Raw genomic sequence first — 60948 nt, forward strand, 5'->3', positions numbered from 1 at the left:
AAGGTGGTTACAGTCTACAAATCCGGCAGCAAATCATCCCCTATTAATTATCGTCCCATATCCCTTACCAATACTTGACCCAAAATGTTCAAACATATAATATTCACCAACCTTGTTAACTTCCTTTCATTGAACAACTTTTTATGTCAGCGCAACATTGTTTTCGAAAACTTTACTCTTGCGAAACACAGTTAATATAGTTTACACATGCATTGCACTGTATTCTAGACCTATCATCACTAACTGGCTGTATATTTCTGAATTTTTCAAAGGCTTTCGACGATGTATGTCACAACCTTTTGGCTCACAAACTAAAACATCTTAATATTGACTGTAACTTATTGAAATGGATTGAATGTCTACTTAATCGCTCACAATTAGTTATTGCTTACGGTTATAACACCTGTTTTACAGAGGTGTCTTCCGGAGTTCCACAAGGTTCAGTTCTTGGACCCTAGCTACTGTTCCTGATCTAACATTAATGATCCCCGCTCTCTTATGGATTCTCATATTCACCTATTCGCTGATGTTTGCGTCATTTTTAGAGAAATAACCAACACTAACAACCTTACATTACTTCAGTCAGTGGCGGTCACAGAGAGTGGTTTTAGGGGGAGCGGACAGACTGCTGTATATAAAAAAAGAAAAAATAGAAACAACGATTTTTCATTTTATTTGCACAAAATTTTTTTTGCGCTTTGTTATTGAAAAATAAATGGCGAAACGTATAGACGTTATACCATTACTCAATCTTTGAATGTTAACGTTTACGCGAGCAATATTCATTTCGATACCAGGGGAAACGAGTCGACGTCTGAGATAATTGCCACGACATGTCCACTAAGGTCAAAGCACCTGCCCGGACATTTCACCAGTGGGGTTAGCCGCCTTCATTTATCAGTTCTGGGAAGTGGCTTAATTTGTTCTGTCCTCAGTCCCCAAGGCGGCTGGTCGGCGCTCCTTGTCAAGCCAGAAAGGGATGGTCCCCTCGCTTGCGTCGCTGTGTCCCTGGTGGGATAAAGACATGAATGGGTGGCTCCCCCCCCCCCCCCCCCCTCCCGCCGACGAGGTTGTTGGCCACCGCAACCGCAGGTAAATGGCACCGCCGTCGCCGCCGCGCCGGCGGCATGGCAAGACAACGGTGGCGGGAACTTGATTACTTTTGTATTTTGTAAATAGTGTACAAAGCTCTCCCCTGTCCTTTCTTGCTGTCGCTCCCCTCTATACTTCTCCTTACTATCCTCTCCCTTTCCCTGTCGTTTCCGCCGGCTGCAGCTCGGGTGCTTAAGATATTAGATAGCAATTGCCGCAGCCGGCAACACTCTTTTGCTTCCTTTTTTTTAAAAAAATAAACCACTACCACCAAGGCAGGAACACGATACCTATCAACGTGTAGAACGTGGAATTGTGTGAAATAAGACAGCCGCTAACAAGGTGAACGTACAAAGCAGGGGACTACTTGACGAGACCGCCACTGACTTCAGTGCGAAGAATGGTGAATGCAGCTATATATGAACAAATGCAAAGTCATGCGTGTATCTAGAAAAACTTCCGTCCCACCTCACTACTACATCGATAACATTTCGTTGGAATCAGCCTCATCATATAAGTGCATCGGCGTCCACATTACTTATTATCTTAACTGGTCTCTTCATACCGAGAACATAATTGAAAATGCTAATCGCATGCTTTGCTACTTACGTCGCAACTTCTTTAACGTTCCTTCCAATTTGAAACTACTGCTTTATCAAACACTAATACGATAAAAACTCGAGCATGCAACACGTGTATGGCACCCTGCTCATGACTTCATTAATGATCTTGAGCTGGTGCAAAATAACTCTGTGCGTTTAATCCTTGTTAACTTCAACCGCACAGCTATGAAGTCTAATATCTGCCTCCCATAACTGACATCGCGTAGAAAAGTGTTTCGTATCACCCTGTTCCACAAGCTGTACCATCATCCCGCTCTTCGTGATCACCTCATCCCCCGTACAATTTCTGTATCCCGCCGCATTGATCATGATCACAAAGTTGGAAGTATGTCATGCAACAGAAAATGCTGCTCGCAGTCATTCCTGCCGCGAACCTCATGCGACTGGAACCACCTTACCGCAGAAGTTGCCGGCACTGAATTTAAAAATTACGAGCAGTTCCGCGTAGCACTAGCTAACATTGTATATTCAGGCGCTGTTTAATGTTCATGTAATCAACTGTATTTTTCTCTCAGTTTTAGTATATTTACCATTCCCCCTGTGTAATGCCACTAGCCCGTTGTGCTCTAAGCGGTGCGGGCCGGGCTCTATTATTTTACTTTCCTTTTAGACAAGCCCACCCTAACATCTGTGTAATGCCACTGGCCTTGAGGGGTAAATAAATAAATAAACAAACAGAGTAATATGCAAGCCTCTCACACAACATTCACTAATATTTCTTTCTTTCTGTAATAACAATTTGTAGACAGCCTAAAGGCTCATATTTCACTGACGTGAAGGTTCATTTTTCAGTCACAGTTCCATACTGTAGAGCGCAGGATAGCGCTTGTGCTGCATAGTTATTCTTCTGTGTGTGTCATTGTAGGCGCTATTGTTTGTTTTCTCAAGTACTATGCACCGTGTATCCCAAACTGAAGTTCTTCTAAATCTTCTTTGATATTAGCAGTTGCAAATTCAAGCCTTCTGCAGGATTTGAAGGAGGCCCAAGGAGACGAGGACTAATTTTATGCATATGCAAATGTAAACAGCTAATCTATCTGTACTATTGTAACTTGCATTCTCTTTTTTGCTTTATGTGCTGTTCTTATATTTCGTGCCATAATGCTGAATGTCGTGATTTTTGTATGTATTATAGTGTAAATTGATACTGTATGTCTGCTGTCAAAGTGTTTTCTTTTTCTTTACTGTAATGCGCGATTGTAATGTTTATCTCTTATATTGTTTGGTGTACTTTCCATGTTCTTTTAAAGTACCAACTTGTTTTTCCTACGTTCAAAACTGTCATCTAATGGTCCCCTGGGCCTTGTCAAGCTGTGTGCACAGCTTTTAGCCCAGGGTGACCAGCCAGATTTTTCTGGTAAATAAAGTGCATTGACTGATTTATTAATTCATTGATATGCAACTTACAAATGATTGGAAATGAGGGGAACATGTGCACAGGGCGGAAAGCGCGTGGTCTGCCAGGAAACACTGAGGTGGCCCCGAGAAGGGCCTTTAGTAAGGACGACATCCGTTTTGTGCCTCTTCACTAAGCAGCGACGACACGGCGTGCGCAGTCCTCGTTTTGCACGAGCTGTCGAAGCAATCCTTGGTAAAAAAAATCACGAGAGAACAAAGTCGTGCTGTGTATGCAGATGCGATCGCCTCGTGGTTCCATTCACGGCGAACAACCATCCGGCAAGCCTGGCTCTTTCGACGGATTCAGGAAACGACTGAAGAGAACAAAAGTAAGGAGCGAAGAAAGGTGCACTGCTTACAGGTTAGAACACAAAAACAAAGCTAGGCGCTGCACTCGGTTAACCCATTCAACGAGGCGTGGCGTGAGCTTTAAATCCGATTTCGACAAGGCGTGAGAAGTCGCTAAAGAAGCAAAGGCACACTGCACTGAATGAATGATATAGATAGACTAAGCGCAAGTCATAACTTCTCTAAAGCCACAATGCACTCGTTTAACCCTGCAACGAGGCCTAGCGCGGGTTCTGATGTCTGGCGCCGATTTCGACAAAGAGAGGGAACACGGCCGCGAGATTGATGCCCGCAATCTTCCAGGAAGCAATGAAGCGGCCCTGAAAAGGGCCGTTTGGAGCAGCTCTTCAACGTCAACCTACAGCGGCGTGGCGGCGAGCAGTAGGCCCAGCGTCCGCGGCGAACAATGACATCGGCTTCCGAGAAGCATATCCAGGGAACGACGCTGCAAAAAAAAAAAAAAAAAATTTCGTTACAAGCACCGCAATTTGGTGAGTCCTCAATGCACGAGAAAACTTGCGACAATGTAGTTCAGTCCTTACCTCAGGGTTGAGAATGCGCACCCCCGACAAGCGCGTCAGCGTAGCTGTCAAACGGCGGTCCTCAAAGCGCGCCTGATGCGGATCCTTGTAGTGCCGCGGCAAAAACTGTAAATACGAGCACGACACTAGCCACGTGCTCCTGGGGAAACGGCGAAAGCCGCAAGCAAAAACTGCACAGAAATTTCAGCTGGCTGTCGCCGCCGAGCGCACCACGCACGAACGCCATAGCTGCACACGCCTCGAAACGAGCGCGCCGAGGATCACGAAACGAATGCGGCATGCCCGCTCACCACGCACGCGCGGCGCGGCGGGTGCACCTAGCGATTCCCCAGGCGCTCTAGGGAGAGGTCGAGAAAGGCGCGCTGACGCCACGTCCGGTTGAGAACGAGGGCGAAGTCAAAAAACGTCACGGAGAAGCGCATCCCATCGACCAATCAGCGTTTCCAGCCTGCCGTCCCGCAAACGCTTCTGTCATACCAGCTGTCCCTCCGATATCCGCCGTATCACTGGCAGTCGAATCGCCATCAAGCGGCTGTTGAGGCGGGAAACCACGTACGGGAACCCAAGGCACCAAGGCGACCAAGGGCCAAGACATGGGCAAAGGGTGCCAAGTGCTCGCTCTAAGGACATTCAAGTCGGAGGATGTGGCCGGAGCATTGCACAAATCAGAAAGTGTTCTTGATTCTCTTCTGTCTCTTGGTACACCGCGTACATCCCGTCTGTTCTGTCTGCACTTCGTCCGCTGAATTTCGCCCACCTATGTCCGTAGCATTCCCGCGCAGGCCTCAAAAAGTAGCGAGCCTCCTACGTGTTCCTGCTCGATCTCCGTTTTCACGGCGCAATGCACACAGAGGGCCTGCTTCTCCTCAGCGGTCGCCCTCCACCATTGCGTCTCGGCCGCCGCCGCCCGTTCTCTCAGTGGCATGGATCTGGCTGGCGTAACTTAAAGATGGCCGCCAGTTTACTACCAATGTTGCCAGACTGCGTGCGTCCGAAAGTGTCGATGTGCCAGCCGGACACGTGTGCATGCCGACTATAGGGGCCGCGAATAGGCAGTGTTTCAGTCGTGGCAGTGCAGTTGAGCCGAAATTCTGAGCTCTCAAGGCGGTCGGAGGCGTTCTAGAATTATGCAACGCCAGCCGGAGGCAGTGTTTCAGTCGTTCCAGAGCAGTTGAGCCGAAATTCTGAGCTCCCAAGAAGGTCGGAAGCGTTCTAGAATTATGCAACGCCGGACACGTATGCATGCCGACTAGCGGCCGCGAATAGGCAGTGTTTCAGACGTGGCAGAGCAGTTGATCCGAAATTCTGAGCTCCCAAGGCGGTCGGAGGCGTTCTAGAGTTATGCAACGCCAGCCGGACACGGCCGTGAGTCGGGCGCGCTCAAAGGGGACGGAGAGAGCGAGCGCGCCCAACGCGGTATCTGTTGAGCAAAATCTACCCGGACATTCAGCCGGAGTGCAAATGGTGTCAGGAATTGGCAACCTATGACCACATATTATGGAGCTGCAGCATAGCACCCATTTCCTCCATGATAGCACCGCCACCGGCGGACATTATGCGTGATCCTTCCCTCGAGCAGTGGGAGGCCGTGTTGGCCAGCTCTGACCCGGTCGTCCAGACCAGGGCCGTGGAGTGGGCCACCCAGGTCGCCGTCAGCCATGGATTGATGGCCATCTAACACGGAATCGTCCACACATGCTCTCTGACAAAAATAAAGTTTTTCCATCCATCCATCCATCTATTTCGGCAGATCCGACCGCCGCGGTGGCTCAGTGGTTATGGTGTTCGGCTGCTGACCCGAAAGACGCGGGTTCGATCCCGGCCGCGGCGGTTGAATTTCTTTGGAGGAGAAATTCTAGAGGCCCGTGTACTGTGCGATGTCAGTGCACATTAAAGAACCCCAGGTGGTCGAAATTTCCGGAGCCCTTCACTACGGCGTCTCTCATAGCCTTAGTCGCTTTTGGACGTTAAACCCCATAAACCAACCATCCAACTAAACCAAACCAACCGAGCGACGAGCCAAGCGACACATACATTTCTGTTCGCGCGAAGTCTTCGCGCGACGCGTGTCGCTGTCGCGTTCGCTTGAGTTTTCAAGTACATGTAACTCAGCCTTTATGAACGCTTGCAACAACCACAAACAGCTCCGTATAAACACTTCGTGACACCGCCAATGCGTAGGCCTTGCGTCGGTTTGAAGAGGCGCTCTGTCAACTCCATCAGCGTCGACTCGGGAAACTGTCGCTCGCCACTGCTGCACGCGGAGTCGACGGACGGCCATCTTGCCCCGGCAGAAGCGGAGGCAGACGTCACGTAAAAAGCAGCCAATCGCTGCAATTTGGTCGCCAGGCGGATCCGCTCATCCCCCCGAAAGTTGAAGTTGACCAACTTTCCATCGGCCCGCCGGACGCCTGGTCGGGCGGTCCGCCAGTCCGCCTGCCTGGCGGACCCTCCCAAAAGCGATTATGCAACGGCCCTTGACACTAAAGCATATGGAAATCAGCAAAATGTCAACAGGACGCCACGTAGTTGCTATGGGCGACTCACTGATCTCCACTACGTGGCTGGATGCCGCATTCCCGCTTTCAGAGACGAGCGCGAGTGAAGCCACCAGAAGTTGGACCACTTTTCCCGGAAGTCGGGTGTCTGCTGTGTATTTCAATGCAAAAAGTCGCGTCTTTCGCCCTTTCGTTCTCAGTTTTTTGCGTTGTTCTCGAGTAATGTCTGCTGTTATACGAAAGGAACAAGCAAGCTGAACGCGAGAAATGTGAGCATTGTGTGCAGAACCTGTAATTTCTGCGAAAGCAAAGAAAACAGGCATGCAGGTCTCACCCTGTCTCGGCAAAGGGGTACGTGCATTAAACACTATGTTCTTGCGTGGTTCTTGTTCTTGTCTTCCGAGCGTAAAGGAGAAGTAGTGGAATGACGATGAGGCTATAGGTCATCTTAAAACCGAATTTTCGTGCAGCAAAGAAAAGGCACAGCGCGAGAGGAACGACTGACAAGAAAGACGAATGCTGCAGTGCGCGTGAGAAGCGCTGTTAAAAGTCAACTGCACCAAGCACCACGAATTAACTTGCTCCAATAGGAAACAGTACATGACCGCTGCGTCGAAAAAGCAGTACCATACCTTTTGGAGGCGCTAATGTGAACCAACTGAACACCGTCGACACCTCACAAGATAAGTAGCCTAGCCCTCGCTCCCTCGCTAAATATAATTCGGTAAAATGGTCGCTGCAAAGTAAGCTGCCTGGTCAAGGTTTCCATCTATTCTTTCTTAAATTCATCCCCCATTGACAGCATAACTTGGGCTTGAGCGTGGGAACAAGCATCACAGTAAAGAGCAGAGTAGGCGAAGCTAGGCAAACGAGGCGACACCGAGCTGAGTAGACGAGGCTCCATACTTGCTGCGTGTAGCGACGTCCTGTCGTCTGCTAGTGTCGTTCCATTGAGATGCAATGGACCCTTATTTTTGAAACGTCTTTCCCGAAGTCTTCGTTGGTCTCCTCGCTCAATTGACGGCGCAACAGGTAGGCATCGTCATGTAAAAAGACAAGAACGACGAAAAGACGAAATGCTAAGTGGGAAAACAAAACTGGAACTGAAAAACCGTGCTGAGGTCCGATTTCATGCACGGCCACAGGCTGACTTCCGGGACAAGGACGCTTACTTCTGGTGGCTTCACTTTCGGGCGCCCGATGCGGCACAAGGTCAATTGAAATAGGTCGCGAAGCCGGAGCTTGAATGCGGTCCAGAACCAAGTGCTAGCGACATCAAATTAGTGGTGGAACTAAAGCGCCAAAATGAAATGAGTGGACAAACACGACTAGAAGAGGAAAATAATTTGGACATATTTTGTGTTTCAAAAACAATTGCAGTGATTCCTTTTTAAAATGTTTTAGTTGTGTGCATTTTGTTAGAAAGTGTAGCGCTAGCTTTGTAAAAATTTTATGACAGCGTTCGCTCAGAGCAGCCGAATGGTAGCGGGACGATGCCAAGGTTGACGGTGCTCTGATGTCATACCCTTGTCATATCTTTTGACCATTCTGCTTGCTTTTGTTTGAAACTCGATTCTGCTATAGTCGGATACAACTTAAGTCTGCAGTGAAGCTCCGCCCACATTCAGCCTACGCGCGCAGAATTCCTCCACGACGAAAAAGTAGTCTGTGGCTGAAACGTTTCTTGTTACGTAAACAAGAAGCTTAGCACAAGAAAAAAGTTACGAGCTCTACAGTTTTCATACGTGGATTGTTTGATATAGTCAAGCATGAAAAAATTGATTTCGTTTACAGTTGCGATTGGCCGGCGGAGTAATACAAGACGCCGCGGACCGCGGCCCAGTGTTATCAACTGCTGTTTTTATAAGTTGTATCCTACTATAGCCCTACTTTTCCCTCGTTGCTTGTTGCTCGAGTTCTTGGTGTGCATCGTTCGTGTACAGTTTCCGCTTTTCCCTTTTGCCAGCGCTTCTGTGTAGTTTCGTTCGGTTGGGTGCGGTTCTGTCGCTTTTGCCCCAAAAGGGCATCGTCTGTGGCCATGGGGCCCCCGTACGCAAAAAAGAGGTGTGCGGTTGCACGATGTGCGAGCGATAACCTGTCTGGCGGCGTCACAATTCATCGCTTTCCTGACATTTAGCGCGACACCTGAGGCGAGGACGAAGGAAAAAGGCACAACGAGAACTGACTAGCGTTGGTGGTCGGCACTCGTCGTGTCTTCTTTCTTAGTTCTCGTGTCGGGTGTCGCGCTGAAGCGTCGCGGCGTTTAGCAGTTTATTTTTCCCGCCAAGCAGCACGTGACGCTGACTTCACGAATATGACGTCACTTAAACACGTGACTTCAACGTCGCGTTTTTGTTTTATTTATGACGTCACTTTTTAGTTGTCCACGCATTTCTAAGACGACGCTGGCTGCGCACCATGAGCCGCCATTTTTGAACGTATGGGCTTCTATGCAGCCTACGCTACCATGGTACATCTACCTTGTGCGGCATCCAGCTCCCCTAGTGGAGATCAGTGGGACGACTGGCAAAAAAATGTGGACTGCTTCGGCAGCTTCGGCTGCTTCACGCTTCTGCGTGTCACTCGGGCGCACATCAAGTGGCCACAGTCACCACATCCATTGTTGAGGGTATATGTACTAATGAAGTACATTGTTGCACCCGAACTTGGAGTATATATAGCCAGTGCTTGAGGGCTTCAGCATGTGACAATGACAAGAGCTCAATATTACCATATTTTGCCACGCTTGAGTGTATGATTCGGTTCTGATTAATTTATACCACTCATGCTATTCTTTTTCACAGGCCTGTTAGCTGAAATTTGTAATTACACATGTTAGTATTAGTGGCTGCAGTGTTTGTGGTTCTGAAAATTGGAAAGGCTGTCTTGTGGCGTCCTCTCACGAATTCTACAACAACCATTTTGTTCCGCACATGGCCTCCGAAGCGCGGATGGATGATCTCGGAGGCCATGTTCCGCGCCGTTTCATCCCTTCTCATTAAACAGCATGGACACAGGACGCGAAAGAGGTACACATCTAGGGCTCTAGCTTTGTTGTGAGCCTGCTTTTAAGTCCTGTGTCCGCGCTTTTTTCTCACCGTGACCTCGCCTCGCTCACACTGCAAAAAAGGTAGTCGACAGCAGCACGTCACCGCCCCTTAAATTCACGTCATACTATGAAAAAAAAAAAAATCAAGGCCACCGCAACGAGACGGCACACGCCAAGGCGCGCGAGCTCGCGAACCGCGCCGGCGACCGTCGTCCGTGGAATAGCACCAAAGACTGCTTGACCAGCTACAACGAAATTACCAAGGCCCTCTGCCTGGCCCGCCGAACCTTCCCTCCGCCCAGCGACAAGCTGGACAGGGCGCACGCGGTGACCCTCAGACAACTGCAGACGCTCACGTACCCCAATCCGGAGCTATACCACAGGCTTTACCCCGGTACATACCCGACAAATATATGCAAGGTCTGCAACGCCAATGTAGTCACTTTAACTCACATGCTCTGGGACTGTAACAAAAGCCTTCACGGTGCTAATTCCGGAACCCTCCCGCCGCGGTTGGCCGCTGCCTTGCGCAGCCCCAGCCTCGGGGACCAACTCTGAGCCGTCCAGCAGGCCCGCGAGGCGACGGCGAGGCAGCGCCTCGACGTCCCCACGTGGGAGACCTAAGGCCCCGTCGGCGAAAGCTCTGCAGGACTATGAATAAAGTTGTTACCAACCAACTGCGTTTGTTACATAGGTGGTGCGATCTGGGACTGCAAAGCACTAAAGCGGTCAAGAGAAAGCACATAATTCTCACCGCCAAGAATATTAGACGCAGTGTCTAAAAGGTATATGATGTACCAAGCTCATTAATCTCATCAAAGTGTGATGAACGTCGTCATGGGTCCATGTCTATATAATCACATCCAGCGTATGCGCATCATGCTTTTCCCCGCGAAGCGTAAGAAAGTTTTACAAATGGCATTGAGACTTAATTCAGAGGAGCTACATGAGGTAGAAACAACAGATACCCCACTTCCGTCTGCTCCGGCTCCGAGTCATTTCTTCGTCGAAGTTAAAAAAGTAAAATGTGGACATGTCGTCGGAAACGATACGTGTTTGGACCAGACTGAAAAACGCGTCACATCGCAATCGAGTACTCCTCCTCGTTCGACACTACATTTTCACAACGGCCCGTGAATCCTGCCCCAAAATAACAGAATGCTGCCTGCTCTGAAAGTTACGCTGCCCCGACGATTTCACAGCGATGACGCTATTCTGACTGCGAATTCTCGATCGGGCCAGGCATGCAGTACAGGCCAAGTACAGGCTGCTAACAACCGTCCGTAATTACAATCGGTATAATCACATTTTTTTAATAGTTAAGATTACATACTTAAAATTTTTAGTCAGTTATTCTAAACAACACACTGCAGTGTTTTTGCATTGCTGACAGACAAAGAAAATAATTGCACTTGCAGCCTTTCCTAAGCATTTTGCACAGTCACTGTAATATGTAAACGGCCTTCTCCTTGGCTCCCTATACTGTTATATAAGGTGTGTGTGTGTGTTTCTAAATTGTGCATGCATTTAACATTCACAATTTAGCACAACACTGCTGTCAAACACAAATGCTAATGGACATTATAAATTATGTTTCCAACTAACTGGAACAGGTAAAATCAGTTGTAATTAAAGCATTTCTGCATTTCACAGAACAGTGACACTGCAACAATAGTGGTTTATTTTTGTCATGTTTTTCAAGCCATTATTAAAGCCAAAATATAAATAGCACTATGTAGCTGCAAAGGGGCTTAGATGTGCATTTAAAGTGTATGGCTTTGTTCTGCACAGTGACAGCGGGCCATCAAGTTGTGGTTTAACATTCCTTCCTGAGCTCATATTGCAGTTGCACAAGCCAGAATGCAGTGCTGAAAACAAGTATGAAGTTCTGCTAAAAGCCATGTAACTGTTGCTATGTGCAAAACAAGTTGGCATATACTCTGTGCAACTCTAAAGCATTCTCAAATGTCGTGAATGCAAAACAAAGTGGGTGCCTTTGTATTGCATAAAAGTCTGTACATGCCATTCTCATTAATATAATAATAATGAGATGTCGGAGCCAGTTAACTGGATTACAGGTAGAGGAAATGCAAGAACCAATTTGGAAGGTTTACATGGCCACGGCTCCCAGCTTAGGCTGAGGGTACGATGGCCATATTGTCTGGTTATCTCGAGCAAATACTAACATCTCAAGCAGGATTTGTAAAATTGGATTTCCAGTAAAAGAGCTATTATGTCGTGCAAAAAAATGAAATTACAAATAAGTCGTTTAAGTATGTGACAGGTATATATGCATATGTTCTCTGATACAGCCTTAAAGAAATGTCTAAAGTTATTTTCACTGATCAGTAAAATGTAGAATGGCTGAATGTAACGATGACCAGTTCCCAAGGTAGCAAGCAAAAGTGAGATTGCTTACTGTTAACTGATGTTCATACCACTTAACATATGCTGAATTTTAGTGTGCTATTGGTTGCTGACTATCAACATGTTCAGCTAAATACACCCATATCACTGCCAGTGTGCTTTCAAAGAAAAATAAGCTGAGACACTGACAGGCAACAGAAATATGAAGTTAGGCCGGAGAATGCCAAAGAAAAACAGAAAAGCAGTGATGGCTTTTGTCGTTTCTGGCATCTCTATAGTGCAACTTGAAGTTGACAGGTTTTGTGCTTAAGATGAACCAGCAGTCCTGCTAACACTATCCTGAATATATTAAAGTCACACGCATAAGTATGCATTTGCAGCATTCTCACTGAGGCATGTTATGAAGTCGATGTCTTGCTTAGCTGAAGAGACAGTAAGAGAGAAGCACCAAGGAAAGTCTGAAACAGATAGGCACAGTAATGCATGCTTAGCTTTTCAGTGCACGAGTTTAGCTGGCTATAGACCTAGCTTGTTGTCACAGACCAGTGGACACTTGTGCAGTGTGCAAGTTAGCCTAAATGCAACTGTATGCTGTCCGACAAACTATTGTGTAAATCTGCCCCGATATTACTTGAAATAGATTGTGAGGAAAGTTCTTACGCATAAGATAGCATTGTATTGGTTTGCTGAGCTGAGCAAGCAGCTATAGGCACCTCATTAGAACAATTTATTTTAACATATTGATACATGTATTCGAAGAAGAGACAGAAGTAGTGCATGCGCTAGAAGAGGAAGAAGTTAGTTGGCTCTCTCGCGCGCGCTCGAACCACTGGGTGACCGCCGCAGGTTTTTCGTCTCTGCGCGGGTGTTCTTTTTGGCGTTGCACGCTACAGGGTACGCTTCCCGACCTGCAAACTCCGTACAGCGTCACTACGGACCTCACACCGGTTCACCAGCGACCCAGCCGCCGTCTCCGCGGAGAGTCGCCTGAATTTGGGCCCCTTCCCCCGCCAACAAGGACGACGCAGCCTCGACCGCCGAGTCCAACTGACATGGCCACTGACACCAGGACCCAGCCGCCGATCCAGCCTCTACCGTCGAGTCCAACTGCCATGGCCGCTGACACCAGGCCCCTGGCGCCGATCCTTTGCCACCCACCGCGAACACCGCCATCTTTTCACGGTGACGTGTTCGAAGACGCTGAGGACTGGCTGGAGACGTTCGAGCGGGTCGCACGCTACAACGGCTGGTGCGACGAGCGCAAGCTGAATAACGTCTACTTTGCCCTGGAAGAGTCTGCTCGGACGTGGTTTGAAAACCACGAGGCTACACTTCCCACCTGGGAGACGTTTTGCCGGAGTCTCCTGGCTACGTTCCCCAACGCTGACCGCCGGGAGAAGGCTGAAGCTGCGCTGCACTCCCGAAATCAGCGCACGAACGAAAGCGTGCGCATGTACACCGAAGACATGGCCCGTCTTTTCAAGCGCGCCGACCCCAACATGACAGAGGAGAAGAAGCTGCGCCATCTCATGCGTGGGGTTAAGCAGGAGCTGTTCGCGGGCCTCGTGCGCAGCCCACCCCGCACGGTGGCGGAATTTCTAACCGAGGCGACCACGATGGAGACGACGCTGCAACAACGGGCCCGCCAGTACAACCGGGACATCAACTGCATGGTGCCCGAAGGCTTTTCGTCGTGTCTCGGCGGCAGTGCAGACACCTTGCGTGAACTAATTCGCTCCGTTGTCCGGGAGGAACTGCAACGGATCCATCTGCCTCAGGTTGCACCTGCGCGCCGCTGGCAGCGCTGTCCGAAGTTGTCAGGGACGAGGTGCGACAGGCTGCGCAGGCACCTCCTGTCCCCGAAGCGCCATCCCGGTTCGATGACCGACCCACGTACGCATCTGTTGTACGTCGCACGACAGGCTACGGTCCCATTGCCCCAACGCCTGGCGTGAGCAACATCGGCACATGTCACGCAAGCGTGCCTGGCTACGGTGTGACCCCGTCGACCTCCGTGAGTAACATCGCCACGTATTCTGCAACCGCATCTGCTACAGCTGGGCCACGCCCTCGCAAGTCGGATTTGTGGCGTACACCGGACCGCAGGCCTCTCTGCTACCACTGTGGGGAGCCTGGTCACCTCTACCGCGCCTTTCCGTACCGCCAAGTGGGCCTTCGCGGTTTCCATCCCGACGCACCCTGCCCTCAGAACGGCGAATGACCGCATGAGATTGCACAGCATCTCTGGGCACGCCAGAACCCTGCCTACTCTGGAAGGCGCGAGTCCCGTTCCCCTTCGCCTCTCCGTTATCGCTCTTCCAGCCCTGGCCGCCAGAGTAGCTCTGCTGGCCGTCGCTCGCCGAGTCCGCGTCGGGAAAACTAACACCAGCGACCTCTGGAGGCAAGGCCGCTGACGTCGGGACGTGTCAAGATCCTCCATCGTGGAACCCTCGAGCCGACGATACCCGGACAGAGATAGGCAGCGACAGTATCAGATACGCTGCATCCGATTTGCGTGTGACAATTGATGGCACTGACATTACCGCGCTGCTCGATACCGGTGCTGATTACTCTGTTATGAGCCGTGCCTTCGCTGGAGAACTTAAGAAGGTTCTGACACCGTGGACGGGGACCGCCATTCGCACCGCTGGTGGCCACCTAATTTCCCCTGTGGGCAAGTGCACGGCTAGAGTTGGGATTAGTGGTTTTACGTACGTTGGTGAATTTGTCGTACTCCCCGAGTGTTCCAGAGACTTGATTCTGGGGATCGACTTCCTGCAGTCGAACGGCGCTGTGATTGACTTTCAGGAGGCACGTGTCACGTTCTCGACCAAACAGGCCGTGGCGCGCTTTGACTCCCGCGATCCCTGCAGCAACGCTCTGCGCATTGTCGAGAACGACGTCACGGTGCCGCCGCGGTGCAGTGTTCTGGTGCTCGTGCGGAACGACCTCTTTCATGACTACGAGGGCCTAGCGGACAGCCATAGTCCACTGCTGCTTAAGCGGGGACTTGCCGTTGCAAGAGGTCTCGTCCAACTACATGACGGCCGCACCCACGTCCTCCTGACTAACTTTGCCAACGAATATCAGCACCTGGCCAAAGGCATGGCTATTGCCTTCCTCCACGACGTTGCTGAGGTTCCAGGTTTGTGCACCGTGGGAGGACCCTCTCCGGAGTATGCTGGCCCACAGTCAGTCAGACTAAATCCTGCCTTGCCGTCGGTTCAGAGGGATCTTCTGTCGGCCCTCTTGGCAGAATTTGCGGACTGTTTCGCTACGTGCTCGAAGGTCGGCCGAACTCCACTCGCCAAGCATCGTATCATCACTGACGAGACTACGCGACCCGTCTGCCAGCGCCCATATCGTGTTTCCCCGGTGGAGAGAGAAGCCATTCAGAATCAGGTTGCCGAGATGCTTGCAGACGATGTCATTCAGCCGTCCACCAGTCCGTGGGCATCGCCTGTGGTTCTTGTCAAAAAGAAGGACAATACTCTGCGTTTCTGCGTGGACTACAGGAAACTTAACAGCGTGACCAAAAAGGACGTTTACCCGCTGCCCAGGATAGATGACGCGCTCGACCGATTGCGGAACGCCAGATACTTCTCGTCATTGGATCTTAAAAGCGGGTACTGGCAAATCGAAGTGGACGAGAGAGACCGGGAGAAGACGGCTTTCGTGACGCCTGACGGCCTCTATGAGTTTAAAGTGCTCCCATTTGGTCTGTGCTCAGCACCGGCCACTTTCCAACGCATGATGGACACTGTCCTCTCCGGCTTGAAATGGCAGTCCTGCCTGGTGTACCTGGACGATGTCGTTATATTTTCGCCCACCTTTGACCAACACTTGGAGCGGTTGCGCATTGTGCTACAAGCGCTCAAATCCGCGCAACTCACCATCAAAGCCGAGAAATGCCATTTTGGCTTTGAGGAACTTCGCTTTCTTGGTCACGTTGTCAGCGCACAAGGTGTTCGCCCGGACCCTGACAAGACTGCTGCCGTCTCAGGTTTTCCACGCCCAACTGACAAGAAGGCCGTTCGCCGGTTTTTAGGCCTGTGCTCCTATTATAGGCGCTTTATTCAAGATTTCTCGAAAATCGCGGAACCGCTGAACGCACTGACCCGTGACGACACGCCCTTCCTCTGGGGGACCGACGAAGAGGCTGCATTTGTCGAGCTTCGCAGCCGTCTGCAAAGCACTCCGATACTCGGCCATTTCGACGAGCATGCTGCCACGCACATCCACACTGACGCCAGCAATGTTGGCCTTGGTGCAGTACTGATCCAGTGGCAAGACGGTGCAGAACGGGTCATCAGTTATGCTAGTCGGACACTTACGCGCTCCGAGACCAATTATTCTACGACGGAGAAAGAATGTCTTGCAGTGATATGGGCCATCTGCAAGTTCCGACCGTACCTCTACGGACGACGTACCTTCCGTGTGGTAAGCGACCACCACTCCTTATGCTGGCTGGCGAGCCTCAAAGACCCCTCAGGACGCTTGGCTAGATGGAGCTTACGCTTGCAAGAATACGACTTGACAGTAGTTTACAAGTCTGGCCGCAAGCATCAGGATGCGGATTGTCTGTCGCGCGCGCCTATCCCAATCAATACCGAAGAAACCACCGATGATTTTCCTTTCCTGGGCTCTGTTAGTACCACCCAAATGGCGCAGCTTCAGAGGGCGGACACGGAGTTGGCGCCGCTCATCGATTACCTCGAAGGCAGTGAAGCTCCCATTCCGCGTGTTTTTCTTCGAGGGCTTCACACCTTCACTTTACGGTCTGGTGTTCTCTACAAGCGCAACTTTGCCAACAGCGAAGAAGTGTTCCTACTTGTACCATCACAGCTGCGGTCTGAGATCTTGAGTGCCTGTCATGATGCACCATCCGCCGGCCACCTTGGAGTCAGCCGTACACTCGCGCGGATTAGACAAAAGTATTATTGGCCCAGGTTACTCCCATCGGTGCGGGCCTACGTCAAAACATGCCGTGAATGCCAACGTCGGAAGACTCCTCCATTGAAACCGGCCGGATTTCTTCACCCCGTCGATCCACCGAAGACCCCTTTCCATCAAGTGGGCATGGACCTCCTTGGCCCATTTCCGAAGTCTTCGTCTGGAAAGCGTTGGATAGTCGTTGCGACTGACTACCTCACACGGTACGCTGAGACCACGTCTCTTGCCAAAGGATCCTACTGCTGCTGAAGTGGCGCAGTTCTTCGTCCACAACATTGTCTTGCGTCATGGAGCACCCGCCGTTGTTGTTACTGACCGGGGAACTGCTTTCACGGCCCGCTTAACCCAGTCCGTGATGACTCTGACGCACACGAGCCACCGACGTGCTACGGCGTATCACCCGCAGACAAACGGGTTGGTAGAGCGACTCAACCGCACACTAGCCGACATGCTATCAATGTACGTTGACGTCGAGCATCGAACTTGGGACGCCATTCTGCCGTACGTAACGTTTGCGTACAACACCGCCCTGCAGGAAACAACCCGACTGACCCCCTTTCAGCTTGTCTTCGGTCGCCACGTGACCACTCCGTTGGATGCTATGTTGCCCGTCGACCCTTACTGCGACTCTGACGCTGACATCGACGTAGATACCTTCGTTCAGCGTGCTGAGGAAGCGCGTCAACTGGCCCGCCTGCGCATCCACCGTCAACAGGAGGCTGCCGCCACTAAGTACAACTGTGGACGCCGTTTCGTCAGTTATGCTCCCGGCGACCTTGTGTGGATTTGGATACCTGTTCGTCGCCGCGGGCTCTCTGAAAAGCTGCTGCGCCGATACTTCGGCCCTTACGAAGTAGTGCGCCGCATCAGTGATGTGACTTATGCAGTTGCTCCCGCCCCGACAGCTTGTTCATCGCGCCGGTCGCACCGAACTGAAGTCGTACACGTTGTTCGCATGAAGCCTTACCACGACCGGCTACCTGACTGAACTGCGGTCCACTGCAGCTGTGTTCTACCCTTTCGCTGACTTTTCTCTCCTAGCCGCATCGTGTCGATGCTGCAGAAGAGGGGGGCAGTGATACATGTATTCGAAGAAGAGACAGAAGTAGTGCATGCGCTAGAAGAGGAAGAAGTTAGTTGGCTCTCTCGCGCGCGCTCGAACCACTGGGTGACCGCCGCAGGTTTTTCGTCTCTGCGCGGGTGTTCTTTTTGGCGTTGCACGCTACAATATATTATACCTAAACAGTACTAAGTGACAATACTCGAGTGGTGAGCTAACATGATACACCAAGTAGGAACTTGATGAGTTTGTAATTTACTTCCAAGTACAGCCATACCGCTACAAAGGAAAGCTTTGTAGGTTTTCTTTGTAGCCTTATGGCTTCACTTGAGTTGATGCTAATGAGTAATTACTCCCTTATTGCAAATCTTCGCCTTGGGGGATTTACCTGATTCACTGGATGAACATCATTTACTGCATGAATTTCTGCAGTGACCAGCTCAAAGGACAAGAGGTTAGTAAGCCCTGTGAGTTGGAAGGCCATTCCAGCCTTTTGTGGCAAAAACAAAAATGAATCTTGAAATGCAGTGGCATGAGCTAACTGAGATACAACACTGCTTGTGCGACTAGTGCAGAAGGAACCATGAGTCAGAACAGATTAGTTGGTTATGTGACGATAAACAGTTAAAAAAATCTGCAGTTTTTGCACGACATGAAGAAATCTGAAGACTCACCTTTAGTGCTGTTACACTGGAGCTTCAAAAATAGTCTGAGAGAATAAAACAAGTGGCTCAGGTCTGAACTCATTCCAGGATTCTAGTTAAGTTATATTTGTTGACATGTGCCATTAGAATACCCAAGCTGATGCCACACAGGGGATTTGAACACAAGCACCTTGGAAGATGGTGATACTAAGGACACGTCGTGGCGTAAATACTATAGGTTGTAGGCGGATGTATGAGGATTATTAGGTGAGTATTTGAACCAGTATACAGTGAATATACCTTTATCGGAAGGCCTTATAAGTTGGCAAAATGTAATGCTGACAATAAAAAAAAATATTAGTGCATTCTTAGTAACATTAGCAAACAGGCCAATCCAGAGCATGTAAAATGTTGTTTGGAGAACTGAAATGCTGGTATTGATTGCAAGGTGGCAGACCCCATAGAGCTGTCAGTGAAGGCATGTGAATAAACACTGAAGGGAAGGTAATAATGCAAGTAATAAAAAGCTGAGGCCCAAGAGAGTGCCATGAGGACGTCCGAGATTGCAGGAAAAGGCAGGATACATGAGAATTGGCAAGGGAAATCTGCCGACGGCTGGCTGTTTAAGCTTGGATCCAGTTTAGAGCTATTGGATGCAAGTTAAAGCACGAGAAAACCAGCCTTACATAAATAAATGACTCACATCCTTTTTCAAAGCAAAAGAAAAAAGCATCATAGGGGGATGTTGCAGTCAAGGTGCACGTCGTGAAGAACAAGAGAAAGATGGCTATTGCAGAAATGTTTTCTAAAAGCTTGCAGATTTGTATGAAAAAACTTAATGGGCCAAAACAATCTAGCAGGGCCAATAGTATGAAATGTATTTTGTGATTTGCAGCACATGCCAATGCCACAAAAATGGGCCATAGGTGCTGGGTGATGAAGGGTAAGAAACACAGAGGGGCCAGGCTATGATGAGGCAGGAAGCTATCTGCACAGCATGCACCACTAGATACGCCTACACAACCTGCTTCCTCTCACATAGTTGCTTAATGTAAATTTCACAGAACTTAATCATAGCGTACTGTGGGGTGAACCGGTGGCAATTTGGCATGTCGAAACTGTGCTAACGGACGACGGCAGAGCAAGAATTGCTACCCTGTGCAGTGGTGTTATTCCCACTATCTTTGTTCCTAGCGTAGCTTTACCAGCTCCACAGGGCTCATTTTGCAGTCTGCAAGTAATCATGTCTGTAGCAAGCAGTCACAGGCAAATGAAGGTAGCAGACAGACATATGCAAGTGCATCGACAAGATCGTCTCAAAGCTTCGAGAATGTTTTGCTAAACAAACTGCTGCGGCTGACCCAGGAAGCGCTGCTGAACAACCGCTTAACACCAATAAAGCCGATTTCGCGAGCAGCTCTGCAACAATAGCATTGCGAACACATCTAGTTTCATACCACTGATCTTCGGATCGAAAAGGACCGTGAGCGAAATCAGCAACAAACACTGCCATTGCCCATGAGGTGCTTCAAGACCACTGCATTTTTCTGCTTGCAGTCGAAACCAACATCCCACTTAAACTGAATACTGGCATACCTCATTGCCTGAGTCGCTTGGGGACGTTAAACACCAGTAAACCAAACCAAACTGAATATTGCCAAGCATTTGTCAATATGACTTAACACTGCTAAACAAAAAGAGAAAAAAAAAGCAATGGCAAAGGTTTTCTCAATATTTTTTTCTTGTTTTTCATCAAGACTCGTTATGCCCAACTTGCTCTGTGGTCAGTTTTGATTGCATAAGCTGCTGCCACACTTTTTTTTTCTGCCCTACATCAACCGAAATGCTCATGAAAAACAGACTTATGAGTTAGCACATATTAGAGATTTGTACACTGTCAACCAGCCGTGATTTAAAAGCGGCAATAATTCTTGTTTGTAATCGCGTAATACCACGTTGTTACAACCTAAACCGAAATGGCTAGAGGAAGTGTTCAGTCACCCATTCATCACGCCGATATATTTATTGCAGGCAAATGTGCGCTCAGCCGGCAGGAAATAACAAGAAATGACGCTCCCGAAGATAAATTTTCACCGCACCGATGTTTTCACACAGGTTACACAGTTCCTCCGGCGAGTCGTAACCCGAGCACCCAAGACGCAGAAGGATGGCGACATCGCTGTTGTCGCCGCAGAAAACAGTCCGACGGCCGTGCAGCCAAGTTCGCGTCACGTCACACACGGCAATTCTCAAGCACAGTGCCAACACGAATCGCGATCAAAATGGTAATGAATGCTTAGCAGAAACAACATCATGTGCACGCTTCGGTCGCGATCACTGCAACCATCGCAACGAATGCAACTAGCTGCACAACGCCACGTTCATTTCAGCATTCGGAAAGCACGGCGTGCGTAGTGAGCTCTCGCAGGTGCACATTTCACTGCCTTGACTGCGATCGCAATCACTTTCACTACGCGGACACTAGTGCTAGGCAGCTCATGCACGCACAGAAGTTCACCGTGAGCAGCCGTTACTCGCCGCTGTGCGTGATGATCCGCGCAGGAATTATGAACGCTTGCAACAACCACAAACAGCTTCACCGCCAACGCGCAGGCCTTGCGTCCGTTTGAAGCACCGACTCGGGAAACTGTCGCTCGCCACTGCTGCACGCGGAGTCGACGGACGGTCTTGCCCCGGCAGAAGCGGAGGTAGACGTCACGTAAAAAGCAACCAATCGCTGCACTAAAGCATATGGAAATCGGCAAAATGTCAACATTACGCCCCGTAGTTGTTATGGGCGACTGGCAAAAATATGTGGACTGCTTCACGCTTCTGCGTGTCAATGGAGCACACATGCTCATCAGCGTTTTTCACTACGCATAACCACATCCATTGTTCAAGGAGTACATGTACTAATCAAGTACACTGTCACACCCGAACTTGGAGTATATATAGTCAGTACTTCAGAGCTTCAAAGTGTGCCAATGACAAGAGCTCAACATTAACATATTTTACCATGCTTGAGTATATGATTCGGTTCTAATTAATTTACGCCACTCATGCTATTCTTTTTCACAGGCCTGTTAGCTGAAATTTCAATTACACATGTTATTATTAGTGGCTGCAGTGTTTGTGGTTCTGAAAATTGAAAAGGCTGTCGCTACCAATGTTGCTAGTAACATTGGTCACGACCCTTTCGACTTGTGGCGTCCTCTCACGAATTCTACAACAACCATATTCATATGTATCAGCAGCGCGAACACCACACAGGAAGAAGAAGGAGAAGAAGGTAAAGAGCGCTGAACTTCCAACTTTTATTTGAGCAAAAATTGAACCCGCACTTTTATACACATACCAGGTAAAATCCCACCAGGGGGTAATCAAGGCGTTCTATCGAATTGGGACCAACACGATGTCCAGGGCATCAAAATGATAACTACTATCACACTATTCAAAGACTTCCATGAAAAGCACGAATGACATGCGGAAAAAACAAGACAATGTAAAAAACAGGGCTGAGTGTGCGCGAATGGAAAACATAGGCCATGTGCGGGACAACCATATTGTCCCGCACATGGCCTCCGAAGCGCGGATGGGTGATCTCGGAGGCCATGTTCCGCGCCGTTTCATCCCTTCTCATTAAGAAAACAGCATGGACACAGGACGCGAAAGAGGTACACAGCTAGGGCTCTAGCTGTGTTGTGAGCCTGCTTTTAAGTCCTGTGTCCGCGCTTTTTTCTCACCGTGACCTCGCCTCGCTCCCACTGCGAAAAAGGTAGTCTACAGCAGCACGTCACCACCCCTTAAATTCACGTCATACTATGAAAAAAAAAAAAAAAATATCAATGCCACTGCGCTGAACGGTGCGTTGAATTCAATAACAGATTAGAGAACAGTAAAAACCGCATAGTAAAACAAAGTGCAATAGGTCAACGTTAGAGGGGAAAGGTACACGAAAACCTACAAAGTATCTAAAGATTTAAGCTTATCTTTGAACGCAAGCGTGTCTTTTATTATTACAGCGACATTGGGAGGGCCGTTCCAATCTTTTGCTGTTCAGATGAAGAAAGTCTGCGCAAATGTTTGTGTTTCTGGGCAATACCACACCAGTCGACTGTTTTTGTGACGATATGCTTAACGGAAATGAATAGTAGAAACGATGAAAAAGGGCTAAACTGGCTAGTTTTTGACGGTGCATAATGGCAAGCCGGATCGGTTCTTCAAATCGATTACACTTGTGTAGGATGAATAATCAGAATGAAGAAGTCTAATGGCGTGATTTTTGGTAGTTTCTATGCTCTCAGAAAGGTATTCATCATGTGTGTTCCAAATGGTGGCTGCATATTCTAATTTCGGGCGCATCAATGTGGTGTAGGCTAGTAATTTTACATGTGCTGGGGCAAACTTCATTTAGGGTTGAAGATGGCCATCGTCTGGGTGCTGCATGTGATGTGGTTGATGTGCGTTGACCACGTAAGATCGTCAGACAGGTGTAATCCAAGATATTTGTATGCTTTAGTAGCATACAAACGAGAACCGCAGATAAAATAGCTATGTGGTATTAAGTTGGAGCGTCTATTGAAATGCATGACCTTACGCCTAGCAACATTTAAAGTTGTTTGCCATTTTTCACATCAGTTTCCTACTGCTAGTAAGTCATGTTGTAAGCTAATACTGCCTTACAACAGTATTAATTATACATCAGGTTGGTTGTTATGCGAGTGCAATTCGTACGTGACTATAGAGGTCACGACAGTGCGTCCGTGCCCTCACAGTTACTTTTGCGCTTTATAACTGGGACTATCATTTAATTTGAAATATTGTGAGATAAATATATCTGTTTTGTTTGTGTGTTTTATGGGGGTTTTCCGTCCCAAAGCGACTCAAGCTATAAGGGACGCCGTAACGAAGGGCTCCGGAAATTTCGACCGCCTGGGTTTTTTTAAAGGGAGACTGAAGCACTTTTTTTGAAAATCAGGCTGACAGCGGCGTCCTATAGTTTTCCATGCTGTATACTGAAATAGCGCATCCAAATAAGGCAAAAACAATCGCGAACTGCCTTTTTTAGTAGAAATATGCGGCCTGTGCCGCGGGGCCATGGAGGTAAAAAAAGTTTTTCTTCCTCCATACGCGGGGCACACCGTGCGGGGCGCGCCGCCGCCCGTGATTGGTCAAGAGAGGTCGTGACGACACTTTGAGGACTGGAGAAGCTGCCGCTGCGGATCCGGCGCTGCGTTGAGAGCAGATCGCAGCTTTCCGTGGTGTTGTAAAAGCGAATATGGCGACAATTTTTGCACTGACTTCCAAAGAAAAGTGTACTACAGTTTGTTCATTCCACGTAACACCTGAAACCAAAAAAGACACAAGCAAAAAATTCTACGCCTAGCACAAGCATACGCCAGCGTGAAATACGCGTATGCAGACCATGCCTAAAAGGTGCCAGTACAACCTCGGCTCGTATTCTCGGAAAGGAAGGGGTGCGAACAATACTCAAGTCAATTACCACCACCGGACGCCTCCTGGCTAGCCCGAAAGAGCGTCATCCTAAAGAAAAGGCCCAAAGCTCTGCGTAGAAAAAATCCTGTTCTCTGTACCCGGCGCTGTAGGTTAGGGCGAGAAAGTATTTCAAGGAAACGATGAAGCAGCACAAAGTTGATCTCAAAATGAGCGAAGCGCAGTGGCCAAGCACTGCGAGGCATGTGACCACAGGATAGTGACGCAATCATTGTGCGCTCGAAACCAAGCCAAATACGCACACAAGGCTGCTGCTTCACTCGTGGCGCGTTCAGCAGATGCCAGAAAATATTAATCGCTCCCTCGGAAACGTTCGCTCTTCCTAGATTTGCAGTTTAGGTTCAGTGAAGTGGTGGCCATCTATATAAGTGTTAAAAAGCCAAGCTAGCTGCAACTCGCCCGCTGCCACAACTTGATGAAGATACCGAATAAGGTTGCGAATCATGGCGTTTTTTGCAAAAACTTGTTGGCATTCATTTCTCTCTTAAATTTGCATCCGAAATCAGAACGTCGAACGCTTTCATTTTAATCGCTTAGCTACGATTAAACGAGATGCCGCATATGAAGAGCTTCGATGCTTGTTTGCTTTGCTTTATTGTGCTTTGCTTGCTTGCTTGGACACGTCGAACCGAGTATAAAATCACTAACCGAGCCTTGTTGAGCACGCCTCAGGTGGTCTGGCCATCACCAAGCTGAGGAGAGCGATATAGCTTGAGCCTCTATAAGGTTTTTGCAGGGGCTAAGTGAGCATGTTTCTACTTATAGAAGAGGCGCTTCTTCGGAATGGTGACACGTCGCTCAGCGCGAGAAAATTGAAGGAACTGTGTCATGGTTCAGCCGCGCCTTTTCGACAGAAATCTCCAGAGATCACATTAGGGACAAGCCCTGCATGTAGCCGCACTTACGAAAGTGCTTCGAGCAGATTACGCTTGCTTTGGTAGGCTTGAATTCTTCGTCACAGCAGCGAGCGCTTGAGCTGCGATCTTACGGCGGAAAACAGTGGAAGACGACACAGTCGCGGCCGTGGTTGTTCGTGGACACGAACGCAGAGTAGTACCTCGTGTTGAACACGATTCTGAAGGTCGGTTGACAAGCTTTGTACGAGGAACAACGCATGCAACACGAGAAACAACGCGCGCTGAAAGCTCGCTCGGTTGCGCCGAAGTATCCCAGGCTCCTCAACGTGACGTCACGTTGGCGACATGGACGAGGTTTCTCTCTCCGCTGTTCTCCTCTCCTGCGCTCGCGAAGGGCGCGGGAGATTTAAACATCGCGCTTTCAATTGGTGACTGAGGCAATGTTTTAGCCAAAATCGAAAAAAATAACTTCACAGGCGTGATCAGCAATGACACTACTTCAAAACCCTAAAATATGGGCTGATTCGAAAACCGCCTCAGTATCCCTTAACGTGCACTGACATCGCACAGTGCGCGGGCCGCTAGAATTTTTCCGCGATCGAAATTGGACCGCCGCGCAAATAGATATGAATTATATAAGTCAATGGTTACATGAGCAATATTGATCTATAAATCATAAATAGATTTTAATTACGTATGAATATTGTTCACATAACCGTTAGCATTCAAAGCATGATTTATGGTATGACATCTTATCGTTCGCCATTGATTTTTGAACATCGAAGTGCACAAAAATTGTTGTAAACGTAGGGTGCGAATAAAACATCGTTCTTTCTATTTTTTTTCTTTTTTTGTATACGGAAGTCCGTATACAGAGCCGTTTCTCGGCTCTGGTTCAATAAAATTATTCCTCATTTTTCGTGCAGCCTGCAGGCATCCAAGCGCACATATGTGCCAAATTTCAGGTGCATACTTGCGTTACAGGTGGTGTAATCCACCTTTCCACTCGTATGAATGCGTGCTGGCTAGGCCGTTCTGCACTTATCCGTTTACGTGAAATGTCCTAGCATTTTGCACACAAAGGAAATATGAACTCAAAAAGTCACCCGATTTGGCTCATATAAGAGCAAATAGCAGCGCCATACAGAAGTAATTTCAGTTTACTAGGTGTGGTCTTAGCACGAATTGCATCCTGTCGTCCATGCCGGCGACCGCACCATACACCACCACAATCAAAATGCATTCATGTTTCAGTCAAAGAAAAACAATACAGACCGAATTGAAAGTCCGTGCCGGAAAACTTACGTTCAACGGCGCAAATCTGAATGAATACAAACAGCAGACGCAAACGTATGCACCATTTAATACACAGTGTACATACACTACGGCGCCATGCATATAATGATGGCCACTTTTTTCTCCAGCCCTGAGAAATCTGCAATATGAAGCAAGTAAAACAGAATACAGGCTGAAAGTTGACGCACCTTATAAACGAGCATTCTAAGGGCTACAAAAGCAGATATGCACACGCAAAAGCAAACGTATGTAAAGAGCAACTTGGGTGACAAAAGAAAAGACGAGATGGGCGTACGCTGCAGACATGCAGTTTCAGGTCACGGATTTTCTTCAAGTTGAAACCCCCCTCACGCTTAGAGACTCGGAGCAAGCTTCAGCGACGTGTTATCAAAACAGAAAAAAAATATTAGTTCTACTAGGCGAAAATAAAAAAGTGCGAAAAGGGCCTGCAGTATGCTTAAATAAATAAATAAATAAAATAAATAATTAAAATAAACCAACATACCTTGACGACGTTGCCTACGGAAACCCAGGGATGAAATACAAGGCTGCAAGAGCTGAAACCATAAATTAAACGCAGGCTTCTGTCCTGAGCCTTCTCACAGCACAGCGAGCGCTCAAACATACGCGTTACACCCTCGTAACGATCCTGGGAGTTTTATTTTCTTGTGACTAAGTGTGGGGATAAGACTGCTTGGAGCCAGGCGGGAAGGTGAACGTGCTCAGGTACGTGCGGTGGCGTGTTGCATCCATGGTGCGGCAGACCGCGCATGCGGCACAGTCCAGCTTGGGAGTCGAGATCAAGGCACGATTAATCCAGTGGGAGAGTCAATATAACCACGCGAACACTGCACAAACTATACCGCTGCGGCAGGATGGCTGCGCGGTGGCGAAGTAGGTAGAGCAGGCTAATCCATGGGCACTCGCAGAAAGAGAGTGGTGGGTCTCCGAAGGTCCTTCCCGCCTCAGACCGTAGTAGATGGCCACGCTGCCACCACCAACGTGCTGCAGTCGTCGGAGGCGCTGAGGAATGCAGGGTGCGAGCGCGAACGCCGCCTCGAACAGCGGCATCACTAGGGCTGTGGAGCTGCGCAAAGGACTTGCGATGCGCCGCCGCGGCATCAGTTCCAAAAGGAATGGTGTGGGCACGCCGAGGTGCGCGGGAAAACTTCCGTGAATCCGTAGCTGCGAAGTCCACGACAGCGCAGTTGGCGCAGTGACGAGAGCAAGAACTGCCGCGCGCTGGGGCTTGTGCTCGAACGTCTCGGGCAGCGCGAATAAGCGCGCGCAAAATGGCGTCCGTCCAGCGAGGAAGCCGGGCGAGCGAAGGGAGGCCATTACTGCACTTCTGCTAGACGGCGGCGCAGCGAGGAGTGCCGAGAGTCGGAGACGCCTGGAGGGACCACCACATAATGTTGAAGTTGGGCGGAAGCTGGGAAAACGCTAGAGGACGTGAAAGCTGGTGACCGCCGCTGCCGGCGGCGCGATGAAAATGCAGACCGCCGCCGCCTGCCTGCAGCATGGAGCCGACGGCCCACGTGCGAGAAACGCATGCGCCAAGAGAGATACGGAGTTTACCGTTTCCTTCGGCTGTTCGAATGAAACTGCTGTTTCATCTCTCAAAACGGCGAGTGCAAGAGGAAAACCTTCTCTCCCCGCAGCTTGTGGCGCGAGGGAGAGAGAAAAGAGAGCGAGCTGTCAATTTTTATTTCTTGTTGAAAACAATTGGTCCCGAAAACGTTATACCCAGTTACCTTTATGGGACCAAAATGCATTAATTCTTTTTTGTTGCTGCTTAAAACTCTCGAAAGAACGTTTCTAGACCTTTAGTGGGAGCACTGCCTTTTTTCTTGTGTTTCTATGTCTTGCCTCTATGGTCTGGAAACGTTTGATAAATGCTGTACTGGGACTGGGACATTCCATCCTTTCTTGGAGTTTCTGAGGAGGTTTTGTGTTTGTTGGGTTTCTTCTTTCACGTCCTCCTTTATCCCTTCCCTTACGGTGTGGTTCGGGTGTCCACCGAGGTATGTGAGATAGTTACTATGTCATTTTATTTTCTCAAAAACCAATTTTTATTTTGCAGCGATGACGCGCGGGAAGCGGGAGACGGGCATTTCATTGTCACGTGCACTACTGTCTCTTCCGTTGTCCCACAGATGGCACGTGTCGCCTGGAAGCCTTCGGAGGAACGAAGTCCACAGCGTTGTGCGCAGTGCTCCACATCTCGCCTCGGCAAGGAGCCCGCTGCCGGTAGAATTGTCGTTGCACCACTCCCTGTCAGTTGTCGTTTTTTGCGCACAATAAACCTATATCGAAGAATTCCGCCTCGCTGCTGCGTGCCATGTCTCCACGAGGCGCACTTCCTCCCGTAGCTTCTTGCCGTCTGATATAACTGGGGTCACGAGGCTCACCGCGGTAGCCCGCGTATCGCCGACGAAGGCGAAGCGTCCGCCGCGTCCACCTCGTTTACCTCTCCGCAAACACGTGAACCAGTGTTTGGCGGCAAGGCTGGTATCGGGGAGGCGCGTAAGTCTGTCCTCCTAGCTTGCCTTCGCTACGGCCTCAAGTGGCGTTTAACGAAGACCAACTCAAGTCGCCCTGGATGCCTTCTATTGGTGTTTGCTTGTGGACGCCCAGGACCGTTCTCCGTACGTCCCTCTGACGCCTCTCTAGGAACTCTCTCGTGCCTGCAGAGGAGCAGAGTACTGCGCTGGAGTAGATTAGTCCTGGGACGGCTACAACCTTCCACAGCGCCCTGCGCACGTAGCGGTTGAATGACCTAGCGACTGAGAGCCCAACATCCCTCTGTTGCGGGCCGCTTCAACTTGAGCTCTCGCTCATACTGTGCGAGATAGCCTGCCCCCGTGCCGAAACACACTTTCAGGTACTTAAACTTGTTGATGCTGTCGGGATCGACGCGCCTCCCTGGAGTGTCCACACACAGTCTAGGGGATCAGCTTCTCCCCAAGCCATAACCACACATTTTTCTTGGATGAAGTGTAGGCGCAGCTATTGCATCTCATTGCCACATATGTTCAGGAGCTGTTGCAACTCCTCCGGGTAAGGGAGCACCACGAAGTCGCCTGCATACAAGGGTCGGGATACGCCAAAGAATCACTTGCCCCTCCTCCTTATGCTCCAAAGTGTACCCTAGCCCAGATGCCTCGATCTGTTGCTTGTGTCACCCAGCACCACAGAGATCATAAACGAAAGAGAAGACAGAGGGCAGCCTTGTGCGGACCCAGTGGGACGTGAAGCTGTGCTGTCCTGTATCGGTCCCATTCCACCCTCACGCGGACACTGACGCATGTAGCCTCAAGCGGTCGGCATGGGGCAAGCCAAGTTCTTGTAGGATGGCACACAGGAGCTCTCGACTGACGCAGCCGTACGCTTTGGAAATGTCCAGAAAAGCTACATACAGCGGATTACGGGAATGCTGGGCAACTTCGATGCATGGCGCGAGGACGTACAAATTATATTCGATGCTACTCCCCGCCCGGAAACCTGCTTGTAGCTCCCTGAGAACCAGTGGCGTAGCCAGAAATTTTGTTCGGAGGTGGGGGGGGGGGGCTCATGCTGCAGCGCGGCCTCCTCATAGAATTTGTGGAGGGATCAAACGCAATAATAATAACTGCATTGCCATTGACAATGCCATTGTGTATTAGATAACGCTACGCACTGTCTAGACAAGTGAAATATGTATTTTTTTAAATAAAAGAATGTATTCGTGTTGTGTCCCCTTATTGCTTTTATGTGTGCGCGCCCTCGCATCCTCCTCCTAACGACCACTCGCATCCTCCTCCTAACGACCACTTGCCCCTCGTCGCACGCTGTCGCCAGATGCCCCCCCATGGTGCGCCCCCGCATCCTCCTCCTGTTTTGGGAAGCCACTCCCTCCCGTGGACGCTTCTCCGCTCCCTCCTTTCTTCGGGCGGCCAGTTCGGCTCCTGCCTCGGTCGACGCTGGTCGCACCCTCATCGGCTTTAAATAAACGAAGTCTTAAAGTACCGTGTGCGTCTTTCGCTGCATTCAACACAGCGACCGGACACGACAGTGGCGACGAGAAAGTGGATTCGACCCGCGCTACGCAACGCTATTGACAAGCCATGGCTACGCGAGGGTTTCCCAATCAGATACCAGAATTCAACGGCTCATCGTGGTCATCGTGGGTTGGACGCCTTCAGTTCTACTTTGAAGCTAACAACATCACAGACCCAGCCTTGAAGAGGGCCAACCTGCTGACGCTGTGCGGGGAGCAGACCTACGATACTGTCTGCGCCCTTATTCAGCCAAGCACACCAGCGGCAGTGTCTTACGACGACATCGTAAAAGCGCTGCAAAAGCACTACGACCCAAGGCCATCCGAGGTCTACAGCCGGGCTCGCTTCCAACGACGAGATCAACTGGGAGGAGAAACTGTGAGCGCCTACGTAGCCGCGCTCAAGAAGCTCGCTGCCGACTGCAATTTTGGAACGCTGTCGACAACAGCTACCGGGCAGGAGCAGACGCAGCTTCTTCTGCTATCACCACCATGCTTCCCTTGGACGTGATGTTACGCGACAGATTTGTGTGCGGACTGAGTGACGAGTCACTGCAGCAGCGCCTGTTCGCTGAGAAGGACCTCACATTCAGCAAAGCTTACGACATCGCCGTTCGAGCGGAGAGCGCCGGTCACCAGCAGAGAGGGATTCGCCGGAACACCGAGCCGGTGCACCAGACAAGCAACCAGGTGCGCAAGCCTTCTGTTGTTGTAAAATCGGTCAAAAAGGCACAACGCTGCTGGCGGTGTGACGACCAACACAACCCCCAGGGATGTCGATTCCAGTCAGCCACGTGTAATTTTTGCCACAAGCGAGGGCATATCGAAAGAGCATGCATTACGAAACGGAGACTTGCCAAGATAAAGTCACCTTCCCAGCCTAATCACAGCGTCAACGCCTCAGAGAATACGCCGCTATCTGATCTCCATGGAGCAACATCAGCAACACCATCTGTGTTGTACGACCTGAACACCATGAATCTCGGCACGCGACCGAAGATTTTTACAGAAGTAAGCGTACATCACCAGCTGATTAAGTTCGAGGTGGACTCCGGCGCAGCCTGTACTCTGATCAGTGAGGACACGTTCCGAACTTCATGGCCATCTGACGCACCCGCCCTGCAACAAGACGACACGCACCTGCGAACGTGGTCAGGACAGAATCTGCCACTATTGGGCTCTGCCAACGTGCAGGTTAACTACAACGGCCAGACCCATACGCTACCTCTGCTTGTTGTGAAGGGCACAGGATCAAGCCTTCTAGGGAGAAACTGGTTTTCTCCACTAGGCGTGATGATATGCGGCATACACCAGACGCCGAGCCAGAACATGGTTGAGCAACTGCAAGAGAAATACGAAAGAGTATTCTCGGAAGAGATTCCAGGAAACGAAGGGCCCCCGGTCACACTGGAGTTGTTGGACAACGCGCAACCCAAATTTCTGAAGGCCAGGCCGGTGCCGTTTGCTCTCCGAGATTCAGTTGAAAAAGAGTTGGACAAACTGGAGCAGCAAGGTGTCATCGAGCCGACGCAGCATTCAGAATGGGCCACACCACTTGTCGTAGTTCGCAAGAAGAACGGAACCATACGCCTCTGTGGAGACTACCGGAGCACCGTCAATCTTGCGACTAAAGCGTCCTCTTACCCGCTACCGACACCTGAAGAAGTATTCAGTGTACTACGTGGCGCAAGAGTCTTCAGCACATTGGACCTCACCCAGGCGTATCAGCAGCTGAAGGTGAGCGAGTCAACTGCTGAATTATTGGCAATTAACACACTGAAAGGCTTGTACAAAGTCAAGCGACTGCCTTTTGGCGTAGCTGCAGCCCCGGCCATATTTCAAAAATTCATGGAGACAGTGCTTCAGGGCATCCCAGGAGTTTGTGTCTACCTTGACGATGTCATCATCAGTGGCACTTCCACTGAAGAGCATGCAGTGCGCCTAGAGCTCGTTCTCGAAAGGCTAGCAAACGCTAATTTGTGCATAAGCAAATCGAAGTGCTGTTTTGCGGTGCCAGAGGTGCAATTTCTGGGACACCGAATTGATGCGGAAGGCATTCACCCTACCGAGGACAAAGTGCGAGCGATCACAGAAGCACGAGCTCCAACAAACAAGCAGGAGCTACAGGCTTTTCTCGGACTCTTGACGTTCTACGACCGGTTCTTGGAACAAAGAGCTACCGTGGCCAACGACTTATACCAACTCCTTCGGAAAGATGTGACATGGACATGGTCGCCACGCCATCAGCAGTCATTCGATGCCCTGAAAGACCTGATTCGAAGATGTACAGTCCTCCGCCACTACGACGAAAGGAAGCCTCTGCTTTTGGCTTGCGACGCATCACCGTACGGAGTCGGCGCGGTGCTATCGCAAACTGACGAGCAAGGAAGGGAAGCTCCCATCGCCTTCGCCTCACGTACGTTGTCGCAAGCAGAACGCAACTACGCGCAACTTGACAAAGAAGGGCTAGCCATCGTCTACGCGGCGACACATTTTCACCAGTACATTGCCGGCCGGAAGGTGACCTTTATAACCGATCACCGACCGCTATTGGGCATTCTGGGACCACAAAGGCCTATGCCACCAACTTTGTCTCCGCGAATGACACGTTGGTGCATCAAACTCTCAGCGTACGACTACGCTCTGGTCTACCGCAATGGGAGTAAACATCAAAACGCCGATGCGCTAAGCCGTCTGCCACTAGACGCAACTGTTGACGAACCATTTCCACCAGGAGACGTTCTGATGTTCGAAGCACTGCCAGAACCTCCGCTTACAGCAGGCACAGTTGCAGCATCTACGCAGAAGTGCGCAGCTCTCCGGCTAGTTTACACAGCTGTTCAACAAGGCAACGTGCATAAACTCAAAGGGGACAACTTCGACGCTTACCGCAGGCGAGCTACAGAGTTGAGCACCCATCGCGGCTGCATCATATTTGGGTCCCGAGTTGTGATGCCGAGAGAACTACGCGCACAAGCTATGTCTCTCATCCACGCCGGACATCGGGGCATCGTTGCAATGAAAAAGTGTGCCAGAAGCTACATGTGGTGGCCTGGCATTGACAACGACATCGAAACAGTGGTGCGAGAATGCAAGCCTTGCCAGAGCAGCCGGAGCGCCCCGCCGAAAGCTCCTGTCCCAGAATGGGAAAAGCCAGACACACCATGGCACACACTGCACATTGATTTTGCAGGACCAATTGAGGGCTGCACTTTCCTTGTGGTCGTAGATGCCTACACAAAGTGGCTTGAGATAAGGCAAATGGGACAGACGACTTCGGCAGCAGTCATTGACAACCTCCGATCACTATTTGCAACGTTCGGCCTGCCGCGCAAGGTAGTGTCGGACAACGGAACACCGTTTGTGTCTGCGGAGATCCTCAAGTTTTATCGCGACAACGGGATCTCATCAGTTACATCGGCCCCCTACCACCCAGCGACAAACGGACAAGCCGAGCGCTACGTAGCCGAGCTAAAACGCGCCCTTGAAAGAGATCAGACAGGCTCGCTGCAGCGCCGCCTTGCGCGCTTTCTCTTCAAGCAGCACACGACGGTTCAGAGCACAACAGGCGAGACCCCCTCGAAAATGATGTTCGAGCGTGAAATGCGAACCCAGCTCACAGCCATCCTCCCCGAGCCAAAGGCAGAGACGTTACGGGAAGAAAAAGCAATTCCGCGCTGCGGCACGCTTAATGAGGGGCAGCGCGTCCTCGCCCGACAGTTTCTGAAAAAGCCACGCTGGGAGGAAGCTACAATTGTCAGACGCATAGGCCTGCGCTCTTGGCTCGTCAACATACATGGCACAGTAGCACGCCGACATCTCAACCAGCTGCGTAGATTTACGACGCCGTCTGAGAGCTGTCCGCCAGCGGAGAGAACACGTGCACCATCTTCCCACATAGCCTGGCACCTCTTCCCGGAAGAAGAGACTTCGCCCAGGACAGACCTAGGAGACACAGCGAACAACAGCCAGCCTACAAGTGTTTCTCCCCCGAGCGCACAAAGCCAGCGCGCCTCCACGCGTGAGCGCCGACCCCCTGCACGATACCAGGCAACTTTCTAAGGGGGAAGGAAGTGTTGTGTCCCCTTATTGCTTTTGTGTGTGTGCGCCCTCGCATCCTCCTCCTAACGACCACTCGCATCCTCCTCCTAACGACCACTCGCATCCTCCTCCTAACGACCACTTGCCCCTCGTCGCACGCTGTCGCCAGATGCCCCCCCATGGTGCGCCCCCGCATCCTCCTCCTGTTTTGGGAAGCCACTCCCTCCCGTGGACGCTTCTCCGCTCCCTCCTTTCTTCGGGCGGCCAGTTCGGCTCCTGCCTCGGTCGACGCTGGTCGCACCCTCATCGGCTTTAAATAAACGAAGTCTTAAGGCCCGTTCACACTTGCGAGTCGCAGAGGTCGCGCGACTGTTTTGGTCGAAAAGCGACAGTCGCAAACGGTCGCCCTGGTCGAAAAGCGACAGTCGCGGGCCAGTCGCTCGGTGCTCGATTTTTCAGCCTCGCGACTGCGAGTCGCAAACCTCTGAACCAATCAGCGAGCGAGACAAGCTTCCGGCAACGACACCGCTCGCGGGCGCGCCGGGCGACGACCTGCGCTGCTCCCAGCGGGCTGCCGTAGTCGTCGCTAAGCCTAGCCGGTTTCATATCGATGTCGCAACTGAGGGCGCTTCGGATCCTGGCCAGCGCTAGTAATTAAGATGCTGCTTTCGTCACCACTTTATTGTGGACCTTGTATCATAATAATATGAAGACATGCTCGACTTCCGCGACGCCTTCAGCAGCGGAGCTAGCAGACAACAGTCGAGCCGCATGGAGCAGCAGCAGCAAAGCGGCTCTGGGAAGAAATTTGCTTTTGTCGCTGTTATCCCTTCTACCAGCAACTCGGTACTGGCCAGCGATCTTCAAAAATGATTCATTTTTTACATTCCTGTACCCAAGGGCTTGGTATGAACGCGAACAAGAAATATTTGCGCATTTTTGTGACGCCGCGGCGGCCGGCGTACTGCAGGCTGGTAGGCCGGCCCTACAGAGAAGCGCGCCTCTGTCATCGTGACGCTTGTACGACCTCGGTGCACATCAAAACCGTCACGACAACCTAATCTTCGCTCGGGTAGTTGTATTACATTGCGAATAGCAGTTTAGACTATCGAGCGCGAGTACAGGAGGCGCGGCCAAAACAGTCGAAACTCTCGAAAGCGCGCGAACAACGTCATTCCCGAGAGTTTTCGCTTCAAACGAGAATCTAACGAGAAGGCGACCCGCTGGTCGCGCTTGCAAGTGTGAACAACGGTGTTGTCGAGCTGCTGCTTGGTCGCAAGCGACTGCGAGTCGCACGCCCTTTGCGACTCGCAAGTGTGAATGAGCCTTTAAAGTACCGTGTGCGTCTTTCGCTGCATTCAACACAGCGACCGGACACGACAATTCGTATGTCTTAAAAATCATGGCAGACATAACTGATACCAATGCTTCCATGTTTTTGCGTATTTAATAAGTAAAGATAATATCGCACGAAGCCTAGAACTATATCAGTCCGAAACCAGCAAAGCAGTGCATGCCGCTGATATGAAAAACGCAAAGGCCATGAAACGAGCAAGTACAGGACAAATATTTTAATGAATCTTTCTCGTTCAAGAACCTTTACATTTTTGTACATATGCAATGGCCAGGGAAAAATCTCAGTGACGTTGCCCTTCGTTCCAGTGTACTGCGCAGCAGCAGCTGTCACCGGTCATGTATTGCGAGTAATTGCACCGAAATTTTAGTCGCAAGAGCGAGCACATGTATAAACGAGGAGTTCTGCAAAATATGCATTAGAAGTTGGTTGGTTTATGGGGTTTAATGTCCCAAAGCAACTCAGGCTATGAGAGACGCCGTAGTGAAGGGCTCCGGAAATTTCGACCACCTGGGGTTCTTCAACGTGCACTGACATCGCACAGTACACGGGCCTCTAGAATTTCTCCTCCAAAGAAATTCTAGCCGCCGCGGCCGGGATCGAACCCGCGTCTCTTGGGTCAGCAGCCGAGCACCATAACCACTGAGCCACCGCGGCGGCACATTAGAAGTGCGAAGAAAAAATGTAGTATTAGAAATGCGAAGATACAACTTGATAAATCACAGAAAAGTGTAACTGAAAACTGTATGTATACACTATTGTTGTAACTCAAGGTAGCAGAATCCCACCGCTGCCACCAGTTGTTGTGGGGCCCAGACTTCGAAGGTTGAGGAATACGAAAACAAGCAGGTTTAATGGCAAGAAACTAAGACACTTATTTACATAAATTTACAATAGAAGAGCAAGGAATCAAAAATTAAGAGTTCATGACGTCGAGCGACTGGATGAGCCGTTTACCCAGGGCCCAGAGCGTTCGTGCTCACTTTGGGCGCAGGTTAAATAGCCCAAGGCTCCGCCCTTTCACCAGGCGGCAATTCATCGTGACACAAAAGATCGGCACCACAAGTCATAGCCAACGAAGACACCTGTTGAGAGCCCGCACGTGGGAACTGGCGAGGAGGAGCGCAAGTCCGCATCACTGTCGCACTGTGTTGGCAGCTGGCGTCCATCGAACACAGGTGTGGCATGATGACGTCACAGCCGTCATTGAAGTCATGATGTCGTCATTGAAGGTACCGGAGCATTTCCACGCATAAAAGCTTGCTTTGAAAGAAAAAAAAATGGCTGTGGCTTAGCTTGGTTAAGCCCGGTAATTGCGAAAGCAATATCCGTAGCTACGCCATGGTTCATCTGGTAGTGTAGCTGGTGGTGGTGCTTGTGGTTAGACTTGTGGTGATGCATCGGTTATCCAATCCAATCCAATTCAATCTAATCTAATCTAATCTAATCTAATCCAATCCAATCCGCGCAGCGCGCGGCGGGCGCAGGAGCAGCCACCACGCGCGGCGTTGCCTCGCGACGGCACAAGTTGGAGCCCTGCTATGGTAGCCCTGCCTTTGCGCGCACCTTTTGGATACTAGTGTCACGCATGTTTTTAACCCGCCTGGAAGCTCGCACTAGTTCACCCGAAGTGTTTAAAAATAGTTTTTGCGCAAATGATCGACACACTTCATCGTCCTGCGCGGCGGTCGACTGTCGTCCTCATTATCATTACTGCCCTACTGACGTGCTCAGTGCAGCGGCACTGCGCATGTGCTTGTATGATCAGACCTTTGAGTTCAGCCGTTTTGTTTTGTATTTTTGTTGCCATCGAAAAAAATAAACTTCTCTTTCCAAGCCCTGCCCTTGCAGCTGTGACGACACACCGCTAGGCGCGCCGCGCGCGGCGGGCGCAGGAGTTAGGCAGCAGCCACCACGCGCGGCCTCGCCTCGCGACGGCACAAGCTGGAGCCCTGCTCTTGCAGCTGTGACGTCACACCGCCAGGCGCGCCGCTCAAGGTCAGTGGTAGCTATCGCGGCCTCGCCACGCGAGGAGCTGAAAGTGAAAGTAGTATTGCTTCGCAATAAAAACAAAACCAAAGTCATGGTGCACTGAAGACAAAGCCCGCCGAGAGTTGTTTGGCAGCATCAAACGAGGCACGACAGGGTGTGGTTGACAGCAACGGTAATTTGAAACCTTACCTTCCGTGACGTCGCACCAAGCTTTTCCGCACTTCTCCGGTGCTTCGAGGAGAGGCCTAAAATTCAATCGTTGATTACGCAACTATTTTAAATGCTAGCCCAAAAGCACTTGGCATGCTTTACCTGCAGCCTATATAGATTTGAATCGTTGAATATCGCGGAGTTCTCAAAATGTGGTGCAGTTGTCCTTTAATGGTACGTCAAGTTACCTGGGCGGTACATACGCCCATGCCATGCCAGCGTAGATCCCCACAATCCAAACCACAGACCGCAACTGTTGGAACGGTTCGTCTGGGCACCCGAAATTGTGCCAAATTGCTCAGTTACGCGACAACTTCATCCATGCTAGGCTTGTCTCTAGAAAGCGGAATTTTCGCACTCAAATTTTTGGACTACGGTGGAACCGATATTATGTGCACTCTGTCTCCGTTTGTGCGACAGTCCGCATTTTAAGAATTGTCGCGGGCGGTGGACCCTTCATAGGGATAACGTATGGCGCATCACGCGTGTGACCAGTGGCCGTCATTTTGAGGCGGATCGGCATGGAAATCAATCACATACCTTCATTATAAAGTGAGACAATTTTGTTACTGGTAAACTGCTAACACGATTGGGCATTTTATGAGCGGCGACTACCTGTAAGCACATTCCACTCTTCGATGTGAAGCCCGCTAGGCCTATAGCGATACCTAACGAGCGACGCGTGTGTGCACGTCGTCCTAATTTTTGCGCAGGGGAGAAATCGTGATAACGTTTTTTTTTATCATTTCTGTTGCGGATGCCTAGCCCATGTGATGAGTTAGCAGTACTGAGACATTGCTGCATGGAGGCAAAGTGTGATAGCGTTCTAGGCGGAGTCTAAAAGGAATGACGCGTCGTCGGCATGACCTTATGTATCGCGTGACGCAGGCAGCTGTCGCTATCCGGTAGCTCCCCGTCGAATGTGCCGCGCGATTAAGATTTTACACATATGCTAACTGCAACTGCGCTCTGCGCACGCTTTTTTCATATTTCTGGCTGCTAAGCTGGGGGAGCGGCACCTACACGAGTGCGGCACTTCCAGGCATTGCAGGAACGTCGCTTGGCAGCACGACGTCAATTACGATAACAAGCAGGGACTTTCTGAGAGCCATGATCATGCATCGTACGGGAAATTGTCATGCAACTTTATGATCGTCATCCGACTGTACTACAGCCGCGTTGATATTGTCATAATGGCACTGCGCACGCTGCATTAGCTCAGTGGGATGTGAATTTCGGCAGGGCTCAGTTTTTTCAAGATAAACTTATGAAACTTGGGCGCTTTTGCCAGCCATGATGCAATACTTCATGCAACCGCCCAAACACGTGATCTTTTTTTCCTTTCAGCTTACACTTATATAAAAAGGCCCTCGGTCTCATTGAGGCTACGGATACGCCAGCTGGTAAAGATGGCTACCAACGAAGGAAACGCAGGTTTGCTGTTAACTGGGTTCAGCGACTTCTTGGACTGGAGGCCTATTCAGTTCGTTGGGTCCCGTCCATCTAGGAATGTGTGCGACATTTGCGGAGTTCTCTCCAGACGTGCCAAATTCACTCGCTGCTCCCACGTCTTCTGCGTCTTTTGTAGCACCCGGATTCAGTTAATCGGCATGAGGTGCCCCATTGACGGAAAACAAATCTGCATCGAGGATGCTGCTGAGATTCTCATCGACGAGCAAGAATTCGTCGGCTACCCAGTGCGCTGCTTCAACGCTGACCGCGGCTGCCAGTTTGAAGGAATTCTGGGCAACCTCAAGAAACACTACCTGGAACGTTGCAGTTATAACCAAGCAAGCTGTAAAAAGTGCGGGCGACTGCTTGCTCGATGGGTAGCTGTGGAGCATTGTGTCGGCTGCAAAGTCGGCGGCATTCCTGCCGCGATTAGGGCGCTGCAAGCGTTGGACCAAGTAGAACATGTCGAAGACAGGCGCAGCGGGACTCGGAAAGCGCGTGACGCGCCTAAACGCACAAAAAGCGCTGTTAGACCGTCGCGACAGTCAGCGCGAGTGTGCACAGGAGACGTCGTGGACAAGACTGCTGCAGACAAGCGAAGAGTGCCACAAAACGACCCACTTCTGGGTGATGCGGCCCACACCGTCGATGGAACTCGGCAGTCACTGGCAACAAAATCGCCTTCCCGCGCTCAGAGCAGCAGTTACAGCAATTTTCTGACCGATACGGCAGCAGTGATCGCTTCTGAAACCGACGACAGCGAGGTCATGATGAGCAGTGCCTCTTCAGGGAGCTTCGTGGTCCCGGCAAAGTCCGTTCGTGTGGTTTCACGAAATTTTGTGGGCAACATTTCCTGCTCAAAGTCTCGGCCGGTTTCGACGGGTGCTGCAGTCGATAAAGCATTATCGGCCGGAGCAACAGCAGACGCCTGTGTACGGAACAAGCTGTCTGCGCCAGTAAGTGCTTTGACAGATTTAAGCGTTGAGACGTCGTGCATGTCAGCAAGCGCGCCGGAAGAGCACGCAATTGGCGATATTGCAGCACAATTATCTCCGCAAGCAAGTCCACAGCCGAATAAGGAAGCTTCACTGGGCAACATCGCCGGGCGCTAGGCGCCCCTGCCGAACTTCTCATATCAGAAAATACTGCCGAGGACGTTCGGGACAACGGATTGCCTTCTGCAGACAGCGTGGCGCTCTGCCTCGCTGAAGCGGTCGAAGTGTCACCCAGCTCTACGCAGAGTGTCGGAAAAGCGCACAAAAGCTTGGAACTTGGTGCATGTTCGAAGAAAGAACCCAGCGTCCAAGGGGACATATCTGCGCAGGAAGACTCATTAGCTCGAGGCAGCGCAAGAGCGACCATGGCGGCCCAAAGCAACTCAGTTGACCTTTCAGCTGCTGCATGTGTTGACACAGTCCCGGAAGGAGTCTGCGCGATTCAAAGCAATTTGGTCTCTCTCGCTGAAAGCTTGGCGAATTTTAACACGAGCAATGCAGATGTGTGCTGCCGCCTCGCTTCGGTACTGGCTACCGAGGACGGGGCCGTTAAAATCCTGCTTCCATGCCTTATGAACCCAACCGGCGTGGCAACGTGTTGGTTTGCTGACGTCCTGCGCGTGAGCAGTGTCCTCCAAAACTACGACTCTGTCCTGATCCTGAGTGACGAAAGTATGTTGTCTGGCTACACATTCCACACATCCTGCCGGTTCCGGCGATCTGTGGACGCCATCTTCTTGGCTTTCGAACTTTCCTTCTGCTCCGGCGATTGCGACGGTTTTTGTCAGTGGCCTTTCGGCAAGAGCATAATCTTCGAACTAGTGCATCCTCGAGTCGGCTCGTGTAATATTCCCGTGACGCCGCGTGCCGATGCCCCTGTTGTGCATACGCGAAACCTCAGCCCAATTCGTCCAATCCGAGCATTGTTACAAGGGAACTTTCTTGGAACGTTCTCGAAGCGAAGGGCTTTGTCGCTGACGAAGTCCTTCGAGTTGACATCATATTTCGATAATGGGCTCATCGTTAGTTCGCTCTTTCAGCACTTTGCTTATTAGAGTCATGCCCACACCTCTCGTTCAGAACGCTAACATCCATGACAATAAAATCTATCTGAGACTCTTTATTATGGGTATATTTTAATCGCAAACTGTTGGTATCGGTTCTGATGAAGTAATTTTGCAGCTCGCACTGCAGTCCGTAACGTGTTACGGTGTACACTTGCCTGCTCATGATCGCTGCGTACGTACAAATGGCGGAGTTGCTGCACTCCGCTATCAGATTGTGCCACACTCTAAGAAAAAAGGGACTGAAAGGGGGCAGAGGTCAGCTGTTTTGGGGACTAACGGATTTGCCACAGCTATTAGTCCTTTCAGGGGCTCCCTTTGCAGCTGACTGCAAAGGGTCTGACAGTTGGTCCCCTAAGGAAGGGGTGCAACAGTTACCCGTTTATAGAAAAAAAAATGAAAACGGAGCGTGATTTTCAGCGCAATTTAGAGCGCGATAGTTTACAAAAGCACTTAACACGCATACTAACAAAGGAAACAAATACACACGCCTGAACATACCAGGATTCGAAACCACAATATGCGCTTTCGAGAAGCTTGCAGGCAAGACAACCTCTACAGTGCACGTAACTCGTCGAAATAGCCATAATTTGTTAGGCCGCAGAGCCGAGGGTAACAGCGCTTTTGAAATTCAGAAACTTCTTATGGACATTACTTACGGTGGTCTACTCGCCTTTAAATAATTAAAGAGCACATCAATAATAGTTAAGAAGTTAGCTGTTCAATATTAGTTAAGCAGCCTGCTAGTTAGCACGTCATAGCTAGTTTGATGTACTACCGCTGACAATTCTATTCTGAAAAAAAAACGCCCATTTAACTCAAAAAGCCTATTTTTAAAAATTGTGTAAAGTCAATAAAGCAAAATGTCAAAATAGCAAAAAAATTCAAGCCTGCCGAGGGGAGATCTGCGGATATATTGATTTTTATAGTGGCAGAGTTTATAGCGCTCTCAACGGCGTTTCGAGCAAACCGAGCGTGCCCGCTGACCGCGGGTTGCAGTGCGTCAGCACTTTCCGCAGCGGCGCGGCGGCCGTTCACTTCGCCACGGACAGCGCGCACGCGCTGACCGTGCCACGTGCTGCGTGCAGCGGCACGCGGCACGTGGCATTTTTTCATATTTCGCGGGCTTTCTTTAGGTGGCGGAAAAAAGGACCCTGTACGTAGGACATATTAACTCTATGCCGTAGGAGATACGATGCTGCAATAAACTGGATCGGTTGTTTATAAACCTGCTCTACAACCTAACGTAACGGTCTTGGCACTAAAGTGAAAATTTGCATAATTCATCTTAATTAACTGATTAAGCGCAATTAAAAAATATTCTGAGGAGCGCCACATGATGGCAAACAATGTATCGTTGGTTTCAGCGGGCTGCGGTTTACCGCTTTTTTAAATCCTTGGTTCAAGTTACGTGAAACACCCTGTCGTTCTAATACCTTCATATGCTGAAATAAAAATAAAGTGACAAACGACGTAACATCCCGCAAAATGTTTGCGTTTAGCATACGTAAGCGTGCTCACGCTTATGATACGTAGACAGCGTCGATTTAGGCTCTTTTCTAGCCATATCTGTGCAATATCTGACCTGACGCAACCGCTGCTAAACGTTAGCACGATGGAAGCGCCTTTCAACGGCAGCTGAGAACACCATTCCTGTAATCCACGAAACAGCGCCACAGCGCACCGCTGCGACCCGTCGTTGTTGCTGTCGCGCGGGCCGCGAGTCTGTGCGTCATACTGTCTCGCATGGGTGGGAAGTGGCGAAGCAGTTTACCATACGGCGGAGTTCCATGTGCATAGTATACTAGCTCCATGCATTTAAGAATGGTTTGACTGGAGGGATCGACGTAGTACTGCAGTGACCGACTAGGCGTTCGTATTACGACTGCAGATATGGCAAGACGGAAAGGGGCGACTGATCGAGCTCCGCTCCTCTCAGATGACGAACCAATTGATGGGTACAGCACTTACACGAACATTTCATGTCAAATGAAATGCCAACTGGGACCAGGGCTGCCAAGGACTGACGGTATAAAGACCGACAAGCTAGGAGACGACACTGTGTACGATATCGTCGGTGTATTCGTGATTGCATTCGACACTCGAGCGGGTGAGTCCCACAAAATTGGCGCTTGTCAGCTACGTTGAACACTACTAAAAACGTTAGCGAAATGTAGCGTTTTTTTTCCCACTTTTTTCCGGATTACCATTTAGTAGCGTATTTGTTCTTAGCATTCTTGCTCTTTTTATTTTTTGCCATCTGTCAAGTTGCGACAATATGGTCCTCCACGTGAAAGTTTCGTTTGCAAACCTCGCGCTCTTGCACAGTCTCTCGTGAGCCATATATTTATATTACGTTTCAACTCATAAGTGAGCGTGTCACCTACTGAGGACGCAAGTGCAGCGATTGAAAATTGAGCTGTGCTAAAGTTTCACCAGCCCGCGAATCTTCGACTGCACAACTTCACGCGTTTCCCGAGGAGGCGTACCAGACTCGTCCATCTTTGGTGCGGTCGTCTTCACGGAGCTGTTGCTTGCCGCAGTTTAATCTGTGAACTCGTTGCGAACATACAACAGTTGGCTGTAGGCTGCTGAATGCCCCCTGACGCTGTGAGCCCAAGAGATTTCTTTGTGGGCCATGTTTTCACTATGTTTTAACCGCATAGCAAAATACCTTCCTTCTATCGGTATTGTTTTTTTTTGACCCAACCTTAACACTTTGAGTAAACTGTGATGAATAACATGATGTAATCGTGTTTGAAAGAATCAAATCGCGCTTTAAAGCGTTTGGTGTGAAAGATGGCTCCAGGAATCCAAAATTGCAAGTACTTTTTCATTCATTTTAGTATTGTTTTTTAAAGGTGCATGGAAAAGTTACATACATTCAAGATTATATGTCCAGCGTTGAATTGTGCTCCCCCCTCTTCATCTCCTCTGCCTTCAATTTTTTTTAAATGCCATCATAAAGCTGTCATTAAAATTGGCACCAAGAGACCATGCGTTAAGGACTTCTCCACATGTACTTTATCTGGTGCATAGGTTTGTGCATTATCTGTTTTGTGGTGGGCATTTCAATGGAACATTCTATTCACTGCTTTCTTCATAGGCAACACTGTGGAATGGTGGGCACCAGATGATTTGGATGTGTCTGGTATAGAGTTCAAAGCCATGACCAGTGGCGCTCACAGAGTTCATACAGACTTTATGTAAGTATTTTACCAAATATTCACATTGTACATGTATTGCGGTTTGTGAAACATATTCTGCATTTTTGTTTTCAAAGATACTTCAAGAGGAAAAATTACTATGGGCTGTCCTGCTTTGAGAACATGAAAGTGGAGAGTGAGCAGGAGCGTGGAGCACGGATGAAGTCCATAGGGGTTCTTGCGAAGAGCTACTCATTGCTGCATCTGCATAAGGAATTTCTGCAGAAGCAAGTACGGTACGCACAATGCTGTCTTACTGCCCTTGCAATGAGCCTGTGGGATTGTCATTTTGAATGCTGACTGAAAGATGGAAGTGCTGCCAAAAAGCTCTGGAAATACTCAGGTACATACTTGGTGTGCAATGGTGTGGAAACTGCGCTGGTAGTGTGCTTTAATGTGGCTGCAAAACTATCATTTTTGCTGTCCTGGGACTCAATGTGGAGTATGATAAAAGTGGTAGAGCGTAAAACAAACTGTAATATGCTGCGGTGTACAGTTCCTAAATATTGTTATGTCAGTAAGAAACTTGCTTTGTGAAGGCTGCAACAAGGTTAACTATTCTTTGTTTTGATTCAGCAGAGTGGTTTGCATTAAACAGATAGCAAACATTGTTATTAGTACAAACATAGTCAGTGCATTTGGTCGTGCTAGCTTTAGCAGTTTGCATATGAAGTATGAAACAGATCCTGTTTCTTCCCTTGGAAGTGAAGTACAAGTGGTTTTTAGCAAAGGCTGCCATTCAGTCATGTTACTGTTAAAACTTGTTATTAAAAGACCGGGAGCCATTGAAGAAGCTAGTGGAAAATGCTTTTTCTTGTACTATTTATACCTGTGACGGTCACTTTGTTTTAGTGTTTCATTTGGAGTACTTACCATACAGGGACTGAGGTGGTCCTAAAGAGAAGCAGTGCTACCTCGCCTCAGTGCCACTATTGGCCACTGTGGCATTAGAAAGCGTGCGCATCGTCCATTGCCTTCACTGTCATATGCATTTGCCTGTACATGTGTGCTAGTGTTGTGATTAGAATTGACTGTGTAGGTAGTTACGGTGGTCTTCAAGAGAGTGCAAACTCAAATTCAGGAAAGGTGACCATACTCTTCATTTGCCATTCAGGAGCATACACTTGCAGTTGAGCTGGTTAAAACAAAAAAAGTTGGGGGAATATGTTTTGTGCACAGAGGGGCATGTGGTGAAAATGTGCATTTTTGACACATTTTTGAAGTGGGAGGCAAAATTTTTATGCACACTTGACAGACCAAAGCGGATGTAATTTTGAGATACAGGCATGGAAAGAAATTGTGATGCACTGGTGTACAGTGCACATACATCAGTGGAACGTTGAATGGCGAAGTGAATGACAAAACTGACAGAGTGGAACTCAATTAAAGACAAACCTGGACGTCATCCATGCATTAATGCTTTTTGACTTATGCTCATGGCTTCTCCAGTTTTGAGGAACAGTGACTGGATGAATGTTTACTTGTTAAGGCTGCAGCAATGGTTGCACTATTTAATTATTTAATTTTTTTTATATTGCTGCTGGCTGCCTATTGGCAGCTGAAGGAGGAGTGATAACTAGTAGGGTGGCCACATTGAACTGACACTAGCCTTAGTGGTAAAATTCTTGTTCAAGAGGAGAGTTCATGTTATTCATTTGTGTACTTGTTTCCTATTAAAGAAGTATAAACACCAGATTAGCCTTTTATAATGATGCGTGAGACATTAGTATACATGGATCACCACGTGGTATTCATCTGTGACTGCTAAATAATTTGTAATTGAATCTCTCATGTTGTTTTGGTTTTGGCTTCAACAGCCAAGTGATGGCTGTGATGTCAAAGTGCAGTATAGGTCATGTGAGGCATGAAAAAAAACTGATATAATCGCTGTTTTCTTTCATTGAGATTCCATCTCTTGAGGCAGTCTTGCTTGAATGTTGTAGTGAATTAAAACAGTGAAGCAGCAAACATGCAGTTTTTTCATGTCGCACGCGACCTATATTGAACTTTGAGATTAAGCTCCATTAAGAAATGCATTCTGATTTAATATAGCTAACAATGGATTGCTAACAACTTTTTCTTTGAACACATAGCTTTATGTGGTGACTGTGGCCAGCTTTTCTCACGGGTCATTCCTGCTTCAAATATGTGGAGCGCTTAAAAGAAAACACCAACACGAGGAACAAGTAGTACTTGGCAAATTCCTGCACCTTTGCATTCATTAATCCCGACAAACTGCATTGGATAATTAAAAAACTACTTCTAAACATCTCAAAGGAAATATGCAGAGAATTTCCAAAATGGTACAAGGAAGAAGTGTCCAAAATGGGATTTTTTGGAGTAAGGGAATTTGTGGTTGCAGCATGGAACATCATAGTTAATGACGAGGCTTTTAACTAGTTCATTGTAGCAGTGATTTTTGGAGTGCTAATCCCAGTACATTGCAGCCCACTGGTGGACTACCCTTTAATTTGCAAGTGGCCCACACCTAAATATGATCCAAGACTAAATGTGATTTGCTTCATGGATATCTATGCATGTAGATAGTATTTTGGGTCTGTTTGTCTACGCACATGTAGCCCACTTGCAGAGCCAGCTTCCTTGAACCGTCAACAGATGGCAATAGTGACTCAGCTGTGTGCTTTTCGTGGGCTCTTTGAAAAACCTGAGCTGCCCCACAGCTTCATTGTGTGACTCAGTATTCGTGGCCGCACAGCATCAATACACGACATTTCCCAGCGTTGACGCACGGTGCAGTGAATTACAGTAGGTATGAGATCTTGCAACTGCCCCACAGAGGAGCTAGCAAAGTAAGCACACTAGTGGCAAATCTGAAAAGGCATCGTGAACATGTCCGGACCCAACTTTTGGTGGGAAAATTGATAGGAAGGCGCATTGTATTTACTCACAGGCAGATAACAATAAATACAACTAGGAACATATGGCATGCGTTAGTTTTCAAGGCCACTCAGACAATCAAAAATAAAGTAAAGAAAGGCAACTAGAAATGTGCTAAGTGTGTTAAGGGACAAAGATGTGAAAAAAATTACTGGAAATCTAGTGCAATAGTTATTAAGGCTTCTACTATAGGTGAGTATATTACTTGTTTAAACTTGTTTAAGAAAACTGCTGCAACTTGTTTAAGAAAACTGCTGCCGGCTATTTAGATCTTGAGGTAGGGGTTGGAAAAGAAAAACTGGTGCACTTCACAAAAATGCCTCAGGCATTATGCACCTTCAGTGGTGTAACTTACATCATGATTCATTTGTCCTGTTGGTAAGCCAAACTGTAACAGATGTATGCCAATAGTAAGTGCAAGAGAAAAATTGGAGAGCTTTTTATTTTTTTAACTTTAAACGTAAGCTACAATGAAGCTTTATTTTAATGACAGAATCTTTCATTCGTACGATGTGGATTCAAAACCTTTGTAAGTCACTTGATAAAATGTTGGGCGTCTTTGTGTTGAAAAACAATTATTCAGATGAATTGATGACTGCAACTCTGCTCAAAACTGTCAAATACTGAGATATGTGAGTCCCAAGCACCTACATTTCGTATGCATATATTGTGGCATTTTAATTTAAGGGTGTTCAGCAATTCGTATGTGGGAGCTTTTCATGTTTCTTTGTTACACATCTTAGAACACATTCATGTTCATCTTCAAGACATCTTCATAATGTGACATACAGTAGATTTTCAAAAATTCAGACTTCAGGGGAACAGTTTTTTGTTTCAATTATCAGAAGTGCACCTAAATATGATCCAAGACTAAATGTGATTTGCTTCATGGATATTTATGCATGTAGATAGTACTTTGGGTCTGTTTGTCCACGCACATGTAGGTAAAAGCTTCAGAACAGCATTAAACATGGCTGAAAGACAGTGATATGCTTACTCGACCAGTAGTCTCCAACTGATTGTGTGGTTGAAAAAATGTAATCAATAGTGGACTGGTTTCTCTGTAGAGAAAAAGCATGTTAGTTGGGACCTCAGGACTTAAAAAGCGCTCAAATTATCTGAAGGCAAAGTCCTTGAATCGCTACAAAAAAAAAATCTTTCAAAGAACTGTTTTTCTCAGCAGCAAATTTAAATGATGATAAAATTGGCAGTCGTTGTCAGCTTTTGAGTGAAAACTGCGCAGCAACAACGATTTTCTGCATTTTCGTAATGGTGTACTGTATGTCCACTGTCGAGAATATCAAAGCAGAACGGCTTCAAAATAGTAGGGCCTTCTGCGGTGGAGCCCCCTCACAAGCGGTGGTGTCCATGTGAGAAGGCTTCACCACACAGTGAGCAGCTCGTGATGAGCACGCATTATTGGTGTACTTCCTACTAGCAGAGGTCTTTTAGGTAGTGAGTGTAAATTTTGTCTTCTATTTGTGTTGAATGCACTTAGTAACTGCAATGAGGACTTGAATATTTATTTCATAAGAGGTCATTGTCAGGCAAGTTAGTGTTGTGCTATGTTTTAGTTGTGTTAGTTTTGGTGTCTAATATCTTGATTTTTTGTGGAGAGAGGATTTTTAAGTTCTTCATATTTGTTCATAGTGCTTCTTGACAAAATGGTAAGCACTGAAAGCACTCACTGAGACAGAAGTATGATCATCTATGAATTATGCATTCTTGCTGTCTTTTGTACTACTTCAGAGTGATTCAATGCGAGAGGCAGCAAATTGTGAATGATAGTCCTAATCAAACTCTTACACTGCAGGGAAAGAAGTATACCAGGGGTGCCTCCTAAGATATTATGTAGTTACTAAAAAAAGTCTCTTTGACTTGTAAGAGCGCTTTTTTCGGCATAGCATTGTCAGTGATGTAGCGCATCAGAATACAGCTAAGACGTGCTAATTAATTGGTAGCTTGGTTAACTGATATTGAACAGATAACTTTTTAACTATAACTGTTAGTCTCCTTATTTATTAAGAGGTGTGTAGCCCACTGTAAGTAATATCCATGTCAGTTTTTAGAATTCAGAAAATGCACTTACCCTCGGCATTGTGACCAACAAATTTTGTGTACATTACACTAAAATACATGAGCTTTCGAAAAGCTTGCCGGCAAAGCAACCCCTCCAGTGCACATAACTAATTGAAATAGCCAAAATTTGTTGGGCCACAGCGCTGAGGGCAATTGTGTTTACCTTGTCTGCTTGAAGGTTAAACTGTAAACTGATGGAGCCAGTGAAACGAAATTGAAATATGTTTCACTTTGGCATCAGATGCCTTGGGGGTTTGATAAATAGCCTTTATAATTGATGGGTCAGTATAGTTTGTGCATATTTATAAAAGAGAACTGAGAATCTGAGCTCACTTTGCATAGGCTTTTTTTTATAATGTGATTTGAATAAAGTCATTATCTTGTGCCATGTGGTGGCACACTTTGTTTTACATGCTTTCCTTTCCTACTTGCAGACAACTATTGGAGAGGCCAGGAGTATATGAAGAGCTTATTCAGTTTTACCTGGCTCATCAAACTCCACCTGCTTTGGATACTTGCCTTGGTACCGCCTACAAATCTATCTGTGATGGCATGCATTCCATGGAGGTAATTATGAGTGCCTATGAACTGCCATATGAGAGTATCAGTACTGCATCTGTGCATAAATGTGTGGAAGTAGGTTCCATTTAAGACAAACTTGACGGGGCCTGTTAAATCTGTTCTGCTTACCAGAACTTCATTTTAACAGAATTCCTGAAACGTCAGGTCACATGAAAGCATATAGGCATGATTGTTAAGGGAAGATGCGGGTCCTGAAATGAACATTTTTTTTTATTATTAAAGATATGTTAATAAAATTAGGTGTGTATATGTCTTTTTTCTTCCTGTTTTCAAAAATATGATTAGTTTCAGTATACCTCAGTTAGTTCCCATTAATTAGTTAAATACTTATGGGTGATTTTGACACTTTCAATATTTTCTGGTTTCAATTGACATGGGACTGTAGCCAAAGGCCTGCCATCTGGGGCTATGCTGATTATATTGTTGTTTAAGTACATCATCATATAAACGTTAAATTTTTTCCAAGCGTCATAATCATGAAATATAGTTAGGTGACATTATGGTTCACAAAATTTGAAATGTTGGCTATAGAGGCGAAACGCAAGAGGCGCCCGTGTGCTGAGCGATGTCAGTGCACGTTAAAGATCCCCAGGTGGTCGAAATTATTCCAGAGCCCTCCACTACGGCACTTCTTTCTTCCTTTCTCCTTTCACTTCTTCCTTATTACTTTCTATCCAGGACTGCATTTTTAATTTACTGCCTGCATAAACAGATGTTATCGTAATTGATCCGAAGGATTTTGTTTTTCCTTTCTCCTTTCCCTTTATAAATCAAATACATTCTACTCTTTCACCAGCTGTCCGGAATTTGCTTATTTGTTACGACTGTTTCCAAAGCTTGTAAAAACATTTCCCTTCTTCGTGGGCCAAATTCATTAATGAGCTTGATTGAAATTTTTTCCATTCCTGCGGTTGTGCATTTATGAATACTTGCCTCCTCCTTTTTCTAGTTAAGATTGGTCAGTTCTAAGCTCCTTTCCATTATGCTGTCCTGGGCTACTTCTTCATTCGGGGAGTTTACCCTGTCGCCACTCCTAAATGACTCATCTGCAACCGATGCATTTTGCAGCGTCGGCTCCCTCTAAACATTTTCCCTTGGCATCATAAATCCATTCCTGCTTTCTTTGATTCCTTTTACCCAGACAGCTTATATGGTTCCATAATTTTCTTGGCCCACCTTTAGTTGCATTGCTAACTTTAGCCATCCAGCAATAAGTGGACTGCTTTATTTTACTCTGGACAAAGATCTGTACTGCCAGTTTCTTTTTTTGTTAAGATTCCTATTTTTGGTCTATTCCTCCTTAAGAGAACTGCGCCTCCTTTGCATCTGTGTTCTCTTGAAGCCACCTGTCGTTCGATGGCCTCCTTCATTTCCTTATCCCCTCAACTTTGTGGCTTACTTTTTCCTTTCCAGCGGTTCGCCACTTGTTTCATTTTAGCACTGATGAGTAGTTCTATTTATAATCCCACTTTTCCATGGGGCGCTTCTCTATTGCTTCCTAAACACCTGCTGCTATTAGCGCTATTTGTTTAATTTTTGCACTCCCTTTTTGTGTTTTCTGCATTTCTCTTGATCAGGGTTCCCATTTGCAGACTAATACGTTTATGATCACTTCTCAGACTGTACTCCTACTCCTTGTCTCTTTCCATTTTCGTGCGCTTGCTATAAATTCCCTGCAACATTAAGCATTAGTCAGCTGTTGTCTGCCTCTACCAGAATTCCCATGCAACTTGTTCCCTGCGTTTAGTTTCTCTATTTATAATTACTCGGTTGTGCGTCTCACAGAGTTATAGCATTAACTTCCTGTTATAATCTGTGTTTCCATCCAGATCCTCGATTTGACCATTCTTGTCCCCCAATAGAATACTACTACTACTGGTACTGTGATCTGGTGCCTATCCTAGGAACAGTTATTTTATTCTGACAGGCATGAACCAAACTCTTTGAATTTTGAGGAAATTTGTACAAACGCTTTCTGTGCTCAATATTATTGAAGCAGTCAAGCAAGCATCTTTAAATGAGCTGCTACCCCCCCCCCCCCCCCCTTTTCCACTCATATTGCAGCTTACAAAACATATCTTCGGCCAATGTTGGAATGTGCTGCGGCAATGTGGGATCCCTGGATTGAAACTAACAACCTTAAAATAGGAAATGTCCAACGCGAAGCAGCCAGGTTTATGTTTAATTGTTGCCGTTGGAATATTTCCCCAACAGCCCTACTGCAAACCACAGGACTTTAACTGGCCATGTGTCGTCATCACGAAAAATGAGTTATTCTACTTATATTGTGACGGACTAGAAGACGACGAAGCGGGCAGTGGCATGGGCAGGAGCGCTCGTGCTAGGCTCGCAGACATTAAATCATATCATCGCCATCGGTCATGCAGTCCTTTCTTCATTGCTTGCCGTCACGTAACATTTGGTGTAAGGTGCTGGGTACCTTCTTCATCCCGGTCCCGGAGCTTAGGAGCCTGCTGTACACCGAGGTCTTCTGTGGAGAGGTCACGGCTTCGCGCCTCCCGGCGCTTCCCCAGCCTGCCAGGCATGCCCCGACGCCGCCGCTCTTCACCGCCCCGCCCCAAGCCCCGACCAGAAGATACGACGACACAACGACCGCCGCAACTGCCCTGTGACCCCACTCGCCGCCCACATGAGAACCTAGAAGACCCAACGACCTACGACCCCACTGAACCGAGACCGCCGCCACTGACCAGAGAACCCATTGACCACCGACACTCACACGAGAAACAAGTACCCCAGCCCCTGCCGTTGGGTGTGTCCGCGGGCCTCGACGTTGACTTCCAGAAACCGGTGGCTCCTCAGTCTTCGTGGACCTGGCTTCACCCGCTCAACATCTCTTTCATCGTGACGGCAAGCCCTTCATCTTCTCTTCTCTGTTCATATGTTCTGCCACACCCATCGTCACGTCCTGCTTGTCATCGTCTGTGGCATTCTTCTAGTTCGTGCGATCGGGACGATCGCTTCGTGGCCCCGAGTCATGTGACGGACTAGAAGACGACGAAGCGGGCAGTGGCATGGGCAGGAGCGCTCGTGCTAGGCTCGCAGACATTAAATCATATCATCGCCATCGGTCATGCAGTCCTTTCTTCATCGCTTGCTGTCACGTAACAATATTATTGCAATAAAATAAAAATAGAAGACGGAATTTTAGTTGAGCACACATCTCGCTGCCCTACACGCTCCTACCATTTTAAAAATTTGCCGCGTTTTCATGTAAAACGAATGATTTTAAATACTCGTTCTCTCCCCATATGATCGCTACGCGGAATGGTTTATTTTACAAGCTCTGAATGAAGCATAGGGCTCACTTGTATCCCTGTTGTGGGCCAAGTTCGATACCTTTGTTCATTGCCAAGTTCGGTGTCATTACCAGTTCTCTGCCTTTGTAATCGATTTTGTGTTGTATGTTCTGGTTTTGACTCTGTTCGCTAGTTACTTCTGTTGCAATGTACTCCTCGTTTTTATCATTATGTCTGTACCCTACTTCTGCCTAACGCCTGTAACACAGGCCGGAAGTATTTGCTAAATAAAAAAAAACAACTATTCCTCGAATAGGCACCAGATGGCGCCACCAGTATGTTACGCGAAAGCTGCTTGTCTTGGGTCACTGATGCTGCAGACGATGTGGATTTCTAATTCTGATCAAGTCAGGCAAGTACGTCATTCAAACTTGGCATTGAAAAAGAAAGGTTGGCGCATGCCTTCTCTGCGTAAAATTTCAGCGCGAATAACTCAGCTGTTTAAGCAAGAGAATAATTTTACAGTGTGTTTTTAGCGTTGCAACAGTTAGTATGTGGACACACAACACACAACCTGGGACGCCATTCTTCCCTAGGTCATATTTGCCTACAGCACCTTACTACAGGAGACCACCTTGACAACACATTTTAGCCTCATTTATGGCGGCGACACAACGACCATCCTTGACACCATGCTTCTAAACGTCGCCGGAAATGACAGCCCTGGCATTGCCACCTACCTTTAGCATGCAGAAGCCCAACGAATTGACTGAATACGGATTAAAGACAAGCAGCAGACCGACGCCAGACGCTGCAACCAACGAAGACGCAACGAAGCCTGGAGAACGAATTTGGGTTTGGACACCGATTCGCCACTGTAAATTGAATAAAAAGCTTTTCCATTGCTATTTCGGCCCCTACAAGGTTCTTCACCAATTAGGTGAGCAGGACTATGAAGTCATCCCTGCTGGAATGACAGCATCCCAACGACAGCGCACACGACCAGAAGTTGTGCATGTTGTGCGTCTATAGCTATATTATGTGCTCTAAATGACACTGTACATCCATTCTCAGTGTTTGTTTTGTATTGTCTGGGTTTATTTTGTGGCCACTTTCCTTTGTTTTAAAGCATCTGGTTGGTGCTTCTTTGAGAGTGGAGTAATACCACGATTATTTTTGTAGTGTTTGTTTGTTGACACTGAAAGCTGCCAGCTCTCTGCTTTATCATTTTGTGACGAGTTGCGGCCATACTTACTTCGAGTGAATGTAGCCACATGCAACTGCTTCCACATTGTGCTTTATTGTTGTAGTCGTTTTGGAACCTTATCTTTACTGCTCCCTGCCAGCTTGAGAGCGGCCGAGAGCGGCAGGAGCGGCAGGCATTCTGTACGACAACCACCGAGCACACTTGTCAATACCGGCGCCGCCGCCACCGAGCTGTTCAGTTCCTTGTGGACACAAGTCCACCCAATAAAGAGTTTTCATTTCATGCCACTCCGCTTGTTCATTGTCCATGGTGGTGTCACCACCAAGTGACAGTATCATGTGCAGCCCATTTAATGATGTTCTTGTGGCACTGCAAAAGATTGTACTAGCCAAATGCACAAGTTTATAAGTTCGCGGCAATTTAAAAAAATTTTTTTGCTTTGTCTTTGAAAAACCCCCAAACTGTTCAGCTTATCAGTGTATAATGCAGCATAGGTCACCGTAAAGGCTATTTGCTTTTATACGCTTACTTCATGCACTGCCGTGCTGACCTAAGGAATACAACTTTTTTTTTTTTTCAGTGCCATAATGCTCATTGTGACTTAGCTAGTGCTGCTGTCAGATTTGTTCTCACTGTTGCATTTACTTGACTACAAGCTGCGTCTGTTTTCTTATGTTAGCATTTCTGCTCGTACATCCAAAGATGAAGTGCTGAGTTAAGCGGTTGTCTCATCATGCTCTTGGTACTGTGCTATACATTCAAGTTTTACACGTGCCACTGTATGTGAATTTATTGCCCAAGAGTGCATAACAGACGGCAGTGGAAAGAGCAAGTTTCTACTATCCATGTCTGTGTGCTGGTTGTGTACTGAGTTGATCCACATACTTCGATGTTTTGTCCTGAAATATGAGCTTCGAAGTAATTCGAGTGCATGGATTGTTTAATCTGTTAGTGGTTCATCTGTTCCTTATGAATTTCTTTTTCTCTCTTTAGATTACGCACCCAGCAGGTTGCTTCTCCCAGTTCCTGAACTTCTTTGGGGAGAAAATATTCCTTCTGTGGAAGTTTGCACTGCTGAAAAAAAGGATCCTTTTTTTTTCCCCTCCTCCAATTGGTGTGATTTGCTATCGTGGTAAGTTAAATCATGCTGCTGTCTGCTAGCAGTAATCCCCACTGCAGGTTTTCTTTTCCTTCTAGTGTACTGCACGAGCACCTTGGTTGCTCATGTATACCCCGACGTAGAAACATGCTTGTGCCCACCAAATTTCTACGTGAATGTCACAGACGTGGATGCCCTGGCAGAGCAGCTCTCCTATGTGGCTTGTACGTTGTTTTTTTTTTTTTTTTTCTGAAAAAAGAACTTAAAAGTACAGTAGGTTCTTCATTTCAGGCACAACTGAGAAGATCTTTGAGACAAAACAAAACTTGTTTGACCTATTTGTTGACCAGCAAAATTTAAAGGTTCATTCTTCCTTGCACGAAAGGTTGCTGGAACTGAGTCCTACTGACAGGCTGAAATACAACCACCTCTTAGAGCTCAGGTAGGAATTGTGACTAAATGTTGTAGCTTTGAATTAAGTTTTTTTTTTTTCCTTTATCCAGATCCAAATGCCAACCACTGCTAGCTGGCGATTCTGATGCTATGGATGAATCCTGGTTTACTGGGTATGTGTCTGATGCTGTTGGCAAATCATGCATGTGGCAAACTAGTCTCACAGCTGTGCTAATCATGCTCTCGTTTGTGCTGTGGAAAAGGGTCCAAGGTCTGTAGCAGGTAGCCTTGTCTTGTGTAGTCGGATACAACTTAAATCTGCAGTAAAGCTCTGCTTATGTTCAGGACTGCCGAACAGAATTCCTCCACAAGAAAGTAGGCTGTTAAAACTTTTGATCCTTACGCAAGAAGCTAATCAAAAGAAAAAAATTATAAGCTCTAGAATTCTGACACGTGGCTTGTTTAATAAAAGCCGATTCCATTTACCGTTGTGATTGGCTAGCGGAGAAATAGAGGACACCACAGACCATGGCCCAGTGTTACCAACTGCTGTTTTTTTTTTTTTTAAAGTTGTATCCTACTATAGCTGCTACAGTTAGCAGAGGCTGCAACTGAAATACAAATTGGAGACAAAATGAGTGCGATGCAAGTGACATGTTTGAAGCAAATCGATACCTTGGGGATGACAAATACAAGACAGGTTTACGGGCATTGTAGTTCCTTCAGACTCTTTTCTTCCATAGCCCTTCAGAGAGCTATTACAGGAGTGTGCTGGTGTACAAAACAGTGACCACATTTCATCTCTAAGCTTTTTATATTGCAGTTGCAAGCTTGGCAATGTGGCGTTATGCAAAATGAGAAGCGAAGAAAAGAGGGTGGCGATGGCAGTGCTGTGAATATTTGAGTGAGATAGAGAATAGTGTTCACAGAAAGGAATCAACCTTAGTCTTGCAATTGGCCGCGACATCGATCAGTTGCACCCTCCATAGTGTGGATGCTGCTCGCGTCGTCTGCTAGCCAGCAGTGTTTACATGCGTGTGTACAGCAGACATTCCTCGTGTCTATTGTTTGCTTCGCAGTTTCTATGTGCTCCTATTTACTCGTCTGTCTCAATGAAGACAATAATTGTTTATATCGAGTACATAATGCTGGATCATGACATCCTCCGTCGGTCTTTGGCACTGCGGGTTCTTTGCTGCGTGGAGTCTTAAACACAGCGACGGTGGCATTAAGTTCTTTTTGAAACCGCAAAGAACAGGTCACTGCCGTCTATACAACTGAACGCAGTCGCCCAGTGATTGTATATTGCCATCAGCAGTTTGAATGGGTCATTCTATGCCCTCTGTCTGCATGATCAAGTTGAGGCTTTTCTTCTCGCTATGTTAATTGGTTTTGTAACGCGCTTATATATTCTTTATGACTATTAAACTTCAAGGCTGTTGTGCTTTCGTCACATCGCAACAGTGAGAAAATTTTAGCCCAGAAAACTGCGAAAATGTTTAACGATTCACGTAATACCCAGCACTTAAATGTAACAGCAACGTTACCTGGTCAGACTAGGTAAAGTAAGCATTGTCCGCCAAGTAACGTTGGTGCTCGGCTAAGTGCGAGTGTTCTCCCACGTAAGCTCATTGCTCATATCTATTTTCCAAATATGCCCAAATGTATGCTTTGTATAAGACTGGCACTGCCGGTAATTACAGTCCTAAAGAAATCTACATTCCCTCAATACATGCCTAACCGCACTCACGCACAGTGATCTGCAGTGTCTTCACAGCGATTAATTCATAGCTTGCACTTCAGCGTATAAAGAATTAACTGCTGAAGGTCCTAAATTTTGGTGACCTTAGTACTCCTGCCACATAGCTAAACTGTTGTTTTAAACGAGTGACACTCGCGTTTAGATTCATTCGCGCAGCGTCAAACAATTAACTTCACTGAAATTGGCTGCAAAAATCATATAGCCTCACAATAAGTTCGGCGAACTTGCTCTGCTCGGCTGAAACACTCTCTGCACGGTACACATGGACAGTCAGCTTGCCGGCGTGATTTGCTTTGGGGGAACAGTTTGGAGAAGTGCCGGTGTGATCTAGCAGGACCAGATGTGTGCTCGCCATCTGTAGACACACCTGCCGGGCAGTACGCTGCCAGCGCTGCATTTAATCTGCTTAATCCTCAACAAGAACGCTAGTGAATCACACGGTGTCTTTCTTGAGGCAGGTCAGGGAGGCAGGTCAGGTGCTAGCTTAGAAAATGCTAGCACAGTATCTAATGTATCGTCCTGAAGTTCGTCGTGTCTTTGCCCTGTGAAGCGCCTGTCATAGAAGACTGGCACAGTGGCTTTGCCTTAGAAAAAATAGTGGAGGGAAAGCGCATGCATAGTATGTTGCTAGAAAAGTGCGTTCCAAATGGCATTTGTCTTCAAAGTGTAGCACAGTGTCTCTCCACAGTGGCGCTTCACGAGGTGAAATGCACCCGCTGGCAGTCACACTTAATTTGCCTGTCTTACGCCCGTACTATAACTAAATCATTTCTATGGCACAGGCAGTGGCATGCACATTGGTGAAAAGGCGAAGAAAAAATATCTGCTGTTAGGCAAGTGTGATGCAATAAATATATCAGGCACATGAGTGTGGTACAAGGAAAACGCATGCCAAAACGTGTGAAAATCACAAAACAGGTGATGTGGTTGCATGCCAGTCCCGTGTTTTCCTACAATTTGCGCTTCTTTTACGTAGCGTTTGCTGATTCTTCGCTTTTCTGTGCAAAAGCTGAACATTTTAAGAAGGATATCACTCATCCATTGCAGAGGGCACGTTTTCTTCGGCAGAAAGCTCTCCGTAAACTTTGAAGCGAACTGCCGCACCTATGTTTCATCGGGCGCCGCCAGCTGCCAATCCACACTAGTGGAGTGATGGTGCCGCCACCTGTAGGTTGGCCTCCTAGCGAATATGGTCTTGTAATTGACAACTGCGATGACGACCTATACTATAGAAGGATATTTTGAAAGGATATTACACGGGATAGTGCTGGACTAACAACTTAATTGACAAATGGCCAACCCAGGATACCAATATCAAGCGTATCAAGCGTGCAAAATAGATGTGGCGAGTCACTATCGCACCGCGATCAAGTTCAGACTTAATTGCCACACACAACTACTGACAAAACTTTTGGTTCTTTCAAACCTACATGTGCACACTTTTGTTTTTAACCTGAACTCATAATTTGTGAGCAACAGTGATGGTGCACTGATGCAGGTGTTACTATACTTTGTGTCCCGATATGATCGGCTTCCAGTAGCTCCCTCTCTTCCGTTTCCCTTTCCTATTACTTAAATTTTGTTGAAAACCAGAACACAGCTTTCACACTGTCTACAGTGACAGGGGAGCTTTTTTTGGTCGGACACATTTTTCAGTGAATTTTTATGTTCTTAACTTCTGAACATGTTGAGAAGCTTAAATTCGTAATTCCTTGAGCACAGTTCAAACAAAATTGTTATATTTTCTTTGAACTGTACTGATTGTTAGTTGGCAAATTAAGATTGTGAAAGTGCATACGTTTTGAGCAGAAAAAAAAAAAAAACAATCAAGTGCATAGCTTGCATATAAATATCTAGACACTGTTGTTTTACTGAACTTGCTTCTGTCTGCAGGTTTTTCATGGCCCAAAACACGCAGCTGTTCAAAGAACTGCTAGTAGTGTCCAGAAGCCCCGAGAAGTTGTGGACTGACGAGCACATGCACAGAGTGGGCCTTGACCCCCATGGTGACAAGCTGTTTTTAACAGAATTGGTAGAGCGTTACGGCATAGACATTGTGCTGATTACAGACAGTGTTTGTTGCCCTGCATGACTGTGATAACTGCATAACCTTGCCACACTTGCCCTGGCTATATTCCAGCTTTTGTCCAATAGTTCTTGTAATCAGGCGGTCAAAGTTACTGTTTCATGCATGCATGTTGTATGCTTTACTTTACACTGCAGCATGCTACTTACTCCAAAGTAATCGTGTAGTATGTGCGATACCTTTTTGTACATTTCGTGAACATGGGTGGATAGTTTCAGTAATTATGAATGGAAAAGGTAATGTATTTTGTGGAAAGAAGAATGTTGAATACTCAAATAATGGTGCAGCTTATGTGTTCAGTATATGCACAACAGGAGACATGCTGTTTACATAGATTTATTTGTTGCATAAGTGCAAGCTTTCTTTTTGCATTTTTTTTTTTCAAGAATACAGATCTGTTGGTCTGTAGTCTGAATGCAAGGCTTAAAACTTGCAAGTCAGTGTACAAGTTCCTCATGGAAAAACCACCCAAGGCAAGCAGTTCAATAAGTATTCCTCGTGTTCTAAGTCGTTTTGATCATGTGATGCTTTACTGTAGAGGAAGTTTTTGTGAATTGTTATAGTGCTATTTTATAAATAAAGATTCTATAGTGATAAAGTACTATGGCAATTTCAGCTTTCTTTAAATCTAACCTGGCAACCATGCTCCTCACTTAGTCTACAACTGGCAACTATAATGCCTCAAGCGTCAAGGCGTGTGGGGAAGCTTACCAGAAAATAATGTGGGATGTTGGCAGTGCTGGTCCATTGTGACAAACGTGCAGACAGACTAAACAGCTTGTTGCAAGCCCATGGTAATTGGGAGACCAAACAGTGCAGCCAGAGAACGAGATGATAGTGCTAAGAAGATGCACCAGAAACTACCTGCCCAATAATTGCAACCAATGAACTAATGGGTGCTTGTGTCTGGTGAGTCCACAATGCGATATGCCTCCATCACTTCCTTGGTGAACCAGTCAACGCATCCAAACAATACTATCTTGTCAAA

General features: G+C 47.8%; 1 protein-coding gene across 1 annotated transcript; it reads left to right on the forward strand.

The window, feature by feature from the left end:
• The first annotated feature begins 43047 nt into the window (after positions 1-43047).
• LOC149350691 (DENN domain-containing protein 11-like) lies at positions 43048-60561 on the forward strand. The gene is made up of 9 exons (XM_089579801.1): positions 43048-43498; positions 44495-44594; positions 44672-44830; positions 50006-50138; positions 55614-55752; positions 55818-55943; positions 56011-56161; positions 56223-56285; positions 59768-60561. Exons 1-9 carry the CDS (start codon positions 43282-43284, stop codon positions 59964-59966), a joined length of 1287 nt encoding a protein of 428 aa, XP_089435927.1. The 5' UTR covers positions 43048-43281; the 3' UTR covers positions 59967-60561.
• The last annotated feature ends 387 nt before the right edge of the window (positions 60562-60948 follow it).

The sequence above is a fragment of the Amblyomma mixtum genome, chromosome 3, assembly GCF_055824585.1.
Source record: "Amblyomma mixtum isolate Tamu chromosome 3, ASM5582458v1, whole genome shotgun sequence".
NCBI classification, from domain to species: Eukaryota; Metazoa; Arthropoda; class Arachnida; order Ixodida; family Ixodidae; genus Amblyomma; species Amblyomma mixtum.

Excerpts from the sequence above, each read along its gene's own strand:
- LOC149350691 (XM_089579801.1), top strand. The coding sequence starts at position 43,282 with ATGGCAAGACGGAAAGGGGCGACTGATCGAGCTCCGCTCCTCTCAGAT. Across the intron at positions 44,595-44,671 it reads AGAGTTCATACAGACTTTAT|ATACTTCAAGAGGAAAAATT; the intron begins GTAAGTATTTTA and ends TTGTTTTCAAAG. Across the intron at positions 56,162-56,222 it reads AACCACCTCTTAGAGCTCAG|ATCCAAATGCCAACCACTGC; the intron begins GTAGGAATTGTG and ends TCCTTTATCCAG.